The sequence below is a fragment of the Arachis stenosperma genome, chromosome 5 (assembly GCF_014773155.1).
Source record: "Arachis stenosperma cultivar V10309 chromosome 5, arast.V10309.gnm1.PFL2, whole genome shotgun sequence".
Lineage (NCBI taxonomy): Eukaryota > Viridiplantae > Streptophyta > Magnoliopsida > Fabales > Fabaceae > Arachis > Arachis stenosperma.
Window position 1 is genome coordinate 82,846,418 of NC_080381.1, and position 72,089 is coordinate 82,918,506.

Below are 72,089 nucleotides of genomic sequence, written 5' to 3' on the forward strand. Positions count from 1 at the left end.
TGCCAAAATGGGCACCATTCTGGACGTTTAATGCCAGTAAAGATACCTTTCTAGGCGTTAAACGCCAGAATGGGTACCATTTTGGGCCTTTAACGCCAGAATTGCAGCATCTTGGGCGTTTAGAAAAACGCCCAGTGATAAAGGCTTTCTGAACGCCAGCCAAGGTATCTGGCTGGGCGTTAAATGCCCAAAACAAGCAACAATTGGGCGGCGTTTAACGCCAGGAATGTGGAGGGGAGGAAGTTTTGTTTCCAACTCAATTTTTTTCAAATTTTCATGTTTTCATCCATAATTTCTTGCATGAACATGTTACAAATTCTCATTTTTCAATTTCAAATTCATAAAAATCTTTCTTCAACTTTTTTTCAAATCTTTTTCAAAATTCATATACCTTTTTAATTTCTTTTCAAATCTTTTTCAAAACTCATCTATCTTTCTAATATCTTTTCAAATCTTTTTCAACTCATCATACTATCTTTTCGAATTTAGATTTATCTCTTTCAAAATATCTTTTCATATCTTTTCAATTTTAAAATTACATATTTTGCATATCATACTTATCTTTTCTAAATCATATCTTCTATCATATCTTTTTTTAAAATTTTCGCCCACCTCCTCCCTTTTAAATTCACATTCGGCCTCCCCCTCTCCTCCACCACTCGAATTTGACTCTCCTCCTATTCCTCTCATTTCCTTTCTTTTTCTTGAGGACAAGCAAAACTCTAAGTTTGGTGTGTTTTTTGTGATCACTGGGCTAAGATTCACCAAGATCATGGCTCCTAAAGGAAAACAAACCACTCCAAGAGGCAAGAAAGAGAACACTCCTTAACCACTTTGGAATCAAGAGAGGTTCTTAACCAAAGAACATGCAGACCATTACCACAAAATAATGGGCCTAAGGTCAGTGATCCCAGAAGTTAAATTCGATCTGAAAGAAGACGAATATTCGGAGATCCAAGAGCAGATTCGAAACAGGGGCTGGAAAATTCTAGCAAATCCTGAGACAAAGGTGGGTAGAAACATGGTTCAGGAATTCTACTCAAATCTATGGCAAACATATAAGCAGAGAATGACTGGAATCGCCTTCTATACCTTTCGAACTATGGTTAGAGAGAAGATTATTTACTTTGACCTGGATAGAATAAGAGAGGTCTTCAAGTTGCCTCAACTACAAGATGATCCAGAATCCTTTAATAGGAGAATGGTGAGATTAGATAAGCGCTTGGACCAAGTTCTAGAGGACACATGCCTCCCTGGAACCAAGTGGATAACCAACACAAAGGGTGTCCCAAACCAACTCAAGAGAGGAGATCTCAAACCAGTCGCTAGGGTCTGGCTGGATTTCATTGGGCGTTCTATACTGCCCACCAGCAACTGCTCTGAAGTCACTGTCAAAAGAGCAGTGATGATCCATTGCATCATGCTGGGAAACAAAGTGGAAATTCATCATATGATCTCTTGTGAACTTTACACAATTGCAAACAAGAACTCCACTGACGCCAAATTGGCTTACCCAAGCTTAATCTCTCTGCTATGTAAAGATGTTAGGGTAAAGATGGGAGTGGATGAATATATCTCAGTCGAGTACCCAATTACCAAAAAGTCAATGGAAGGACAACAAGAGCAAGATAACTCCATCAAAAGGAGGGCGCAAGAGTTCCTCCTAGAAATCCCTCAGATTGACTACTGGACCCGCCTAGAAGCATCTGTCACTAAGCTGCAAGAAGCTATGGATCAACTTAAGGAAGAACAGCAAAATCAAAATAGCATGCTTTGCAAACTGCTTAAGGAACAAGAAAAGCAAGGGCATGAGCTACAGGAGCTGAAGCGCCAGAAGCTCTCCCTTGAGGGACTAGACACTGATAAACCCCATTTGTAGGGTTTATCTTGTATTGATTTTAGGGGATTTTATCACTTTTTACCCACATTTATTCAATGAATTAGCATGATTTTGTGATTGTCTCCTTATTTGTGCTTAGATGTGAAAACATGCTTTTTAGGCCTTTAACTTGATGATTTTAATCTCTCTTTGATTCCACTAGATGCCTTGATATGTTTGTTAGTGATTTCAGATTGAAAAGGCTAGGAATGGATCAAAGGAGTGAAGAGAAAAGCATGCAAAGTGGAGAAGATCATGAAAAGCCAAAGAATTGAACTCGCCCAGGGACGCGTGCGCGTACCAGGCGCTTACGCACACCTTGCGAAATGGCCCATGGACGCATACGCGTGCTGTGCGTGTACGCGTCGATGGCGATACTTGATTTTTAAGTGAATTCGCACCCAACAAATTCTCAAGTGTTATGGGGCCCAATCTCAACCAACTTTGGTGCCCAAACTACTATTTAAAGCCAAGGATTCAAGAGCAAAAGGGGATACACTCACTTTTAATCATTCACACTAACTTTTAATCATTCACACTCATTAGGATTAGTTTAGAGTTAGTTTTAGAGAGAGAAGCACTAACTTTTAATCATTCACACTCAATATTAAGTAGTTAATATTAGAAAATGTTACGTAATATTCTCTTTAGTAAAAATACCATAACTTAAGCAAGATGTTTTGCTGAAGGGATATTACAATTATTCTAATTTAAAAACAAGTATAATTTTAGTATTAAAAATAATTAAACTTTAGATTTAATAATAACTTTTTGTAAAGTTTCTATAGTAATAATTACTTTATGTGCTATATTTAAAAAAATAAATTTTAATACTCAATTGAAAACTTTTAATTGTATTGATACAAACTTAACTTTAGTTATTTTTCAGGAAACACTCAAATTATACTTTAAAAAATTTTAAATTGGATATCTTTTAATAAATTTTTATTTTTCATAAGTCTTTAATATTATTTCTATCATATAGATAGGTACTTCTATTATTTTGAGACAAATTTATTTTTTTATAATGATATTTTTGGACTTAATTATTTTATAATAAAATTTGTTAGATAATTATTTGTGTAATATATACATTTTAAAAATTTGATTAGAAGAACCGAAATTAATCTGTAAGAGTAATTTAGAAAAAAAATTATTAACAATTAAAATATATATTCTAAAGTTCGTTGGCATAGTAGTAATTTTTATTTTATTTTTTTATTATTAGATGAGCAAACTCTCCATCTAAGTGAAAAAAACTGAAGCAACTTTCTAAAATAGTAATTTAGTCTCAGGTGTACATAAAAAGTAAGTTATTAAATCAATTATTTGTATAAAATATATATTAAAATATAAAATATATATTTAAAATGAATTAAGTAATACATGTATTTATATATAAATAGATGGTAATTGATAGTATTTTTTAGGGTTAAGTATTTTTTTCGTCCCTAAGATTTGGGGTGAAAATCAAATTCGTCCCCGACCTTTTTTTGTTATTAAAATCATCCTTAACATTACAAAATATTATAAAATGATCCGTTTGTCTATAAACAATAATTTTTGGACAATTTTACCCTTTAAACAAAAATAAAAATATTAAAAAAAAATCACCCACCCCTTATCCCTACCTAAAACAGAAAAAAAAAGAAAACAAAAGACAAATAAAAGAAGAGAGAAACAGAGGGAAAGAAAAAAGAAAAGGAAAGGAAGAAAAGGGAGGTGATGGCGGGGAAGAGTGCGGCCGCCGCCATCGCTGTCGCCATAGTGTCGTGATTAGAGAGAGAGACAAAACGAGGAGGTGAGAGAGATAACGAGAGAATAGAGGAACAGAGGGAGATGAAAGGAAAGGAAGAAGGAGGCGGTGACGGCAGGGAAGAGTGACAGCAGAGAGCTGCTTTGTCGGCATCGGGCTCATCACCGTTGTCGAGCTTTTGGTGGTGAGGGGCTCTGCTCTTCCTCCTTGCTTGATTTGTCCTCTCCTCAGCCACAACTGCGACGGCAATGGCGACGGAAACGGCAGTAGCTTCTGTGCCGTCGCTTCTTCCTCCTCTTTCCTTCAACCGCGACGGCGACAGACGGCAGCAACACCACCCCTCTTCTCTGAGTTTTTCTCTTCTCTCTTTTTTCTCTCTTCTGTCTTCTCTCTTTTCTGCATTCTTTCTCTTGAGTTTGAAGGATTGGAATTTGAAATTTTCTGTCTTGAATTTTGACGAATTGCTATTATTGATGATGAATTTTTGAATCTGAGTATACTGTTGTTGTTGATTCTATGTTAGTTTTGTTTGATTTTTTTGAAATTAAAAAAATAGTTGGTGTTGTTGTTGTGATGGATTTTTGAATCTGGATATAATGTTATTGTTGATTCTATGTTGGTTTTGTTTGATTTTTTTTAAATTAAAAAAAATTGTTGGTATTGTTGTTGTTGAAGATTTAGATGGAGAGAGTGGATTAGGGAGGAAGCTAAGGTAGAGGCTAAAGTAAACAATAGAGTGAAGAAGGTAAGGGAAAAGATGATGATGAAGGGTATTTTAGTCTAAAATTTTAAGAAAATGATGATTTTATAACGTTTTGTAATGTTAAGTATGATTTTAATAACAAAAAAGGTTGGGGTTGATTTTCACTCCAGACCTTAGGGACGAAAAAAACACTTAACCCTATTTTTTATTTGGATACTTTTATGGGTTATTTTTTTTCATACGAAAGTGAGTTAAATGATATACTTTAATATTGTAACTTTTGATGTTTTTTAAAATTGTGGAAAATAACTAAAATCGAAGGGTCCAATTTATGTACTTAAAATTTTTTAATTTTGTTGAAACAGAAATTGGATGTTCCAAGGAGTTTAATTTTTGTACTATCAAAAATTAGATCCTAAATCAAATGATGCCACATTTGAGATTAACATTTCAACCGTCTATAATTCTAAGAAATAATCTTTAAAATAGAAAATATTTAAATTTGATAAAAAAGTTTTTGTATAAAAAAAGAAAATTATTTAAATTTATTTAAAAAATTAATAAAAATAAAATAACATATTTTGTTAAATAAATATCTAATTATTTATTAAAATAAATCTTCAACTGGTTACTACTTTTTTGTTACATTAGCATGCACTCTTAATTTAGAGCTCGATTGAAAAGTGCCAAATCTTATTTTTTGTGACTCTTAAATTATGAGAAGTCAAATTAATGTGTTTGGTACAATTTTTAAAATATATTTTTAATTTTTTAAAAAATTATTATATAAAAACTTTTAAAAAAGTAAAAAAATATTTCTTTTTTTCTAAACACTATTTTGTTATTCCTAATTATCAAAAAAATATTTTTGTTCACAGTAAAATAAGAGAGACCATTGTACTACTCATTTTTTTTAATTTTGTAATTTTTTTTTTGTTTTCTGCCTCTATTTTCATATAATATTCTATCTGTATTACCTGCTACATATATCTTTATCAGGTATTTTTTTTATCGCTCTATTATTCTATTTTTTATTATTAAATTCATACTTTATTATGTGTGGTATATATGGTATTATTGTTCCAGTTTCACTTTTTTTTGTATCATGTGGTTTTGTCTTTATATAGCTTGGTATATTTTTCATGTATCTTTTTAAATAATCTTACTGATTAAGTTATGTAAAATTAATATTTAATATTGGAAGGTATTTGTCATCATCGTTACTTTAATATTCATTCTCTTACGTAAAAAAAAAAATTGTATTTTTTGAGTCATTTATCCAAAACTACAACTTTAAAATAACCACTTCTGTGGCTAAAAAATTATGTATAAAATAATTTATTTATAAACTATTTTTAATATAAATTCTTATTTTTTAAACTCTTTTTTTAAAAGAACTTAATTAAGTTATTTATTCAAGATGACTCTTAATATTACTGTATTACATGCACATTGATAATGAAATACTCGACCAGTCGACCAACTATTTTATCGTTCTAATTTTCTAATGTTTGTTTGGGTGTTGTTAAGTTAGTAAAAAATAAACTTCTTTTCATTTTTATTTTTAATATACATGGATGTTATCCAAGTCTTTTTCGTTATACGCGCCTCTTCAATCTCCAAATCGTTTGTGATTCACGCGCCACATATAACGTAAACCTTCTATGACTTTTGCTCAACGTAAACCTTCTTCTCTGCTTGCGTTTTCTTTCTTTCTCTTCTTCTTCTTCTCTGCTCGCGTTATAGACTTCGTCGTTCTCTTCTGCTCGCGTTTTCTTTCTTGTTCTTCTTCTTCTTCTCTATTCGCGTTCTTCGTTATAGATCTGGATTGACTTCAACGTAATAAGTTTCGTCGTTCTTCTTCTTCTTTGTTTTCTTTTTCGATCTGAACTTTTGAATTGAAACAATGAATGAATCAACTTGAAATCAGTTAAATGAGAGCGATTTGGATTATTCAATTTTGAATCGAAATCAATGGAATGCAATTGATAATTTTATTTGAATTGAATTGAGTAGACGGAGGTGTTTTGAATCTGAATTGAATTGAATTGATAATATCTAAATTGTAGACAGAGGTATTTTGAATTTGATTTTGTATAATGGATTATATTTCGTTCACTGAGTACTACACAATTGTTTCACTGTGAGTATGTGTTTCGGTTCATCATGTAGAAAGCTGTTTGAATTTAATTTTATATAATGGATTATGTTTTGTTCACTCAATACTATAGAATTGTTTCACTATAATGACATTTTGGTTCATTATGCAGAGAGCTGTTTGAATTTGAATTTATATAATGGATTATGTTTCGTTCACTCAATACTATACAATTGTTTCACCATGAGTACTGTATTCGGTTCATTATGCAGAAAGCTATTTGAATTTGATTTTATATAATGTATTATATTTCGTTCATTCAGTACTATAGAATGGTTTCACCATAATGACGTATTTGGTTTATTTCTGTTCTGCACAATTCAAAACTCTTCCTTCTTTTCTTCACCAGAGAGAGAAGGAGGAAAAGACAAAAAAATACAGCAGCAACAACAACAAAAGAATGATAATAAGGAGAAAATACGTGAAGAAGAAGGAACGCGAAAAATAAGGAGGAGAATGAGGACGAGGAGGAACGCGAAGAAGAAGGCAAAGAAGAAGAAGATGCTCCGTGCGTAAACGAGCCTCAGAAGAAGAAGAAGCGCAGGAGAGAAGAGAAGAAGAAGAGAAGAAGCGTTGGATAAGAGCGGTCGTTTCGTGTGTGTTGGACGCGTGTATTTCACGTTTCATTTAAAGGTATTAGGTTTTTTTTTGTGTTGGGCCAACTTGGATACAAAATTACATGGATGTGTAGCATGATCCTTTTATTTTTTAGCGGATTTGATAAATTTCTAGTAATAAAAATAAAATTACTAAAAAAGTAATATTTTTTTCATAAAAAACTATAATTTACATCTTTTTTCTTAAAAAAATATTTTTTACATAATAATAAAAAATATTTTTATATTATTATACTCAAATATAATTAATAAATGAAAATATTTTTTTATATAAAATATTTAAATATAAAATTATTTTTGCTTTCTTATAAAATCACTTAAAAAAAAAAATTGTTGTTCTTTAAAACATATCCAACCACTGAACCAAGCCTTCAGTATATTGAGCATGAACGAATGAATCCAACCAAGTCAGTAGTCACCAAAAAAATAAAAAATAAAAGAGAAGAATTCGAACGGGTGGTCGGGTTGTAATAAAACAAAAAGCTGTGGTGTTTAGACGATATCCAATGTGGCCCGTTTCAGCAGCGATCGTGTCTGCTCCTGTTTCCATTCCAAACCTTTACTTCCCTAAAGCAAAAAGAACACAAAAGCTTCATTATGGTGCCCTCAAATGCTCGTTTGGTCATTCCAGCCCCAGACTCAGAGTTTCTGCCCTCAAGGATCAGTTGCCGGATTCCGCAACTACTCCCGAAGGTCTTGAAATTTTGTTTCTTTTTTTTCTCCTTTCCCCTGTGAGATTATTATATTGTATCTGTTTGCTGAGCTTCAAAATACTAATGCTGCAGATGAAGGTAGAAAGCTTTCTTCATCTGATAATAAAAGGGGTGGCGGCGGGGGATTTGATTACGGGTGGTTGCCTGCTTTTCCTCATGTTCTCGTTGCTTCCATGTCCAATTTTATATTTGGGTATCATATTGGGTCAGTTTCTCTTCATAATTCTCTGCTTTTAACTTCTAATTACATTCTACTAAGTTAGGTGTTGATAGAGGGAGAAGTTTCACAATAGCTGAAGATGTAGCTGTGTGAAACTGAAAGTTGCTGTTCTTTTCTGTTCGGGAATTGAGGTATAACTGTTTCGGTAGTGTTGAAGTGATAGTTACATGACATAGGATCTAATAATCAAGATTTTAACTTATTATAAATAAAGCGGTTTAATTTGGTCAAATGTTGGTATTCAAAGTTTCTAAGTTATTGTTTCATTAAGTTTTGTTATATCATTAAAAGAATTTTACTATGATATATGAGATGTGTTCTCTTAATAAGATGACAATTCATGGATTGGGTGCACTTCAATATATTTAGAATAACAGAATGAGATTAAAGGCTTAAAATTGTTATAGTTGAAGACTAAGTTCGATAGGGTAGGTGCAGTATTTCTCCTTGATCTTGTAAAGTGAAACCCAATATTTGTGTTCCATTATCTGTGATTCTTGATCTGATATACCATAGCACAAGTAAATTTGACTTTTAAGAAATATGCAATGATTTAGGTTTTTTATTTTTTTATTTTTTTATTTTTTATGTTCCAGCTATATATGAATTAATAAAAATCACATGTTTTGCAGAGTAATGAATGGCCCTATTGTTTCTGTTGCTCGAGAGCTTGGCTTTGATGGAAACTCATTTCTTGAGGGACTTGTTGTCAGTATTTTTATTGCTGGTGCATTTATTGGGAGCTTAATTGCTGGTCCTTTGGCAGATAAACTTGGTTGTCGGCTCACATTTCAGATTGATACCATACCCTTAATTCTTGGGGCTATAACAAGGTAACATAATAACATGGTTCATGAAATTTAACTGCAGCATCTGTTTATTCTTGCATATATAGAGGTTATCAAGTTTTCATGTTAGAAATTTGAAAAGGAATCCTCTTAACTTCATAACTGTCTATTAGGGCATCAAAAGTTTTGGATAATATTATTTCCATAATTGATTCATTTCTGTGAATTTTGAGACCTGCAGTTTCTTCCAACAAATGGTGCACACTTCAAAAGCTAACTGGTTTTAATTTGATTCAAATTCGATTGAATCACGGGGTAGAAAGTTTGCATGCAATATGGTTCCAAGTATTTAAAAACAGTTAAAAGGTGTTAGTCAAAGCCAAAAGCCTACTTTGATATCTTAATTATCCATATCTGAAGTGACCCAAAAGGATATGATATGCCAGTAAAGATCATAATTTACTATGAGTGTTTTAAGTACCTGAGGGAAGTAGGAACCATATCTTAAGAGCTAGCTATTAAGGGGAAGAACCACTCTTCTTAAGTACAATATAAAACATCTCATGCTACTCGATGTGCTACTATGGGCATCTAATAGTGTGCACTTAAAACCTTTGGTTGCAAACAGTTCATTTGTATGATAGGACTTCTCTTTTCTTTTATCTATCCTTTTGCTATTGCTGTTTTATTTTTTGTCATTTCCCTGATTTGTTTTTATTGTTTTTCATCTCTCCACACTCCATTGTAGCCTAGATTTTAGACAGAAAAGTGAGTCCAACAAAAGGCTTGTACTTTTCTTTTAGCTAAGATAATATGCTGGAATTATGTTGTTGATGAGCTTTGTCATTTAGTAGTGAGCTATTTACAATTGGCTGTCAAGAACTTAATTAAGATTGGTGTGGAGAGGTTTGTTCCTCTTCTTTTTTTTCTTTTCCCTCAATTTTCTAATTACATAGTTTTTCTTTTCTTTGAGCTAGATATAGATTTTTTGTTAACATTTACCATTTAGGGTTTCTTTGGGATAATCTCTAATCTTAAAAGCATGGTAGAAATCATAGGAAATAGGCAGAGATAAAAGATTAATTATGTGTTTGTTCACACACCAAAGTCTGATATTTGTATCGGCTTAGGTAGAAAATAACAGTGTAGGAATTGCAAAAATAGAAAGAAACGCAAGTTAGAGAACTATAGCAGCTCTTATTCTCCTAAGCCTATTTAAAACTAATGCTTGAATGTATTCTCTCTCACACACTCATACAGATAGTCTCTCATCTTGCTGCCTATGGCCTATGCTAACTCTGCAGAGTTGGTTACAGTGTGCAGCTTCCCACTACTCTCTAATCCTCTCTGTCCATTCCCACTTTTAACCTTTATTTAAACTAACAAACTGTAGGTTCCTAACAAAGCAACCTTGGTACGTTCTTAATGTGGATGATGTTAGCAGGTTGTAAAGTCCTTCGATCACCTCATACCTATCCAGGCGTTACTTTAGAAAGTAATGTTCGTGCATTATCCTAGTGGGATATAGTGGTTTGTAAACTTATTGCCAGTAATACTATTTGAAAGATCCCTTTTTCTCTTCGGCTAGTTGAATGAATATCACTATTTAGTCTTGCTTATTGAGCTTCCCATTACAATTTCTATCACTTTGGTATCTAAGAACATTACATTGGAAATTTCCTTTATATGATGCTTCTTTAGGGCATCACATAGTTTGACGTATGATTTTGAGCCAAATTGGTGGGAACTAACTGCTAATATAGTGATAGGAACTGAGATCTAGCAGAATTAGGGATTTTATTGATGAACTAGGAATTGTGAATCACAATCCCCTTATTGAAATACACTGTTGGATCTAACCAACTCTCTCTTGAACTAACAAACTGAACATATTTTTCTATCTTACTAAAAACTAACTAATCCCTAGTATTTATAGGCAGCAGCTAGGCCTAGCCCTACTGCTCCTAAACCTGCTAAGCTAGCTTAAAAGGATCAAACAAGTCGCTTATATCATTACTCCCCCCTGGACAACCACCTTGTCCTCAAGGTGGATCTCTGGAAAGGAGCTCCAATTGCTCCACTCCGGGACGGCTTTGTACTCTGACCAACCCTCCTCCTCAGTCTCAGGTTCCATAACCAGCAATTTGAGTTCCTTGTTCTTGCACACATGCTCTGCTGAGTATGGTTTATCGCAGAAAAGGCATTTGCCTCGTGCTCGTTTAGCATGGTTTATCGCAGAAAAGGCATTTGCCTCGTGCTCGTTTAGCTTTGTATAACTCATTGATTGCTAAGGTGACGCATCCCTCGGCCGTTTTGGCGGCTCCACCCCTGACTCCGCACCCTTGCTTGCCGGACCCGTCGACTTCGCTACGAGTACCGCCTTGTTAGTAACGAAGTTCTGTATCATAGGCGTACCCACACTGTGGCTAGGAGCAGCCCGCAGTGCCATGTTACGATGCTCCACCTTCTGCACCAACTCCATCAACTCATCCACGGTCTGGAACGAGAACAGCCTGCATTCCTCACTCACTTCCAGCTTCAATCCATTCAAGAGCACGTCAATCAATAATTCTGGAGCCAGACCTCGCAGCGGACGTGCGTGCGGCACAAACTGGTCAGTATAGTCCTTCGTGGTGCTGGTTTGTTGCAGCTTTAGCAGTGATTGATAGGGACTCTTCAACCGCTCAGGTTGTAAGTGACGCAGTAACGCCACGCGAAGGGACTGCCACTACAGCGTTGGCGCGGTTGCTTCCCACCACCAGAAGCACGTGAACGTGCGGCCTTCCTTGGCGAATGTCGCCACCGCGAGCCACTCCTCTTCCGGCACCGCACTGAGCAAGAAGAACTGCTCCATATGTTTGATCCAGGTCATCGCATCCTCACCACAAAATATTGGGAGTTCTAGTTTTCTCCACTGCTCCGGTGCGGTTCTGCTTCCTTGCGAGCCGCTGGCGGCCTGGTGCGATGCTGGAGAACTCCGGTCCTGGCGGATTAGAGCACCCTGATCCATGGAATCCACTCATGTATCGATCCTCTGCAGCATCTCCTGTAGCGTGCGACACATGTCTTCAAATCGGTGAAAACGTGATTCTATCGCATCCCATCTCCCTTCCATTTTGTGCGATCGTGGTTGCACCATTCACCATAAGTACCAGGATCCGTGGACTTTTGATACCAGTTGATTGGAACTAAGATCTAGTAGAATTAAGGATTTTATTGATATACTAGGGATTGTGAATCACAATCCCGTTATTGAAGTATTGGATCTAACCAACTCTGGAGAGAATTTCCCTCTCCTGAACTAACAAAATGAACAGATTTTTCCAACTGACTAAAAACTAACCAATCCCTAGTATTTATAGGTAGCAGCTAGGCCTAGCCCTACTGCTCCTAAACCTGCTAAACAAGCTTAAAAGGAACAAACAACTTGCTTCTGTCATATAGCTACTCATTCTATTCCTTGGGAACTTATTTAACAGGGTTTACCTTCTTTTTGTTCTCTCTTGTCCTTTTATTAAGGTGATGGCTTTTGCTCCTGTTAATGATTGTAAACTATGTTTCTGATACTTAAATTTTGTTAGGTAACAGGGATTTCATAATATTTCTCTATTGTAGTTAATGAATTTTCTGTTCATATCCTTTCTTTTAAAATATGATTTTGTTATGTATTAGATGATTGATCACTATTTTGTGATCCCTTGTGATTCATCATTACTTATATTGATCAGAAGGCAAATGCTATGATTTAACACTTTTGTTGCTTTTCTACAAAATGGTCAGAACTTACATATTCTGATTTATGTCCAGTGCAAAAGCCCACTCGTTGAATGATATACTTGGAGGAAGATTTCTGGTTGGTCTTGGTATCGGCGTGAATACAGTTCTTGTTCCCATATACATATCTGAGGTACTTGTTGATATCAACTATATTAGCTTTGGAAACCGTTTTCTTGCTTTCTAATGATACTAGGTTGATTTAGCTCATGTCAACACCATATACTAGGTCCTGAATTTTCCATTAGTGATTCTGTAAGAACCTGGCATCTAGAATAAGTAGAAGAAAGAAATAGTAATAGAAGACAAGGGAGACGGAGTGATATTAGATATCACCCAATTTCCCAGTATTTGTAATCATTATCAAGTAAAAGGAAGGTATTCAAGACACCTGATTCTCTCCTAGAGTGTGATCCTATCTTTTTTCCTCTTTTTCCATGTCTTCTCACTACTTCCCACAGCCTTTTATAGTTCCCACCTCTCTCTTATAACAATGCCCACTCTTACTCATTTTCCAATTAGGCAAGTTAGTTAAAAAACCCACCAAGTCCATATTTCACTCAATTACGATTAGATCCTTAATTTCTAAATTGGCTTGGTACACAACAGATGCTTATTAATGAGAAGAGAAGAGTACAGAGATAAGAGGACTTTAGCTAATAGAAGGAAAAGCTATGAATGATGCAATACTTTCTTTCTAATATCATCACTTATTTGATAGTGAGGCCCATTTGAAGGAACATGTTCTTCGCTCATGCAGAAACCACATTGGTGCGGTATTTTATAACCCACACTACTAACCGGTAAGTGTACTGGGTCGTACTAAGTAATACTTTACGTGAGTAAGGGTCGATCCCACGAGAATTGATGGATTAAACAACGATATCGTTTGATAGGATTAGTTAGACAAACAAAAAGTAGTATTTGAGAGTTCAAAAGCATTAAACAGTAAATTTAGAAGACAGGCAATAAATATATTGGGAGAATAATATGAAGAAGGCAATTAAGGTTTTAGAGTTATCTATTTTTCCGGATTAACTTTTCTTACTAACTAATTTAATCATGTAAGATTTAATTCATGACAAACTATATGTGACTAGACCCTAATTTCTTAGACCTTCATAGTCTCCTCTAAAATTCATTAACTGCCAATTTTTTGGTCAATTAATTCCAATTAGAGGGTGATGATCAATTTCTAGTTTATATGCTAAAAGAATCCTAATTATCCAAAAATAAGAGGATTATATATTACGTATCCTGTTAAATACAAATAATTAGAAATTCAGTATAATATATTTTCAAACTACTGTTCAAGTAAATAGCTTTTCCAAAATTTACAAGAACTCAATTAGAACATGGGTCATACTTCCGTTTCACCCATATTCATAAAATAAAGAGCGAAAATAATTATTGAAATATAAATCTAAACATGGATTAAATTAGAAAGATCAAACAAATAAATCCATACAAATAGACAGAGCTCCTAATTTTAACAATGGAGGATTAGTTGCTCATGGTTCAGAGAAGAAAAAATAATGGTTCTGGTAAAAATGTACTATGTCAATGTACAGAGTTTCCTAATGGAATCCCCTTCATAAATTTTAAAATCTAATTATCTCAAAACTAAAAATAATATCTTTTTTTAAAAGATAAGATTTGAATTTAAATTCGAATTAATTAACAAGTTTTCAGCTGATGGGTGGGTACCACTTGATTGTCCATTCTGCAGCTTCCGATCTGTGTTTTCTGGGCCAGAAACTGGGTCAAAACGCGGCCCAAAATTCACGCCAGCGATTTATGTAACTTTTGCCGATCGCGTACGTCACGCGTACGCGTCGCTGGTCTTCTTCGCAAGTCACACGGACGCGTCGGTCACGCGGACGCGTCACTGAACAAATCTTCAATTCACGCGTGCGCGTCAGTCAAGCGCACGCGTTGCCGTGGAAACTTCCAGATCACGCGCACGCGTCAAGCACGCGTGCGCGTCGCTCCTTGCAGCTATCTTCTTTTATTCTTGTGCTGCAGAAATTCCGTCAAATTTCGCCGAATGCTACCTGAAATAAAGAGTAAAGTATCGTTTTTGTCCCCAACGTTTGGGGTAAGTCTCAAAGTTGTCCCTAACGTTTCAATCGTCCTATTTAAGTCCCCAACGTTTCAAAATTGACTCAATGTTGTCCTACCGTTAGGGATCCGTTAATAAAATTGACGGCGGGACAAAATTGAAACGATTTTGAAACGTTAGGGACTTAAATAGGACGAAAACGTTAGGGACAAAAATGATACATAGAAATAAATTTTAATTTTATTCTTCAATAATAATAATTTTTTACTATACATAGTATTCAATTATTTTTAATCACATTTACACTTAATCACATCACTTTTATTCTAAATAAATTTTTTTTATTTTATACTTAAAGTAATGTAATTTTTTTATAAATAAATAAATTTTACACTTTTATTCTAAATAAATAATGTAATATGAATAGAATGAAAGTGTAAAATTATAAAAAAAAATATAAGTAATGTGATTGAGTAATGAAAGTAAAATTACATTATTTAGAATGAAAGAGTAAAAGTATAAAAAAATTAATTTATTTTGAATGAAAGTGTAAAATTATAAAAAAAAAAATTATAAGTAATGTGATTAAGTAATGAAAGTAAAATTACATTATTTAGAATGAAAGTATAAAATTTATTTATTTATAAAAGAATTACAATACTTAAGCATAAAATTATAAAAAATTTATTTATTTAGAATGAAAGTGTAAAATTAAAAAAAAATATAAGTAATGTGATTAAGTAATGAAAGTAAAATTATATTATTTAGAATGAAAATGTAAAAGTTATTTATTTATAAAAAAAAATTACATTACTTTAAATGTAAAATTATAAAAAAATTAATTTATTTAGAATGAAAGTGTAAAATTATTAAAAAAATTATAAGTAATGTGATTAAATAATGAAAGTAAAATTACATTATTTAGAATGAAAGTGTAAAATTTATTTATTTATAAAAAAATTACATTACTTTAAGAATAAAATTATAACAAAATTAATTTATTTAAAATAAAAGTAATGTGATTAACTATAATTTAAAAAACGATTGAATATTATGTACAGTAAAAATTAATATTATTGAAAGATAAAATTAAAATTTATTTCTATGTATCGTTTTTGTCCCCAACGTTTTAAAATTGTCTCAATTTTGTCCCGCCGTTAATTCTATTAACGGATCCCTAACGGCAGGACAACATTGAGTCAATTTTGAAACGTTAGGGACTTAAATAGGACGATTGAAACGTTAGGGACAACTTTGGGACTTACCCCAAACGTTAGGGACAAAAACGATACTTTACTCTGAAATAAATAAAATTGCCCAAAACTCAAAATAGCATCCATAGTGGCTAAAATATAATTAATTCTTAATTAAATTCAACAATTTAAGTGCAAATTCACTAGGAAAAGATAGACAAGATGTTCATGCATCACAACACCAAACTTAAACTGTTGCTTGTTCTCAAGCAACCAAAACTAATATAAGCTTATGATGTGAATTTGCATGAGAATGATAGTTCGATTAAGCTCGTTTTTCTTTTTTTTATACTGGGGTTTACAACTGCAATCCTGAATAGGTTTGACATTTCACTCTCCTTTGAACCAGGAGGATGTCATTGTCATTCGAAATTAGAATCCGGATAATATTATGAATTCTCTGATCTTTACATTTCAGTTTAATCCTTGAACACAGCAAAATTGACTTTAATTTATTTTTTCTTTGGTGCTTTGCACCTTAAGTCTAGCCGTGACTTTAAATGTTTTGCCTCAAAGATTACTTGACACAAAAACACCACAAGCACTTAACTGGGGGACTTTATTTGAGTCCTGATTTTTCTTTCAGTTACTCCCAGACAGTGATGCTCAAAGCCTTTGACATACTCTGTTAAACGCACTTGGTCTCGACTTTAAGTGTTCTGTCTCAGGGATTTCTTGACACAATCACACCACAAGCATATGACTAGAGAAACAACTCTTTGAGCTTTTAATCATGTCTGACATCCCCAATCATTGATGCTCAGAGCTTTGGACCTTGCTTTTATTTATTGATTATTATTATTCTCTCTTTTTTTGCTGTTTCTTTTGCTTCAAGGATTAAATTTTTTTAAATTTCAGAGAAGTCATAATAATTTTCTAAATTCCTGTTCCTTATACATTAACATCTCTTGATTCAAATTCAAATATGCACTGTTCATATCATGTATTCAAAAATCATAGAAAATACCACCACTTTTAAGTAAATCAGACTATTCTTAAAATTAACTCAATTTCTCATGCAATACATTACTTCTTTTTCTTTTCTTTTTAGATTCAAGTTCAGTGAGTGGTACATGAAACATCTTTTCAGCGTTAAAGCAATTGAAAGAAAACTAAACTAGTCCTAGGATTCTAACTAATAAAGGATCATGCACAGACAAAGTAAAATAGCAGAAAACCGGAACTTAACATAGAAAAAGAGGGGAGGAATAAAAATGAAAGGAACTCAACCACCTTAGTTATCCTAGCGGTCGCTTTATTCTTCAGTTTGTGTTCTTTAGTGAAGATGATTCGCCTCCCTTTTGTGCCAGAAAATCCATAAGCGCAGTGTCAACACCAAACTTAAAGGTTTGCTTGTCCTCAAGCAAAGAAGAACTGAAAATAGAAGAGACGAATATTATGAGGAGAGAAAAATAAAAGGATAAAAGAATAAGAGAGAATTAGGAGTGGGAGAGAGAGAAAAAGAAAACTGGGCGGCGCAAGCGATACGTACGTGTACAGCACGCGTACGCGTGGGTCGCGCATTCTTCATAATGACGCCTTAGCGTCAGGCACGCGTACGTGTGCCCTGGATTTTGTGCGATTCGCGCGAAGCCAGCCGCGCGCCCGCGCGACGCTCTTTTCACATGGCCTGGGAGCCAATTATTCATACGACGCGTTCGCGTCATGCACGCGCTCACGTGGATGGCCATATGTGCGACTGACGCGAACGCGCCAGTCACGTGTCTGCGTGCTTTAACTTGTGCCTTTAGCACACTTCTTGTCCCAAGCCAACACAACTCTCTGCTCGAACACTCTTTTACGTCGAATTTATTGGTCACGCATTCGCGTCGGGGACGCGCCCGCGTGAATGGCGAAAATCACAAACGATGTGCACGCGTGGTTTGTTTGTGCTAATAGGTTGGTTCCGGCGCCATTCCCGCTCAACTCTCTCTCAAATTTTATTTGTCACTCACACATGATCGACGCGTTCGCGTCAGTGACACTTGCGCGTCGTATGCGTTTTTTTTATATATAGAGCTTGAGGTGTTCGGTTCCTGAGATAAAATAGTTGCATGATTAGAAAATTAGTAAGAAATCAGTAAAAATCAAATACGTAAGAAACTACTACTACGAAAAATAACTAAGGATACGAAATCATCAGGTTGCCTCCCGACAAACACTTCTTTATCGTCATTAGCTTGACGGTCAGTTCTGCTAATTCAGCAGATGAGTGGATCTCTGGCGATCAATCTCGCCTCCAAGATAGTGCTTCAACTTCTGGCCATTCACTGTAAATTTTCTGTCAGAATTCTCTTTCTGTATTTTCACATGACCATATGGTGAAACTCTGGTAACCACAAATGGTCCTGACCGTCGGGATTTCAGCTTTCCGGAAAAGAATTTGAGCCTTTAATTATATAAAAGCACTCTTTTTCCTGGCTCAAAGACTCTGATGGCAATCTTTTTGTCATGTAGTAGCTTGGTTCTTTCCTTATAGAGCTTGGCATTCTCATAGGCTGAATATCTGAATTCATCAAGCTCATTCAACTGAAGCATTTGCTTGATTCCTGCAACTTCTGAATTAAGATTCAGGTACCTGATTGCCCAGTAAGCTTTATGCTCCAGCTCAACTGGCAAGTGATAGGCTTTGTCATAGACCAACTGATAAAGAGGACATGCCAATGGGAGTCTTGTACGCTGTCCGGTATGTCCAAAGAGCATCATCAAGCTTCCTAGACAAGTCTTTTCTGAAAATACTGACGGTCTTCTCTAGAATCATCTTAAGTTTCCTGTTGGAAACTTCAACCTGTCCACTTGTCTGAGGGTGATAGGGGGTTACCACTTTATGACGGACGCCATATCTCAGCAGAAGAGAGTCCAGCTGTATGTTGCAGAAATGGCTTCCTCCATCACTAATGAGTGTCCGTGGGACACCAAACCGGCTAAAGATATATCTCTGAAGAAAGCTCATTACCACTTTGGCATCATTGGTGGGCAAAGCCACAGCTTTCACCCACTTGGACACATAGTCAACTGCCACTAGAATATAGTTGTTTGAATGTGAGGGTGGAAAAGGTCCCATGAAATTAATACCCCACACATCAAACAACTCAACCTCGAGAATTTCCTGCTGTGGTATTTCATGGTTGGCAAGAAGATTTGCAGCTTTTTCACATCTGCCACAGTGCTTCACAAATGCTCTTGAGTCCCTGAAGAGAATTGGCCAGTAAAATCCGCTCTGAAAGACTTTTGTAGTTGTCCTTTCACCACCAAAGTGGCCTCCATAATCAGACCCATGACAATGCCAAAGAATCTGCTGCTTTTCCTCATCCGGGACATATTTCCGAATTATTCCATCTGAGCACCTTTTAAAAAGGTATGGTTCTTCCTAAATGTAGTACTTTGCATCAGTCAATAGCTTCTTCACTTGTTGCCTACTGTACTCCATTGGGATAAAATTCATGACTTTATAATTTGCAATGTCTGCAAACCATGGTGCCTGCTGAATGAGGAACAATTGCTCATCCGGGAACGTCTCAGTCACAGCTGTGGGTGGTTGTACTCCTGCTTCCGGCTCAATTCTGGAGAGATGGTCAGCTACTTGATTCTCTGACCCTTTCCTATCTTTTATCTCAATATCAAACTCCTGAAGGAGCAACACCATCTGATTAATCTTGGTTTAGAATCCTGTTTGGTTAGAAGGTACTTCAAAGCAGCATGATCAGTATAAATAATAACTTTAGAACCAAGTAAATAGGACCTAAACTTATCAACAGCATACACAATAGCTAATAATTCCTTTTCTGTAGTTGTGTAATTCTTTTGGGCATCATTTAACACACGACTGGCATAGTAAATGACATGTACAAGCTTACCATGTCTCTGTCCTAAAATAGCTCCTATAGCAAAATCACTAGCATCACACATTAATTCAAATGGTAGATCCCAATCAGGGGGAGCTATAATGGGGGCAGAGGTAAAGTTTGCTTTTAGAGTTTCAAAAGCATGCAAACAATCAGAATCATCAGCAACCAAGAGGTTGCTTAGAGGTTTAGCAATTTTAGATAAATCTTTTATAAATCTTCTATAAAATCCTGCATAACCCAAGAAACTCCTGATTGCCTTAACATTAGTTGGTGGTGGTAATTTTTCAAATACCTCCACTTTTGTTCTATCAACCTCAATTCCCTTACTGAAAATTCGGTGTCCAAGAACAATACCTTCTGTAACCATAAAATGACATTTTTTCAAATTTAAAATAAGGTTTGATTCTAAAGAATTACCAAAAACAGAAAAGTCATCCATAAATACCTCAATAAACTTTTCAACTATATCAGAAAAAATTAAAAGCATACACCTCTGAAAAGTTGTTGAAGCATTGCAAAGTCCAAAAGGCATTCTTCTGTAGGCAAATACTCCAAAGGAGCATGTAAATGCTGTCTTCTGATCTTGAGGGTCTATTGCAATTTGATTATATCCAGAATATCCATCTAGAAAACAATAAAATGCATGACCAGCTAACATCTCAAGCATCTGATCAATGAAAACAATATTCAAAACAACTCGATAATATTTCAAAACACTTGAAAAGCGACTCTTTCCAACACCTGGATCACTATCCTGATAAGTTTTTCGACAAACCTTGTGTTGTTCCGCAACCTTATCTGCTGTCCTTGCTTCATAGGTCCCAGCATTATCAGTGACTCTTTCCCATTACTGCCTCCCTCCAACTACTAACCACATCACTGACATTGGCTTGTTTAGCAATGTTGCCTCCATTTGTTGCGTTATCTTCTATTGATCAACGCGTTGACAAAAAGATGTTGGCATGGCACAAATGATATTCGTGTAGCACACATGTGGATGATTTTGCCATGTCAATATTTTCTGTCTGTTGTGTGATGTAATTAGTTAACCAGGACTAAATTGTTAATTATATGAAACATAAGAGGGCAAAAAAAAGGATAGAAAGAAAAGATATAGGACCAAACTGAAAATTTTGGTAAGTTAAGGGACCAAAATGCATAATGTTGACAAAAGAGTAAGACAAGAATAATAAGTCGGTTTCATTCATATGTCTGTTCAATGTGTCGTAGGTTGCTCCGACAAGATACAGGGGGGCACTAGGCTCTTTATGTCAAATCGGCACTTGTGTTGGCATTATTGCTTCATTATTTCTTGGAATTTCTTCTGAGAATGATCCACATTGGTGAGTTTCTTGTCTACTTTTTTTGTTTTAAAAACTAAATTAATATTTAACTCATAATTTTTCTCAATTTCACATTTTTATTTCATGAATAATTAGTTAGGCCTTCTAAATTCTGTTCACCACAACTAGTTGAAAAAAGGCTTGGTTTTGTAAGATTCCTAGAGATATTTAAGAAGTAGAACAGAATTAAATAGCAGCAATATATGGATGCAGTAGGGAGTAATTGAAAGGAATAGGAAGAGACAATAATATAAAATCACAGAGAAGGGAGTATCAGTGTGATATATCCCAAATCAGTAAAGAATTATATTATGTGTGTATGAGTGTATAGCAAATGATAAAAATGATATTTGCCATTTGGGAGGCCAATTCTCTCCTTAATTCTTACTCACCAGTTGCCCCACTCTATTATTTTCTTACCTCTGCTCCTATATGAAAATTGAAAAGGAGTTATTTTCCCATTCTGCCCTTGATCTTCCTTACTGCTGAGGTGCGTAATAGGTTGCTGCTGTACTAGGACTGAAATTCAGTGCTATGTATTTTCATCTTGTACTTTTATTGGTAATCTGTCCACTGCAATCTTTTTTGATAAGAAATAGATTGGGATTTAGGAGTTTTATCACAATAGATAAAGATTATTCAGTAAAGGGCATACCCAAGACACAACGAAAACATAAAAGATAGATAAAAGGGATTTTTTTTACTAGACCTCTAAGAAATCTCTTAGCAACCTAGGTTACCAGAAGGGCTTTCCCTACTAGACTTGCAAAGAATCTGTGCTTAACAATCTAGATCAGAGGGATGAAAATTGAATCACTCAATCTTCTCCATGCAACAAGCCGAAGCAAATCACTCATTTGATCAGATTTGATTAGAATTTAAAATCAAATTTGATTTTATTAAATTAGATCAGATTTGATTTAAATTTAAAATTCCTAAAAATACTACTAAGCAAATCAAAAGTAGATCAAATCTTCTAACAAACTCTAATAGCAAAACAAATTAAAAATAAATAACTAAAATTAAAAAATTAATAAAAATTATGCCTCTAATTGAATTTGAAAAGCTTTATTGGGCTTTTTGTTGTCTTGCCTTAGCCTAATGGGCTTATGAATTGTTGCTCTTTCAGTACCACTGTTTTTGAGACAGACTCTTGGTCTTCTTGATATCCAAGACTAGCATGGCACAATTCTTCTAGAATTCAGATCCTTGAATATGACAAGATTCTCATTCTGTCTCTTAGCTCTAAGATGACAAAAATGCCCTCCTGACCACGTATCATTCTCTCACTCTTTAAAAAGATTCGTCCTTGAATCTTGAATGAGATGCTGTTCGTCCCTCCAAGGAATCCAAACCCAATATCCGGGTTTAAATACCATGGTTTGATGACTCTTCTCTACCCACTGAATTGTGGCTATGTCTTTCATGTGTGCAAGTTCAATATTTCCAACTATACTTTCACCATCTTGTGCAAAGTGTGCAATTTGTCTTCCTTTCTTTTCATCTATATTAATGCCTCCATAATTGATCAGTGAATCTACAAAGCCTGGGAAAATTGATATAAAAACACTAAGAATTTTGTGGTTAGATGTATGAGAAACTAAGGATTCCATAGAATTCAATGATTCTAATGTACTCTTTCTAAGCTAGAATTTTTTAGATCTCTCTCACAAGTGTGTTTATTGCTCTCAGCTTCTTTGTCACTCATCGACTCCTCTCTTACTATTCTCATATTTTCTCTCAAAACTCTCACTTTCAATTAAACATTGATCCTTTTCACTGAAACACTCACTTTCTTTCTCTGTTTCTTTTCTCTCTGGATTTTTAAATTTCTTACATCCCAAGAACCCAATTGAGAAATTCTGCACTTTTGATTCTTCCAAGGACACATCACCCTCTACAACATACTCAACAAATTCTTCCATCTCTGGCTTTGAAGAAGAATGAAAGATAGACGTAGAAGAAATTCTCTTTTTATGGCGATCTATCGTTTATTGCACCTGCTCCCTGTCAATGGCCAATTTGACCAAATCTTCCATGGTTGCGTAACGGTAACGTTGGACTTTATCTGCAAGTTCTTCACGTAATCCAAACAAAAATCGTTCCATAAGAACCTCAGGACTCCTTTTAATATTAGCCTTGTCCATCAAATATAAAAACTCCTTGTGGTTCTCCATCACTGATTGTGAACTTTGTTGCAACTTACAAAATCTTAAAAAAAAATTCATTGCAGTATTAGGAGTGAGCACGGGTAGCGGATACCCGATTACTCATCCGAACTCGAACCAAACCAATTAAATTGGTTCTAGAACCAACGGGTAATCGGGTTCAACCCGAACCAAACCGATGATCTTTGTTAGTGATTGGTTCGGGACTTCGGGTATCGGTTTTGGGTGTACGGAACCCGAACCAAACCGCGAACACGAACATATATTAATTAAATAAAAAAATAAATAATATATATATGACTTTTTCATTAGACAAAGATTATTTATTATTAATGTGTTTGGATTTTAATGAGTTTAGTTTTTAGGCGACGTCTCTGGTATAGAAGCGAATCTTGTTTCTACACATGTAAAAGTGCTGTGTCAAATTGATATAGTACCATGTGTCCACGAGCGAGGGATAAAAGCTGAGAAGCGTAAAAGGGAGGTACAAAGGCGACAGTGATGTTGGTATTATTGATGCACATGGTGTAAAAATAAAAATGGTTCAATATTGTATATTAATTTTAATTACGGATCCCGTAATAAAAAATAATAGTGGGCCATTATTACATAAACTTTAATGTTTTTGTTGGTAGATCGTTTCATGTGGATGAATAAAAAACTTTGTTCAGGTGATAGTCACGAACGCTTTGCATGATTTTGCCGCTTCACCAATCGAGAGCCACCCCGGCCCCTTGTTTCTATTCTCAATAATTTTTTCAACATACCCTTCTTTCGAGACAGAAAGAAATATTCTTTACAAATCATGCTTATGTAGTGCATGGACAGAAACCTCCAACTTATTTCTTATTAGGCATTTTGTCTTTTCTAGTCCACATGGAAAAATAAGTACAATGCCCACAAATTACTAAAATAGTAGAAATAAGTACAATGGAAATAAATTTCTAACTAGCAACAAGTCACCAAAAAAATTTCTAACTAGCAACAAAATCCAACTTTTAAAAAAAATTCATGAATTCCTAAAAAAACCTCTAACTAATTATGCATCTTCTATTCGATTTTTTCTTAACCTGATTCCAATATTATGAAATTTATTTAAACAAGTTTGTTCTCATCTAGTTTTAGCAAGACGAAATACAATATTAAATAAATAACTCCTCTCTTTTTATATACAAATTCACTTAAATACACCACATTATATATATATGAAACTAAAATACAATTATACTTATATTTAATTAAAACACAAATTTTTGACAAAATTACTACTACTTTTACATTAAAATATCATCAATTATACTTATATTTAATTAATTATTATTTTTATATTTGTATTCAACTTTATTTTTAATATCAAAATTATAATTTACTATAACATTTTTCTTAACTTCATTTATAACTATGTTTAAATTGAAATAATCAAAATTATTTCTTTTAAATACTATGACAACATTACTAAATGTGGCATTTCACACTTGCTCCATTTTTTTTCAATTATTCATTGTAAATTTCAATAATCTTTCTCCATTTTTTTTCAATTATTCATTGTAAATTTCAATAATCTTTCTTTTTATTTTGATTTCATTCACTCTTATTTTCATCCACATCTCTAATCAAACTACTCTTCTTTTCATATTACTTCTTTTTTTTGGTATTATCATATTACTTCTAATAATTATATTTTTCTACCACAATTACCTAACACAATTCATCTATATGATCCTAACAGCGTCTGTTAATTTTTTGTTCATGATGTGCAAGTCCTGTATTTTTTTCCATCTAAATTTTCTGCTTCAAATGTGTATTTTTTTTTGTTTTACTTTCGATTTTTCTAAACTTTCTTTCTTCAACTCAAAGCACAAAATAAAATTTTCTTCTAGTTCTAACTTACATGAGCCTAATCCATTTACCAATACTATAATACATGGACTTTACCAAAAAAAAAATCAGCCTAATCTCATAGCTGTAATTATTACATTTTTAATTACTGCTAAGTTGAGCAGCAGTTATTTTTTTGATGGACACCTGTCAGCTTTTCAGAATGACAAAGCACTTCTATATGTGTAGAAATAACCCACACTTTTACACCAGAGAAGTCGCTTAGTTTTTAATGTATTTAGTGTTTTTGGATTATTTCTATTGATGTTACATGTTTATTGTACTTGTTGAATTTTTAAGATAAAAATTTGATTTTTTTTTATGAATTTCAAAGTCATTGGATACCCAATTACCCGAACCGAACCAATCCGTTCTTAATCGGTTTGGTTTAGTTCGGGTACATGTACAAAAAAAACACAAATCCAAACCAAATTGAACCAATTATATTTTAATCATTTCGGTTCTAATTTTACCATGAATCCGAACCAAATCAACCCGTACTCACCCCTATATGGTATGATGATGGCACAAACTGGTTCCTCATAATTTTCTTCATAATTTAATTTTTTTTTGCAACTTTTTTTTGCAGACACGGACTTAAAGATAGAATAATTGTAAAACCAAAATAAATAAGAATTTTTTTCGTTTTTTTTTACTCTAACGTGAATTTACAGAAATTAAAGAGAAAAAAAAAACAAAGAAACTAAACAAGACCCATGAAACGTGTAGATAAATAAGAATTTACCTATGATTTGGCTTTGATACTAGATGATAAAAAATAGATTGGGGCTTAGGGGTTTTATCACAATAGATAAGGATTATTCAGTAAAAGGCATACCTAAAGACACAGCGGAAACATAAAAGATAGATAAAAGGGGTTTTTCCTACTAGACCTCTAAGAAACCTGTTCTTAGCAACCTAGGTTAGCGGACTACTAGACTTTCAAAGAACCTATCCTTGACAACTTAAGATTAGACGGATGAAAATTGAAGTACTCAATCTTCACCATGCAACAAGCGAAGCAAATCACTCACCTCACTTAATCACACTAAAAAATGTGCATAAAGCACTAAGAAAATTTTATTCATGAAAGTTGTGTAAATTGCGTCACCAAAGGTGTTTGAATAGGCACCTAACAAACTAACTAAAAAATAAGATAAGATAACTTAATTTAAATCTCCTAAAGATAAGATAACTAATTTAAATCAGATTTGGTCTTATTGGATTAGATAATATTTGATTTAAATTTTAAAATCCTAAAGATATGATAATTAATTTAAATCAAATTTGATCTTATTAGATTATATCATATTTGATTTAAATTTAAAATCCCTAAAAATACTACTAAGCAAATCAAAAGCAAATCAAAACTTCCAACAAACTCTAACAACAAAACAAATTAAAAATAAATGACTAAAATTCAAAAATTAATAACAATTATGCCTCCCATTGAATTTGAAAAGCTTTATTGGGTTTCTTGTTGTCTTGTCTTAGCCCAATGGGCGTTATGAATTGTTGCCCTTTCAGCATCACTGTTTGAGATGGACTCTTGGTCTTTTTGATGTCCAAGACTGGCATCGCACAATTTTTCTAGAATTCAGATCCTTGAATATGACAAGATTATCATTGCGTCCCTTAGTTCTAAAATGACAAAAATGTCCTCCTGACCACATATCATTTTTTGTGAACATGAGGGCCTGATCACTTCCATAATATGAAGGTTTAATAATTTGGATAATGACTTTTGCTGTAAGTTGTGTGTGTATATGTGTACATTCTATAATGACTGATATGTGTATGTATCTCATTTCTTTTCAAGAATTCCCAAATCACCGGATCTACATTCTGTGATGTCTTTTCAACTCACTCGATTTTTTGTAGAATAAGTATTAAAATGAACATGCCTAATGTATGGCTCATATCCATAATTATTTCAAATCCGATTCAATTGATGTAAAGTAGCAGCCCCTAGCTCATAACACAGCCATATTTTGCAGTCTCAAAGTTGCTTTGGTGAGAATAGTTTTTGGTAGTGATGGCCTTAGGGATGTCTTGATTTCAATTTTTTGCACTTAGAACTTAAAATGCTTAAAACTAATATGAATACATTTTTAAAATATTCACTGAAATAAAATCTTTGCATGAATTCATATGGGAGCTGGCTTTTGGTCCTCTCTGGTTTACTCTGATAATGATTGTTGCTTTTTCTGTATCTTACATTCTTTAGAAACTGGAACTTATTTTCAAATAATGCCTATATGCCATTGATAAATATGAATTTCAGGTGGAGGACAATGTTGTATATTGCGAGTGTCCCTGGTTTTGTTGTTGCACTTGGTATGCAGTTTGCTATCGAGAGTCCACGGTGGCTTTGTAAGGTAGGACTTTGTGATCTCTCTATGTGACAATTTATAAGCTTGTACACTCTTTACAAGGCTATAATATTTCTGGTCAGGCTGGGAGAATGGATGAAGCTAAAACAGTAATACGGGAGCTTTGGGGTGCATCTGAAGTAGAGAATGCAATTGAAGAATTTCAGTCTGTCAGCATGAGTGATGGCAGTGATTTGGACAGTAGATGGTCAGAGATCCTGGAGGAACCACATTCTAGAGGTTGTATGAAGGTGGTCTTGGCTATTCTGTGCGTGGAAATTTAATCTTTTCCCTAGCCGAGATTGAGTATCTGGCTAGGAGAGACATATGTTCCATAGGCATATAGGTCATTGTCTGGAATTGTGTGGCACCATATGACACACAAATGATTTTGCAAAAAATTAGTACAGGGGCATGAGAAACTGAAAAAAAAAAAATGGAGAATCAGGTGAAGCTTTAGGTTTCCAAGAGCTGTTGGACCTAGGGATTTGTGCTAAAGAGATTCACAGAATACTCACAGGCGGGAGGGAGGTGTTCATTACTATGTTTGGAATATGAAACATTTGTAACAAATGGAGGGAAAAAAGTTTTAGGGTGTCCTAAAATATATAATGATCATAAGTCAGCCTCCCTTAAAATAGATAAATACTATCTGAAAATAAATAAAGATAAACAATAAATAATACTGGATCCTAAAAGTGTATATATATATATATATATATATATATATATATATTAGTAAAATCTCTTTTAATAGTAAATCAGAGAGTGTGTAGACACTGGTTGAGAGAGAAATGAAAAGGTTAACTTCGGCTTGATATTGTAGTGTTTATGTGCAGCATTCATTACAAGATTGAGGGGGTAGAAATGAATCTTTTGCAATACAAAAGTTAAACACATTAGTCTTCGCAGTGAGAATGAGAGATAGAAATGGGCTACTATACATTTGTGACGGTGTGACCTGGTGGTAATCTTTTAAGCTTTGGCCCAGTGAGGTGAAGTCTGAGTGAGGGATATGATATAAAAACAAATACACTCTCCAACCTGCTCAAACCAGTGGATTAGACTTTTTTTTTCTTGTTGAGTAATAGAAACTGAACAGGACAAAAGTAGCCGGTCAAATTGGTTGACTTGACCTATAAAACCTGTTTCTCTATCTCCTCCTAGTGATACATCCAGCAAAGAATATATGTTTGATTATACCAAATATATGGATCCATGAGTATTTTAACTTAACTACGACATCAGTTTATCAGCTTTGACTTATGCATTGCATGAAGTAGACCTTCCCCCTCTTGATATATAAGTATACGTTGATAGTCATTACTTGCTGTCATTACTTGAATTGTGAATGAAATTCATGATATTATCATGTATCAATGCAGTTGCCTTTATTGGAGGGACTCTTTTTACACTTCAGCAGTTTGCTGGAATAAATGGAGTTCTATACTTTTCATCATTGACGTTCCAAGATGTTGGAATTCAAAGCAGTGCTTTGGCAAGCTTATTCGTTGGACTTACTAACTTTGCAGGTGAACAGTCTACACTGCATTCTTTTGCATTCACAAACTTGATTTCTCTTAGGCTGCGTTTGTTTTGGAGTATTGAGATTGAGACCGAGGGAATGAGACTCAGTACTATGTTTGTTGGCTTGAGACTAGAACTAAAATTTCAGTCCCGAGACACAAAATTTCAGTCCCTTTAGTACCTCAAGAAAGTGGGGACTGCAATTTTTTGGGATGGACTGAAATTTTACTAATAATTTCTTCAAAGAATACCCTCATTCAAAGTTTAAAATTCCAAGTTTTTGTTCAAAACTAATTAGGGCTTTTTCTCATTTGTTGTTTCTCTTCTCAAATGCTGGAACACTGATGAGAGGATTTCCTATCGGTAAAGAAATTCACAAATATAATCGCATTATAAGTATAGTTTCTAAACCAACAGAGAATTCTTTCGTAAAAAGTTTGGTTGTCACAAGTAACAAAACCCAATAAAAATAAATAACCGAAGTATTTAAACCTCGGGTTGTCTTCTCAAGGAATTGCAGGGAGGTGTGTTTTATTATTGGTTATGGAAAAAGATGTATTTTATTTTGGGTTTTTGAAATAAGGAACAAGTAATTTAAATGACAAGAAAAATAAATTAATAATTAAGAAAACTCTTGGCAAGGTATGAAAATTAGAAGTCCTATTCTAGTTATTCTTATCAATTGTGATGAGAACTGCTCGTTGCTCCCACTTAGTCAACCTCTAACTATGAAGGTAAGTCAAGTGATAAATCAATATGAATCCTCAAGTCCTAGTCAATCCTCAAAGAAAGACTAGAGTTAGTGGAATTCAAGTCAATTAGCAACTTCCAATTATCACTCAACGAAAGAGTTTGATAACTCAAGAGTCTCTAATTACTCAACCACAACTAAGAATATAGAAAGCTAAATAAAAATCATATATTTGAAATACCTCAATTGTATTAAATAAAAGAAATCAAATCCAACATGAAAATTCATAAATTAAATTAGGAAAATAAATAAAAGGAACATTGAACTTGGAAATTGAGTAGTAGAAATCCTAATCCTAAAAGAAATCCTAAATCTTAAAACCTAAGAGAGAGGAGAGAGCTTCTCTCTCTCTAGAAACTACATCTAAAACCTAAATTGTGAATTATGAATGTTGTATTTTGTATGTCCTGAGTCTTTGCATGTTCCCTGGCTTTATTCTGTGTTTTCGGGCCGAAAACTAGGTCAAAACGCGGCCCGAAATCACCCCCAGGGATTTCTGTTAATTCTGCAAATCGCGCATGTCACGCGCACGCGTTGTCCACGCATGCGCGTCATTCAGCGTTTTCCTTGCCACGCGTACGTGTCGTCCACGCGTTCGCGTCATCCGTACAGATTCCAGTCTACGCATTCGCGTCAGGCACGCGAACGCGTCACTGCGATTTTCTCCATTTCGCGCAGTCGCGTGAGCCATGCGTCCGCGTTGATGTTCGATGGTCATCTCCTTGATTTCTTGTGTTCCTTCCATTTTTGCAAGCTTCCTCTCCATTCTCTAAGCCATTCCTGCCCTATGAAGCCTGAAACACTTAACACACGGATCACGGCATCGAATGGTATAAAGGAGAATTAAAATACACAATAAAAAGATCTCTAGAAAGCAAGTTTTCAACCATAGGACGACTTTGGGAAGAAATTGTAATATCATGCTAATCATATGAATAAGTGGGTAAAGACGTGATAAAAACTACTCAATTAAACACAATATAAACCATAAAATAGTGGTTTATCAAGCACCACCATCATGCAGATCTTGCTGAAACCTCTGTCCTATCGCCGCCGCCATGGTGTAAAAAATAACTCTTAGCACAAATTTATGTGCCCCAAAACTCAATCACCCTCTAACCTTCATTTTCGACCCTTTGATTTTCATGGACACACAGAATTAGTTCATTATTTCCCTCTATCTTTTACTTGATAAGTACCTCTATTGAAAATCTAAGACATAATAACTTACTTTTCATCCCATCAAAGAAACAGAATGAAGATAGAGAGATATCACAAAATTAAAGTGGTAATTATCCATTAAAGTTCAACTAGCTTGTGAAATTTGTTCTTTAAAGAACCAGTAAAAAGGATCAGACACCACAATCACTCATCAAATCTGAAAACCTCAAAACCCCTCGTTGAAAACAACTAGTCGAATTGTGACTTTATGCAAAGCTAACCACGATGTTAACTACCTAAGATCAGTGTCATCATCAATGCATCAGAAATTTTATGTCAAAGATATCATATCATCAAGTTACATACCTTATTTTGAGGGTAGCCCTTGTTTCCACCATCAATAGCAACCAATTTGCTCTTCTCTAGTAGCCCCTACAACCAGGTATAGAAACAAATTCAAGAAGGCACCATAAAACAATAGAGCAAATAAAGAGGAGAACAACAGAGCAAATTCAAGAAATCAAATATGATAACAATAGTGAGACACAGCGAGAGAGAGAGATGGAAAATGGGAAAGGGATGTCTGCAGAGTTGGTTAGGGAGTTGGGTTTTTTTTTTTCCCTTTTTAATTAATAGGGTAATTTAGTCATTTCATTTATTTCAGTTTCTATTTTTATTTTGAACCAAACAGAATACTTGGACATAACGATCCCTAGGTATCAAATTCCAATTGCTGTGACCTATTTGTTTCTTTCAGGTGCACTCTGTGCTTTATACTTGGTTGATAGGGAAGGAAGACAGAAACTTCTAATAGGAAGCTACCTGGGGATGGTGAGGGTGTACAATATGTAACAATAGCACAACCATTCACGTGTGTGCATAGGCACACAAATCAATTGCTTTTTGTCTTGTACCTAGCTCAGACCAGCATTTTGACTGTTTTACTAACGATTTTCAATTATGCTTCTCTGTAGGCAATTTCTATGTTTCTTGTGGCTTTTTCTGTCGTATTTCCATTGGATGAGCTGCTAAGCAACAACTTATCAATACTGGGAACTATCATGTATGAATTCACTTGCTGCTGATATAATAGTTTATCGAATAAATATTTCTGCTAGCTTGTGTTTACTTATTTGTAGAAATGGGTGTTTTAAACTTGGTTAGACTATGGCTAAATAATTCGGTATGATTAGAATAGTTAACCATGGATATTTGGATAATAAGTTTGAAAAGAAAGAGAATAAAAGCTACTTTGGAATAAATTATGTTTGGATGTATTAACTCAAGTAATTGTAAAGCAGCATGCATGTGCTGCATATAACCAAAAGTGTCAAAAATTTATAGTTGCTTTTTATTATGAGCTGTTCTAGCTAAATAGTACCTTTGCCATGTATTGTTTATAAAGTCACGGTTCTATGTATTTTCTGGCCAAAATGGTATCCGTATTAAGGTTGCCTTTGGATTTGGAATAGCTTATTATTCTTACTCACTGAATAATGTTGTGAAATAACATATCAATATTTTTTTTATCATAAAAGAAAACAACAGAAAAACATTTTGTCAGTATAATTGTTTCAACATTCAAAATTGACCACAGATGACGACACCAAGATTTGATTCCTGAGGTTTCCAGAGTTTGATATTTTCTGAGGTTTTGGAAAATGAATCATGCATTTTCCCTCTATCCAATTTCACAGGTATATATTCTCTTTTGCAATTGGAGCTGGTCCTGTGACAGGAATAATTATTCCGGAGCTTAGCAGCACAAGGACTAGGGGGAAGATCATGGGGGTCAGTTTTTCTACCCATTGGGTGGGTAATAAAATATTTTGTTGCTTTGCCTGTATTATTGGAAGCTGTTTTATCTCACTTTTTTGTTGCTTTGTCTTTATCAAAGTTGTTTTCGTAACTACCGAAGAATACAGTAAGTTGATTTATATACCAGACATTCTTTTTCATCATGGTGTGTTCAATTTAGTAGGCTACTAATTTCTTTCTCTTGGTAAATAAGTAGGCCACTTATTTAATGCTTCATATTCAGGCGTGCAACTTTGTAGTGGGCTTATTCTTCCTTGAGTTGGTGGAGAAATTCGGAGTTGCACCAGTATATGCCAGCTTTGGAGCAGTTTCTTTGGTAGCTGCAGCATTTGCCTATTACTTCATCGTAGAAACCAAGGGGCGGTCGCTTGAAGAAATTGAACGGTCTTTGAACCTGAAAGCATGAGCATTAGAGTTTCATGACAACATGTCATCCATGTACATGACAGGCCTTAACCGATTGAAAAAGGGCAGGATATTGCAACATTGATCTCTGGCTGGGGTCCTTAATCCGTGCAACAAGCCTTTATTGGAAAACGAATGAGTTTGCATCCCTGCAAGGTTAGCAGCTTGTATTATTGATCAATGTACAGCGAAATTTTGATATGTTTGTATTCCCAAACTTGAGCTGTTTCTACCGAATGCTATATGTAACTTTGACTGCTGACTACTACACCATGTTAAAGTATACTCATTAGAACTTAGCAGTAGAAGTTAATTTGACGCATATCTTTTTCATTTCCTTCTCCAATGCTGGTTGTTTGAGTCATATGCTTGTAAGCAATACATAATAATTCTATAATTTCTTTCTCTTAAATGTATACCGCTAAAACTAATAGTTAGGAATTTAGTTACATACCATTATTTCACTTTTTTCTTAAGATATTGATTGCCTGTCTTTTGGGTATGGATTGTGTTGTATTGAAAGTGAGCCTTCCACTTATTTTCATATAACCTCTAGACCAAAAAGGAAATAAATAAAAAAAATATGATAAATTCTTATCTGTATACTAGTATCAATTTCGGTTAGTTTAACTAATCCTAAACGAATATCTGAAACTGAGCTGACTACAATAATAAGACATTCCGGTGCACTAGCATACCGCGTAAATGTAAAGTCTGCGGAAGGGCTGCACCAAAAAGGCGTAGTGTTCACACCTTAACCTGATAATTAAATTAGTGGTTGTTTCCACTGTCTGAATTTGTGACTAAGGTTATATGGAGACATTTCAATTAGGGCTGCACATGGATTAGATCGGATATAGCTACAATTTCGATTCGATCTGCACGAAAAAATATCGGATCGGATCTAGTATCTGCACTTTTGAATTTGAATCCGATTCGATCTGTAAAGTTACAAATATAATCGGATTGGATAGTGGATATTTTCGATTGAAAAAACAAAGAAAAATTTTAAAATTTGAAAAGAATAAAAAACCAAATCTGGCGAATGATATTTCAAAGAAGAAATTATTTCACTTATTCCATTGGATAGGACAAATCAATGACATCTATCTGGCTCGGAAGCTGAAAAATGGAATTGTGTACATGTTTGCATTTATATGATATACGACAAAAGGGGGAGCGATGAAGGCCATAACTGAAATGCATCATACAAGAATAAGGTGAAAGATAATCTATGTAGGTGAGTAAGGGTGAGCAAAAAAAATCCACATTTTGGATTTTAAACCACATCCAAATCAAACCATTTAAAAAAAAAACGGTTTTAAATAAAGAAAATCCAAACCAAATTGGATCTTTTTTATAATTTGGTTTTCAAATCCAAACCATTTAAACAATTTTAAATCCAATCTAAATCCATATCCAAATTAAAATCCAAAATAAAAAAAGCCCTAATCTAAGACTGAATCGTGAATCCAGTTTCACACACAACCGTGTCCTTGTCCGTGTCAGTCTTCTCTCTTCGGCTCTTCTCTCTTGGTCTCCGCCGCAGCCAGCACTAGAGCAGGCACCGTGTTGGCTCTTCCCTCTAGTGTTCATCTGCCATTTGATCATCGTCTGCTTGTCCAAAATCTTACTGCTCAGGTAATAATTTGTCATTGAATTTAGTTATTTGCTTGCGTTCAAGAACTATGCTTCCAAAATTACTCTCAGTTTCATGCTTGTTTAGGTCGTTAGTGTTATGAAATGATGCTTCTAAATGATGTAAATGGTGGAGACTCCAAAGAATTTAGGTCAATATTGGGAATATGGTTTTTATTTTGAAATTGAGAATTTTAAATACTCCAAAAATTAGTTTGTGGTTTGGTCAATAGCAATTTCAAATTTTGGTTAGTTTTGACTGAAGTTTCAATCTTTTCCCTGTTTTTGGATTTTGATTCCTGCCTTCAAAGGAGAAGAAAAGGTGGGTTTCTCTTCCATTCTTTCATTTTGTTTCTTTGAGTTTCTAAATCAATTTTGTTTCAGTAGAATTTAATTTCCTGAATCAAAACTCTTGAGGCGGAAGTGTTCACTGATGATGATAAAGTGTGGGTTAGTCTAATCAATCTTTTATTTATTCATGTCAATTGAATTATCCAGTTATGTATTTTCATAGTTGTTAATGCTCTTGACTGTCTCCCAGAAAGGCATTTCACGATGAGCTTGAATATGAGCTCATATGTTTGTTGAGGATATTTCCAATATTGCTTCTGGAAATCCATCATTAGATAGGAGCTCATGTATTTCCAACAATTGTTTCCTTGAGCACATCAATGAAAAAAACAGAAAAATAAGAACAAGGATTGAGTCCACCTTAGTGGCATCTTCTTCTTGGAGGACCAATGATGTCCTTAAGCTCTTCTATGTCTCTTCCTTGCCTTTGTTGTTCCTCCCTCATTGCTCTTTGATCTTCTCTAATTTCATGAAGAATGATGGAGTGCTCTTGATGTTCCACCCTTAATTGATCCATATTGTAACTCAAATCTTCTAGAGAAGTGTTGAGTTGTTCCCAATAGTTGTTGGGAGAAAAGTGCATCCCTTGAGGCATCTCTGGGATTTCTTGGGGATGAGCTTCCTCAAGCGTCTCTTGGGATCCATGAGTGGGCTCTCTTGTTTGCTCCATCCTTTTCTTAGTGATGGGCTTATCCTCCTCAATGGAGATGTCTTCTTCCATGATAACTCCAGCTGAGTAACATAGATGGCAAATAAGATGAGGAAAAGCTAACCTTGCCATGGTGGAGGGTTTTTCGGCTATTTTGTAGAATTCAAGAGAGATAACTTCATGAACTTCTACTTCCTCTCCATTCATGATGCTATGAATCATGATGGCCCGATCCACAGTAACTTCGGACCGGTTGCTAGTAAGGATGATGGAGCGTTGGATAAACTCCAACCATCCTCTAGCCATAGGATTAAGGTCCAGTCTTCCCAATTGAACTGGCTTGCCTCTTGAGTCTCTTTTCCATTGAGCTCCTTCCACACATATGTCCATGAGGACTTGGTCCAACCTTTGATCAAAGTTGACCCTTCTAGTGTAGGGGCGTTCATCTTCTTGCATCATGGGCAAGTTGAATGCCAACCTCACATTTTTCGGACTAAAATCTAAGTATTTTCCCCGAACCATTGTAAGATAGTTCTTTGGATTCGGGTTCATACTTTGATCATGGTTCCTAGTGATCCATGCATTGGCATAGAACTCTTGAACCATTAAGATTCTGACTTGTTGCATGGGGTTGGACAAAACTTCCCAACCTCTTCTTTGGATCTCATGTCGGATTTTCGGATACTCATTCTTCTTGAGCTTGAAAGGGACCTCGGGGATCACCTTTTTTCTTGGCCACAACATCACAGAAGTGGTCTTGATGGGCTTTGGAGATGAATCTCTCCATCTCCCATGACTCGGAGGTGGAAGCTTTTGTCTTCCCTTTCCCTTTTCTAGAGGTTTCTCCGGCCTTAGGTGGATTCTCTTCAGTATTGCTTGGGAGAGTACTAGGAGGAGTTTCAGTGACTTTCTTACTCAGCTGGCCCACTTGTGCCTCCAAATTTCTGATAGAGGATCTTGTTTCACTCATGAAACTTAAAGTGGCCTTAGACAGTGAAGAGAGAACTTTTGCGTGGTCTAGAATTCAGAATAAATTCCCGTTGCAAGTATAGCTTCTAAACCAACAAAGGTCCTTTCTTACAAACGATTTGGTTGTCACAAGTAACAAACCCCTAAATAAATTGATAACCGAAGTATTCAAACCTCGGGTCATCTTCTCAAAGAATTGCAGGGAGGTATGTTCTTATTATTGGTTATGAGTCTTGTGGATTGGGGGTTTTGAAAGTAAGGAGGAAGTATGTTAAATGACAAGTAAAATAAATAAATAACTGTAAAATAAAATCTTGGCAAGATATGAGAAATTGGAAGTCCTATCCTAGTTATCCTTATCAATGGTGATGAGAATTGAGTTTTAATCCCACTTAGTTAACCTTTACTAAAGCAACGAAAAGTCAAGTGGACTAATTAGTTTAATCCTCAGGTCCTAGTCAATTCCTAAGAAAGGACTAGAGTTATTGGAATTCAATTCAATTAGCAAAAATAGCAATTATCAATCACGATGAGTTTGATAACTCAAGAGTTACCAATTAATCAATCAAAGCCAATAGTAAATAATCTAAATTAAAATTAAAGAAAAGCAATCATGAGTCTGGAATACCTCAAATTATATTGAATGGAGATGTCAATTTTAACATGGACAATATTCATAAGCCAATTGGGCAACATAAATCAAACACAAATAAAAGATTCAGAGTAAACAAAAAAAGAAGAGAAACATAAATTATTGAACCTGGTATGAAAAAACAATCCTAACGACTAAATGAAATCCTAAATCCTTTAAGAGGAATCCTAATCCTAAATCCTAAGAGAGAGGAGAGAACCTCTCTCTCTAAAACTACATCTAAAATTATGAAAAGTGAATTCTGAATAAATCTGAAGTATCCCCTTCATTCCTCCACTTTGCAGCCTTTAATTTGTGTTTTTTGGGCTTTGAAATTGGGCCGGAAACAGCCTAGAATTCGCTGGTTATGAAATCAGAGACAATGTTTGCTAAGTTTGAGGTGCTCTGCTCAGAATTCTCTGTCTGTTGCTGAGAAGATGATGGAAAAGGCTTGCTATTGCTAAACCTGTTTCTTTCACCATTATTAAAGCCTTGTTGAGGCTTTTGTTGATCCTTCCATGAGAAATTTGGATGATTTCTCCATGAGGGGTTATAGGTGTTACCAAAGGCTTCCCCCATGTAATTTACCTCTGCCATTGCAGGGCTTTCAGGATCATAAGCTTCTTCTTCAGAAGATGCCTCTTTAGTGCTGTTGGATGCATTTTACCATCCATTCAGACTTTGAGAAATCATGTTGACTTGCTGAGTCAACATTTTGTTCTGAGCCAATATGGCATTCAGAGCATCAATTTCAAGAACTCCCTTCCTCTGAGGCATCCCATTATTCACGGAATTCCTCTCAGAAGTGTACATGAATTGGTTATTTGCAACCATTTCAATAAGTTCCTGAGCTTCTGCAGGTGTTTTCTTTAGGTGAATGGATCCACCTGCAGAATGGTCCAGTGACATCTTAGAGAACTCAGACAGACCATAATAGAATATATCTATCATGGTCCACTCTGAAAACATGTCAGAAGGACACTTTTTGGTCATCTGCTTGTATCTTTCCCAAGCTTCATAGAGAGATTCACCATCCTTTTGCTTGAAGGTTTGAACATCCACTCTAAGCTTGCTCATCTTTTGAGGAGGAAAGAACTTAACCAAGAAGGCCATGACCAGCTTATCCCAAGAGTCCAGGCTATCCTTAGGTTGTGAGTCCAACCATGTTCTAGCTCTGTCTCTTACAGCAAAAAGGAAAAGCATGAGCCTGTAGACTTCAGGATCTATTCCGTTAGTCTTAACAGTCTCACAGATCTGCAAGAACTCAGTTAAAAACTGATAGGGATCTTCTGATGGAAGTCCATGAAACTTGCAGTTCTGTTGCATTAGAGCAACTAATTGAGGCTTCAGCTCAAAATTGTTTGTTCCAATGGTAGGAATTGAGATGCTTCTTCCATCAAATTTGGAAGTAGGTGTAGTATAGTCACCAAGCATCCTCCTTGCATTATTGTTGTTAGGTTCGGCTGCCATATTCTTTTCTTGTTCGAAAATCTCAGTAAGGTTGTCTCTGGATTGTTGTATTTTAGCTTCTCTTAAATTTCTTTTCAGAGTCCTTTTCGGTTCAGGATCAGCTTCAACAAGAATGCCTTTTTCCTTGTTCCTACTTATATAAAAGAGAAGAGAACAGAAGAAGAAGAGGAATCCTCTATGTCACAGTATAGAGATTCCTTTATGTTAGTAGAAGAAGAAAGGAATAGAAGAAGGAAAAGGTAAGAATCCAAACACAAGGGTGAGGATAGGTTCAGATTCTTGAGATGAAGAGAAGTGTTAGTAGATGAATAAATAAATAGAAGAAGAAGAGAGAGAGATTTTCGAAAATTAAAAAAAGAGTTAGTGATTTTCGAAAATTAAAGGGGAAATAAAATTAAAATTAAAATTTGAAATAATTAATTAATTAAATAGAATTTTGAAAAAGAGTGAGATATTTTCGAAAATTTGAGAGAGAAAATTAATTAGGTGGTTTTGAAAAAGATAAGAAACAAACAAAAAGTTAAAAAGATTTGAAAATTAGTTTTAAAAGGATAAGAAGTTTGAAACAATGATTGTTGATTGTTAGATGAAGAAAAGTTCTCATGATACTTGCATACATACATTGAATAATTGTTGATTGTTAGGTGAAGAACAAACCTTAGAAAGTATGATTATAGGAGAATTGAGTGAATCAACCCTATACACTTGAGCGATTAGAGCTTATACACATCCGGTGAGGGGTTCAATTGCTCAATTCTATGTTTCCACTTATGATTATTTCTTATCTTGCAAGTTTGTAAATTTTTTTATATAACTCAATTCAATTGTGAAATTGACTTGGTTGTTAATGCTTTTAGCCCTTGGTTATTTATACATGTATTCTCGGAAATTGACTTATTTTGACTAATTAGATACATGTAGATAACTAGATCATATTAGTTAGAATAGTTGCATGCATGTAGATAGATTGTATATAGATAGTTTGCATTGAATAAATGTTGATACCCATTTCTTGTATCTTTTTTGATGTTTAGCATGAGGACAAGCTTTGTTTATGTTTGGAGAGATTGATAAACTATAATTTTACGGTTTATCTTGTGTTGAATTGAGTGGATTTTATTAACTTTTCCTATATTTATTCATTGAATTAGCATAGTTTTGTGAATTTTTCCTAAATTGTGCTTAAGAGTAAAAGCATGCTTTTTAAATCCTTAATTTGCTAAATTTAATTCACTTTAATTCCATTCAATGCCTTGATGTGTTTGTCGAGTGATTTCAGGCTTACAAGGCAAGGATAGATTGAAAAAGTGAAGAAAAAGCATGCAAAAGTAGAAAATTCATGATGAAATAGCGTGGGACACCCAAAGATTCCCTTGAGTGCCAGAAACTCAATCCTCGTGCATGCATGTGTAATTTTTGCACACTAGGCACAATGGTGTGGGACGCCAAGACCTTGCCAGCCTTATGTGGGACGTTGATAACATTTCCAAAAGCCCAATTATATAACAAAGGGCATGGCACGACACATGACTATAGAGTGGGACGCTAAGGAAACATTATTAGGCCAAAAGCACCTTGGCATAGGACGTTGAGAGCTTAGACGTGGTACGCCACCAGTTCTTCAATAGTTGTGGCCCAAATTATAGAAGTGTTGTCACAGGCGTGGCACGCGATAACTATGGAGTGGGACACCAGGGTTCTTCAATCAACTTGGTCCAAATTGTGAAAGCATAAAGTGAAGGCGTGGTACACTAAGGAAGTGGTATGGGACGCCACAAGGAACTTCAACAATTTTGTGAACTTTGTAAAAGTTCTGGTCACAGGTGTGGGGTGCCAGGACTTGGCATGGAACGCTGATGCGTGAGCATCTTTCTGATATTTTCTTAGTGAATTTGCATGTGAAATTGTTGAATTAAATCAAGATTTAGGTGTTTTAAGCCACCATGCATGTAACTTTGAGTTGTTTTACAAATTGATTTATTATAGGTAGCATTCGGGTGAGTTTGACAGAATTCGTGTAGAAGAAAAGGAAGAAAGTGGATGCTATCAATCTTGACCTCCTCACACTCCAACGAGAATAACTTGAGATATAGAGGTACAATTGATGCAGTCTTAGCGGCATTAGAAAGCCAACTTCTAGATCTTGCATTTTCCTTGAGAACGTGCGAGGGTTGAATGCTCATTAACTCTTTTGTCGTTTCCATTTTACTCTTCTTTTCGTATCTTCTTTTTGAATTTTCAAAGTGCCATTCCTTCAGCTTCCCTTTCCGCGCTCGCCGTAACTTCCCCACTTCTTTTTTGTTCTTCTGTTTTGCTTGTGACTTTTTGCTCTACTGTTTGAAAGGTGATCGTCTAGCGGTGCTTCTGTCATTGCTTCAATCTTCTTCAGCATTTTTTGTCTCTTCGCTGCTACAGGTAGGTCCTCTTCTTTTCTCTTCTTTTTTCACATCGTTCTTTTTTATGCCTAATTTTGAGAAAGTCAAGGTCTTTGTTTGGGAGTAAAGTTTGAATCTTTCTTTGCTTGCTATTTGTTTGGTCGTTTTTGCAATGTGCGCCTGTTTTTAGGGCTTCTTCAATTTGCATGATCTTTCACTATTTCCTGATGATTGATGTTGTTAGGGCTTTTGAATGTTGTTACTATCTCTGATTGTATCTTTTGATTTGGAGTTTTGGAAAATTGTTTGATTTCAAGAAAGGTTGTGTCTTTGGTATTTTTGATGTTGATAATTCCCCTTACTAATGGGCTGTAGAAGAATGATACTCTTTTGATGACTTTTGTGCTTGACTCTTTTTTTTTCGAAGTGTTGCCATTTGAAGGAGGGTTTTTCTTGTTTGAAAGATGTCGAGATATAGACTTGTAGATTTTTTTTGAGTTCTTATTCCGTTACTTCTTCCAAAGGATGCATCTGGATCTTTGCTGTGAATCCTGGGGTTTCTTTTTGTTGTTGTGTGCTTTAGTTTGAGTGGTATCCATATTTGTCCGAGCTGATTTCTGATTTCGCCCGAGTTGTTTTGATTAGTAACCCATTTTCCTTTTTCTTACTGTAGGACTTAGTTGGCCCTATGTCGTCTCACAAAAATATTGTTGAGACCTCTTCCAAAGTCCCCGAGGGCATGTCGGATTGGCTGGATTCCCTCGTGTTGATGCGTGTTTCTGTGGTAAATTCTGAGTATTGTGTGGAGCTTAGGAAACATCACCGGATTTGTAGTAATAGGGATCAGGAGAAGAACTACAAGCTGGTGGCGCCTGACTCCGATGAAAGGGTTTGTTTTCCTTCTCTAATCCAAGGGGAACGCCCCTTTTTTTATGCCTATGATTACTTTTTTAGCCAACTGAACATTACCCTTCCTTTTACCTCTTTCGAGACCGACTTGTTGTGGTCATGTAATGTAGCTCCGTCCCAGCTTCATCCGAACTCCTAGGGTTTTATTAAGATTTTTCAGCTGCTGTGCCAAGAGTTGGATGTCAAGCCTTCTCAAACCCTCTTTCTTTACCTCTTTGTTTTGACCAAACATTGGACTTCCAAAAAGAAAGCTTCTTGGATATCTTTCTGGTCTGCTGAAGGAAAGAAAGTTTTTTCCATGTATGACGAGTCCTTTTGGGATTTTAAGAACTATTTTTTTAAGGTCCAAGCTGTTGAGGGAGCTCGACCATTTTTCTTGGAGTCGAATAATGAACCTACCTTCCCCTTATACTTGCAAAAGAATGTTGTGGTATCTAGATATTCGTGGGAGATGCTTGATGAGGTCGAGCAGGCTTTTGTAAGTGTGTTAGAGGAGATTTGGGGGCAACCCCCCATCTTGACACAAAGAGATTCTTAGGGGACCCTTCCCTTCTCCGAGATGAGCTAGGTAGTTGACTTCTCTTTTGCTTTTACTTGCTTTTGTTTCTTTTTTTTCCAGTTTTGTAACATGGTTTTTTTCTGTGCTTTTTTAGAGATGGTAAAACAATGATTCCATGAAGGCGTTTAAGAAGGCGAGAAAAGCTACAGCTGCCCAGAACGTCTCGGCCAAGGCTGCTGGGGAGGGATCCTCTCAGGTTCCCCTTAAGAAGCCAACCTTGGGTGCTTCTAGGCCGAGGAGGGTGATCTCTACTCCTCATGTTCATTTAGTTGATCCTCCCCAGACTTCTGCTGCTACCTCTTCTCCCACTGCCGGTCCTCCACCGAAGAAACAAAAGACTATTGAGCCCTTTAACCTTGATGTCCCCGACTTTGATGCTGTGGGGTTTGTTGATCATCATATTGCTCCTTATGGTGTCGTGCCTACGGATGATGTTTCCATTCTTCGTCATTTGGATTTTATCACCCGCAGTAGCCTTAAGATGGCGCATATGGGAGCGGCCTTGTTCCGGACTGCTCAGGATGTTCCGGTTCATGCAACAAAGGCTTTCATGGAGGAGGCCAAGTCGGAGTATGATAGGATTAAGGGGCTGAAGGAGGAATTTGAGAAGAACGTGGCAAAGTTAGAGAAAGAGTTGGAGGGTGAGAAGACTCGAGCTACTGCTGCAGTGGCTTTAGCAACTTTGGCTGAGGAGATGGCGGAGAAACATAGGGAGAGCTATGTCCGGACTTATAGTGAGCTGATGGAGGCCAGAGAGAAGGTGAAATCTGTTCAAGCGGATTATACCGAGCTCTAGGGGCATCTCGTGGGTAGTGTGAATGCTGCTTATGAGAATTTTAAGGCTTAGGTTCGAGTTCTCGCGCCCGAGCTCGACCTGTTTCTCTTCAGCTTGGACAATATTGTAGAAAATGGTAAGATTGTCCCTGATGGCTCGGATGATGATGAAAACGTAGATCCACCTCCTACGCCATCCACCAAAGCTTCTATTGCTCTGGCTTCTTCAATTCCTGCTACCGAGGTCCGCCAGCCCGAGTCCAACCCTAATGTCCAGATCTTGAACCGGGATGATGGGACTGTAGATGCAATTTCGACGAAAATCATCTATCCTTCATTGATTCAGGATGCTGCTCCCGATGAGAACTTGGATCTTTGATGAGTTTTCTTTTGATGTTTTGTACAGCCCGGTTTGTGGGCTTTTTGAACTCTTAGTATCTGTAGTTTGGTTTCTCTGACTTTATATATTTTAGTTGCTTTCCTATAGGAACTCTTATTTGAAAAAACAAAGTAGTTTCTTAAGCTCCTGGGGTCGACTTTCGGGTGGTCTCTTGAGTCTTTTATTGTAGTAGATTTGCTTTTTTATGATATGCTTATCTGCAGCTTTGTCAGCACTTCTAGGAATCTTTTGGAATGTTGGAGCCTTGTGGTCTGACCTGTTTTGAGGGCCTTTATTTACTTTCTGCATTTAGTCGAAGCGGCTTTTGAGGCTAACTCTATTCAACTTATTCTTTGTAGTTGTCTCATGGTAGGTCAATTCTGGTGAAGTTATGGTCGAGCCGTGCCCCTTCTAGCGCATGTCTTTCATCAGATTGTGTTGAGTTATTTTTAGTAATCCTTTGGGTTTACCCTTTACAACTCTGTTGCTTTAATTGATTCGCGCTGACTTCTTCATCTCGGTCTGCTCTAAGTTATTTTCTAATAATCCATTTTATCTGGACCTGGTGCACAAAATTGCAATCACACTTTTGCAACTCCGCACAACTAACCAGCAAGTGCACTGGGTCGTCCATGTAATACCTTACGTGAGTAAGGGTTGATCCTACGGAGATTGCCGGCTTGAAACAAGCTATAGTTATCCTGTAACTCTTAGTCAGGAGTTTAATAATAAAAAGAGTTTTGTTTGCAAAAAGTAAAAGAACATGAAATAAATGATACTTGTTATTCAGTAATGGAGAACAGGTTGGGGTTTCGGAGATGCTCTGCCCTCTGAATTTCTGCTTTTCTACTGTCTTTTTCTCCAAACACACATGGCTCCTTCTATGGCAAGCTATGTGTTGGTGGATCACCGTTGTCAATGGCTACCATCTGTCCTCTTAGTGAAAATGGTTTGACTACGGTTCTCACTGCAGGGCTAATCATCTGTCGGTTCTCACTTGTATTGGAATAAGATCCATTGATCCTTTTGCGCACTGCCACCGCGCCCAACAGTCGCGAGTTTGAAGCTCGTCACAGTCATCCCCTTCTAGATCCTACTCGGAATACCACAGACAAGGTTTAGACTTTTCGAATCTCAGGAATGCTGTCAATTATTTCTAGCCTATACCACGAAGGTTATGATCTCACAGATTCGAATTCTCTATTGTCAGGAGAAGCAGTCAAACTCGTGGATCAGGAGCCCAAGAGATACGCACTCAAGCTGTCGCCCAATGACTACGTTGAGCTCGAATAGAACGGAAGTGGTTGTCAAGCACGCATTCATGGATTTGAGAATGATGATGAGTGTCACGAATCATCACATTCATCACATTAAAGTACGAATGAATTTCGTAGAATAGAAGCAAACGTAATTGGGTGGAAAACAGTAGTAATTGCATTAATCCATTGAAACACAGCAAAGCTCCTCACCCCCACCTATGGGGTTTAGAGATTCATGCCGTCAAAGATACAATATGAAATGTAAAAATGTCATAAGTCCCTCAGTGAAAGTCTAAAAGTAGTTTTTATACTAACCTAGTAACCTATGTTTACAGAAAATGAGTAACTACATGCAGATAGTGCAGAAATTCACTTCCGGGGTCCACTTGTGAGTGTTTGGGCTGAGCTTTGAAGCTTTCATGTGCATAGGTCGCTCTTGGAGTTAAACGCCAGTTTTGGTGCCAGTTTGGGCATTTAACTCTAGTTTTTGTGCCAGTTCTGGCGTTTAGGGTATCAGAAATAGGATAAATAATCCTAGCCTTTAGTAACTTAGTGACCTCTTTCTGCACCATCTCCTTCATGGTTGGATTCAGCCACCTCTGTGGTTGAACTACTGGCTTAGCATAATCCTCCAATAGGATCTTGTGCATGCATCTGGCTGGGCTAATGCCCTTAAGATCACTTATGGACCACCCAAGAGTTGTCTTGTGTGTCCTTATCACTTGAATTAGTGCTTTCTCTTACTGTGGCTCTAAAGCAGAGCTTATGATCACGGGAAAAGTGTCATCCTCTCCTAGAAATGCATATTTTAGGGATGGTGGTAGTGGTTTGAGCTCAGGTTTAGTAGGCTTCTCCTCTTCTTGAGGAGTTTTCGGAGATTCTTTTGTTTTCTCTGGTTCCTCCAAATCAGGTTGAGCATCTTTAAAAATGTCCTCTAACTCTGATTTGAGACTCTCAGTCATATTGACCTCTTCCACTAGAGAGTCAATAATATCAATGCTCATGCAGTCGTTTGGGGTGTCTGGATGCTGTATAGCTTTGACAACATTCAACTTAAACTCATCCTCATTGACTCTCAGGGTCACCTCCCCTTTTTGGACATAAATGAGGGTTTGTCCAGTTGCTAGGAAAGGTCTTCCTAGAATGAGAGTCACACTCTTGTGCTCCTCCATTTCCAGTACTACAAAGTCAGTGGGAAAGGCAAATGGCCCAACCTTGACAATCATATCCTCAATTATGCCTGATGGCTTTTTAATGGAGCTATCAGCAAGTTGGAGACATATTCGGGTTGGTTTGACTTCTTCAATCAAATCAAGCTTTCTGATAGTAGATGCAGGTATTAGGTTGATACTTTCCCCAAGATCACATAGAGCTGTCTTGGTACAAGCACCCTCTAATGTGCATGGTATCATAAAGCTTCTGGGATCCTTAAGCTTCTCTGGTAAGCTTTTCAGAATGACTGCACTGCATTCTTCAGTGAGGAAAATTTTTTCAGTTTCTCTCCAATTTTTCTTATGACTTAAGATCTCTTTCATGAACTTAGCATAAGAGGGTATTTGCTCAAGTGTCTCTGCAAACGGAATCTTTATTTCAAGGGTCCTGAGATAGTCTGCAAAGCGGGCAAATTGTTTATCCTGTTTCGCCTGGCAGAGTTTCTGAGGATAAGGTATCTTGGCTTTATATTCTTCAACCTTAGTTGCTGCAGGTTTATTACCTACAGAAGTGGTTGGAGAAGCCTGCTTAAGGGGGTTATTATCAGCATTTGCAGGTATCTGATCCCTCATTGGCATTTGAACGCCAGAACTGTGTGCTTTTTGGGTGTTTAACGCCAGATTGCTGCGCTGTTCTGGCATTTGAATGCCAGAATTGGCTACTGAATGGGCGTTTAACGCCAAGTTGCTGCCCTTTTCTAGCGTTTGAATGCCAAAATTATTCCTCTCTAGGCTTTTACTGTCCTCAGAGGGATTTTGGGCAGTGAATTTGTTATCCTCTGTCAGATGTTCCTTTCTTGGCTTTCTGTTGCTTTGAGTTGAGGCATTCAATGTCTTTCCACTCCTTAATTGAACAGATTGGCATTCTTCTGTTATCTGTTTGGATAACTGCTGTTTTTTCTGATTCAATTATTTTTCTACATTCTGGTTAGCATCTTTGGTCTCTTGTAGCATCTCCTTCAATTCTGCTAACTGTTTAGTTATGGAAAATAGTTGCTGATTGAGTTTAGCAACTTGTTCTGAAGGACTAAGTTCAGTGGATACTGTTTTAGCCTCTTCTTTCATGGAAGACTCACTACTTGAGTACAGATGTTGATTTTTAGCAACTGTATCTATGAGCTCTTGAGCCTCATTGATTATCTTTCTCATGTGTATAGATCCACCAGCTGAGTGGTCTAGAGATATCTGGGCCATTTCTGTAAGCCCGTAGTAGAAGATGTCTAACTGTACCCATTCTGATAACATTTCAGAGGGGCATTTCCTTAGCATCTCTCTGTACCTCTCCCAGGCATCATAAAGAGATTCAGTATCCTCTTGTTTAAAGCCTTGGATGTCCAGCCTTGGCTGTGTCATCCTTTTGGAGGGAAATATTGATTCAGGAATTTCTCTGACAACTGTTTCCATGTTTTTATGCTGGCTTTGGGTTGGTTGTTTAACCACCTCTTAGCTTGGTCTTTTACAGCAAATGGAAACAGCAATAATTTGTAGACTTCCTAATCCACTTCCTTATCACGTACTGTGTTAGCAATTTGTAAGAACTGTGCCAAAAACTCAGTAGGTTCTTCCTGTGGAGGACTGGAATACTGGCAATTTTGTTGCACCATGATAATGAGCTGATGATTTAACTCAAAACCGCTGGCTCTGATGGAGGGTATATAGATATTACATCCATATGAAGTAGTAGTGGGGTTGGCATATGACCCCAGAGTCCTTCTGGACTGTTCATTTCCACTTAGGTCTATGATGGAGAAAGGGAAATGATGTGAATTGTAAATAAACAATAAATAGTTTTATTTTTATATTTATTATTATTATTATTATTATTATTATTATTATTATTATTATTATTATTATTATTATTATTATTATTATTATTATTATTATTATTATTATTATTATTATTATTATTTGAAAACCGAAGTAAAAAAAGAAAAAAAATAAAAAATAAAATAAAATAAATGAAAAATTGAATGTATGTTTCTAAAATTAAGAGGAGAGAGAAAGTGGTTAGGTAGTTTTAAAAAGATGTGTCCTAAAATTAAAGATACTTGAGGATCAACACTTGTAAGAAAATCAAAGAAAAAGATTTGAAAAAGATATGATTTAAAATTTTAAAGGTTGAAACTTTCTTAACAAGAAAACACCAAACTTAGAATTTTTCAATCAAACTACAAAATGGGACAAGCAATTCAAAAATTTAAAAAAAAAGAAACATGATTTTGAAAAAGTTTTATGAAAGATTTTCGAAAAATAAAAAAAAATTTTGAAAAACACTTTATTTTGAAAGATTTAAAAAGATAAAGATTTTTAAAATTGAAATTTCGACTTGACTAACAAGAAACACTAAATTTTAAAATTTTTTGACTAAGTCAACCTAAAGATTTCGAAAATTATGAGCAATTAGAGGAAAATATATTTTTTTAATTTTTGAAATTTAATGAAGAAAGAGAAAAATAACAAAATGACTCAAGACACAAAAATTTTGGATCAAAACAAAGAGGACATGCAAGAACACTTTGAATGTCAAGATGAACACCAAGAACACTTTTTGAAATTTTTTTTAAGAAAACAAAAACACACAGGACACCAAACTTAAAAATTTTTATACTTTGGACACTAATAATTCGAAAATGCACAAGAAAAACAAGGAAAGACACAAAACAAGAAAAATTAAAGATCAAACAATGACACAAAAAAATCGAAAATTTAAAGGAAACCAAAAACATGCAATTGACACCAAACTTAAAACATGAAACTAGACTCAAACAGAAAACTCTAAACCAACAAAAATAAATTATTCCTAATCTAAGCAATAAGATGAATCGTTAGTTGTCCAAACTCGAACAATCCCTGGCAACGGCGCCAAAAACTTGGTGCACGAAATTGCAATCACACTTTTGCAACTCCGAACAACTAACCAGCAAGTGCACTGGGTCGTCCAAGTAATACCTTACGTGAGTAAGGGTCGATCCCACGGAGATTGCCGGCTTGAAGCAAGCTATGGTTATCCTATAACTCTTAGTCAGGAGTTTAATAATAAAAAGAGTTTTGTTTACAAAAAGTAAAGGAACATGAAGTAAATGATACTTGTCATTCAGTAATGGAGAGCAGGTTGGGGTTTTGGAGATGCTCTGCCCTCTGAATTTCTACTTTGCTACTATGTTCTTCTCCAAACACGCATGGCTCCTTCTATGGAAAGCTATGTGTTGGTGGATCACCGTTGTCAATGGCTACCATCCGTCCTCTCAGTGAAAATAGTCCGGCTACGGTTCTCACTGCAGGGATAATTATCTGTCGATTCGCACTTGTGTCAGAATAAGATCCATTGATCCTTTTGTGCACTATCACTGCACCAAACAGTCGCGAGTTTGATGCTCGTCACAGTCATCCCCTCCCAGATCCTACTCGAAATAACACAAACAAGGTTTAGACTTTTCAAATCTTAGGAATGCTGCCGATTGTTTCTAGCCTATACCCCGAAGGTTATGATTTAACGGATTCGAATGCTCTGTTGTCAGGAGAAACAGTCAAACTCGTGGATCAGGAGCCCAAGAGATACGCACTCAAGCTGTCGCCCAATGACTACGTTGAGCTCAAATAGAATGAAAGTGGTTGTCAAGCACGCATTCATGGATTTGAGAATGATGATGAATGTCATGAATCATCACATTCATCACATTGAATTACGAGTGAATATCTTAGAATAGAAGCAAACGTAATTGGGTGAAAAATAATAGTAATTGCATTAATCCATTGAAACACAGCAGAGCTCCTCACCCCCACCTATAGGGTTTAGAGACTCATTCTGTCAAAGATACAATATGAAATGTAAAAAATGTCATAAGTCCCTCAATGAAAGTCTAAAAGTAGTTTTTATACTAAACTAGTAACCTAGGTTTATAGAAAATGAGTAACTACATGCAGATAGTGCAGAAATTCACTTCCGGGGTCCACTTGTGAGTGTTTGGGTTGAGCTTTGAAGCTTTCACGTGCATAGGCCACTCTTGGAGTTAAACGCCAGTTTTGGTGCCAATTTGGGCGTTTAACTCCAGTTTTGGTGCCAATTCTGGCATTTTACGCCAGAAAAGGGTTTCTGGCTGGCGTTTAACGCCAGTTTAGGCCATCATATCTCGGGCAAAGTATAGACTTTTATACATTTCTGGAAAGCCCAAGATGTCTACTTTCCAACGCAATTAAAAGCGTGCCAATTGGGTTTTTGTAGCTCCAGAAAATTTACTTCGAGTGCAGGGAGGTCAGAATCCAACAACATCTGTAGTCCCCTCTTAGCCTCTGAATCAGATTTTAGCTCAAGTCCCTCAATTTCATCCAGAAAATACCTGAAATCACAAAAAAACACACAAACTCATAGTAAAGTCCAGAAATATGAATTTTGCATAAAAACTAATAAAAAATATACTAAAAAGTAACTAAAACATACTAAAAACTATGTAAAAATAATGCTAAAAAGCGTATAAATTATCCGCTTATCAGGACATTACTAGGTCCCTTTTTTATGGATTACTTTTTATAACTTTTCATAGATTTTTGGGCCGACTTCGTCACGTCGATCCCTTCTAAGTTATTTATAGTAATCCATTTTCAGGGCTGGCCAGGGCTCTTTTTCTATTGATTTACTTTTTATAACTTTTGCTTGTTTGACTAGTCCGACTTCTTTGTGTTGGTCCATCTTTAAGTTATTTTTAGCAATCCATTTTTGTTAAGACCTCGTCAGGTCTTTTCTTATGGTTCACTTTTGATAACTTCTTGCATTATTCTATTTTCATCGCTTTTTATCTTGCCGATTTTGTAGAAATTGGGTAGTGCGTTTTGCTCTGGCTGACTTTGGATGAATTCGATTTTTCATTTTGTCGACCTTGTCGGGTAGTGAATTTGGTTTTCACTTTTGCCGATCTGTAGCTTTATAATCGAGCGATGAATTTTGCGAATTCAGATTAAGGCGTCTTGATAAAGAGAATTTTTAGAAAATCTGGAAAAACTTTATTTGAAATAGAAAATATGCAGATATATACATGTGGGTGTTTACCCTTCTTAAGTTAGGTAATTTTGCAGATCTTGGCTTGGTGCCTCATTAAAAAACCTTTTTCAGGAAAAAGAGTGCACCTTTGTCCTAAGACCTTTTATTACCTTTTAACTATAATACCTTCTTAGGTTGCAGGCATGCCGTGACCTTGGTAGCTTTCGCCCTTTGAGTTCGGACACTTTGTAGTAGCCTTTTCCTAGTACCTCTGTGACTCGGTAGGGTCCTTTCCAGTGAGCTACTAGCTTTCCCTCTCCAGGTCAACTTGGTCCGATATCATTTCGGATTAGGAAGATGTCATTGTTGGCGAAGCTTCACTGCACTACCTTTCGATTGTACCTTGAGGCCATGCGACGTTTGAATGCTTCTTCTCTGATCCGAGCTCTTTCTCGGACATCCGAGAGTAGGTCGAGCTTTTCCTTTTGGAGTTGAGAGTTGGCTTCGTCGCTGTATAGGATTGTTCTGGGAGATCCTTCTTCGACTTCTATTGGTATCATTGCCTCCATTCCATAAGCCAATCGGAAGGGTGATTCCTTTGTGGTGGAATGTGGAGTTGTCCGATATGCCCATAGGACTTGTGGGAGCTCTTCAACCCAGGCTCCCTTTGCGCCTTGTAGCCTCCGTTTTAACCTGGCTAGTATGACTTTATTGGCAGCTTCCACTTGTCCATTAGCTTGCGGGTGTTCTACGGATGTGAATTGGTGCTTTATTTTCAAGTTGGCTACCAACTTTTTAAAGCCTGCATTTGTGAATTGAGTGCCATTGTCCATGTTAATGGAGTAAGGAACCCCGAACCTTATGACAATGTTTCTATATAAGAATTTCCGACTTCTTTGTGCTATGGCATCGGCTAGGGGCTCTGCCTCAATCCATTTTGTGAAATAATCTACCCCCACAATGAGGAACTTGACCTATCCCGATCCTTGGGGGAAGGGCCCGAGGAGATCGAGTCCCCACTTTGCAAATGGCCAAGGTGATGCTATGCTGATGAGTTCCTCTAGTGGGGCGATGTGGAAGTTAGCATGTTTTTGACATGGTGGACATGTCTTAACAAACTCGGTGGCTTCTTTTTGTAAAGTCGGCCAAAAGAATCCGCTTCGGAGTATTTTTTTGGCAAGAGCTCGTGTTCCGAGATGGTTGCTACATGTGCCGATGTGTATTTCTTCCAAAACTTCTTTCATGCTAGAGGTTGGTACACATTTCAATAGAGGGGTTGAGATCCCTCTCCTGTATAGGATGTTGTTTATGATGGTGTAGTATTGTGCCTCTCGCTTTAACCTCTTTGCCTCCTTCTTATCTGTAGGGAGTATCTCTGATTTGCGATAGCTGATTATGGGTGTCATCCATCCTTGATCCTGACCTAATATCGCTAGGACCTTTTCTTCCTCCGAAATTGATGGGCTCTGCAGTATTTCCTGGATGAGGCTTCTATTGTTGCCCCCTGGTTTGGTGCTGGCTAATTTTGAAAGTTCGTCAGCTCAGGCATTCTGCTCCCGAGTATATGGCAGACCTCATATTCCCTGAGTTGTCCAAGTTGTTCCCTGGTTTTATCCAGGTACTTTTTCATAGTAGGGTCCTTAGCTTGGTAGCTTGCTACTATTTGTGAGGTGATTACTTGTGAGTCGCTGAAGATGATAAGCTTTTGAGCTCCAACCTCCTTGGCCAACTTCAAACCAGCTAGTAGTGCTTCGTATTCGGCATAGTTGTTTGTAGCAGGGAACCCAAATTTGAGGGAGAGTTTGAGTTGGATTTCCTGATCGCTTTCTATTATCACACATACACCACTTCCGGTTTTGTTTGAGGAGCTGTCTACATAGAGATTCCAATTTGTAGGAGTTCCCGGAGTGTCAGTGTACTCAGCAATGAAGTTGGCCAAATATTGGGATTTGATGGCCGTTCGAGTTTCATATTGAAGATCGAACTCAGATAGCTTGACCGCCCATTGTAGAATTCTTCCAACTAAGTCTGTCTTCTGTAGAATGCCTTTCATGGGTTGGTTAGTCCGAACCTTGATGGTGTGAGCTTGAAAATAGGGGCGAAGTCATCGAGAAGTTAGTATGAGGGCGTAGGCAAACTTTTTTATCTTTTGATAGTTCAATTCGGCCCTTTGTAGGGCTTTGCTGATGAAGTAGATGGGTTGTTGCCCCCTTTTATCCTCTCTGACTAGTGCTGAGGCTTTTACCTGACTTCCTACTTTCAGGTATAATATGAGTGCTTCTCCTTTCACTGGTCGGGTAAGAACGGGCGGTTGTCCCAGGAATCTTTTAAAATCTTGAAAAGCTTGCTCGCACTCTGTTGTCCACTCGAACTTCTTTCCTTTCCTTAGTATGGCATAGAAGGGGAGAGGCCTTATGGCTAATCTGGCTAGAAATCTGGACAATGCTGCCAGTCGCCCGTTGAGCTGTTGCACTTCTTTGACACAGGTCGGGCTTTTCATGTCGAGTATAGCTCGGCACTTGTCCGGGTTTGCTTCAATTCCTCTTTGTGTGAGCATAAAACCCAAGAATTTGCCAGCTTCTACTGCGAAGATGCATTTTGAAGGGTTAAGTCGTATGCCATGCTTTCTTATGGTATTGAACACTTGGGCGAGGTCGGACAGTAATGACTCTTCGCTTTGTGTTTTTACAAACATGTCATCCACATATACTTCCATGAGTTTCCCGATATGATCTGAAAAGACCTTGTTCATCAATCTTTGGTAGATGGCTCCTGCGTTTTTGAGTCCGAATGGCATGACGATGTAACAATAGTTTGCTTTTGGGGTTAAGAATGAGGTTTTTTCTTGATTAGGCGAATACATGGGATTTGATTGTATCCCAAATAAGCATCCATAAACGAGAGGTATTTGTATCCAGAGGAGGCATCCACTAGAGCGTCAATACTTGGGAGTGGATAAGAATCTTTTGGGCAAGCTTTATTGAGGTCGGTGTAATCAGTGCACATCCGCCACTTCCCATTTGATTTTCTCCCCAAGACGACATTGGCTAGCTGATGACTTGCATCATTTACCTTTGTTGCATAAAAAGACCATAAAAAAGCACAAATCTCATTTGATCAGTACAATTCATGCATTATTTGAGGAATATTATGGTACACTATGAAGATGAGTTGTGCTGAATTGCAGGTGAAAAAAGTATCAAAAATGGGTAGAAGACAAGGAAAAAGCTGGGCATGTGAAACTGGCGTGTCACTTGAGGGCAAACGCCACAAAAATGCACTGGCGTGGCACGCCAAGAGCTAAGCGTGGCACGCCAGTACTAAATTGCAGAAGGGAGATCCAAGCATGCATGTGGGCATGGCACGCCAAGGACTGGGCGTGGCACGCTAGTAATAAATTCCAGAGAGCAAAAAGGAGAAGCACAAGAAGGGCGTGGCACCCCTGGCGTGGCACGCTGGATCCATCAACCACTATGGGCGTGCCACTTGAAGTCGAAAGCGTGGCACGCCAGGAGCTAGAAAGTCACTTTGGCGTGTGGTGCACGAAATTGTGATCATCAATGGCGCCATCAACATGGTACGCTAATTGCAATCTCAACTCTTTATCACAACTCCGCACAACTAACTAGCAAGTGCACTGGGTCGTCCAAGTAATAAACCTTACGCGAGTAAGGGTCGATCCCACAGAGATTATTGGTATGAAGCAAGCTATGGTCACCTTGTATATCTTAGTCAGGCAGACTCAAATGGGTATGGATGATGAATAAAACATAAAGATAAAGATAGAGATACTTATGCAATTCATTGGTAAGAACTTCAGATAAGCGAATGGAGATGCTTTGTCCCTTCCGTCTCTCTGCTTTCCTACTGTCTTCATCCAATCCTTCTTACTCCTTTCCATGGCAAGCTTATGCAAGGGTTTCACCCTTGTCAGTGGCTACCTCCCATCCTCTCAGTGGAAATGTTCAACGCACCCTGTCACGGCACGGCTATCCAGCTGTCGGTTCTCGATCATGTCGGAATAGAATCCAGTGATTCTTTTGCGTCTGTCACTAACGCCCCACAATCGCGAGTTTGAAGCACGTCACAGTCATTCAATCATTGAATCCTACTCTGAATACCACAGACAAGGTTAGACCTTCCGGATTCTCTTGAATGCCGCCATCAGTTCTAGCCTATACCACGAAGACTCTGATCTCACGGAATGGCTGGCTCGGTTGTCAGGCGAGCGCTCGGTTGTCAGGCGATCAACCATGCATCGTGTATCAGGAATCCAAGAGATATTCACTCAATCTAAGGTAGAACGGAGGTGGTTGTCAGTCACACGTTCATAGGTGAGAATGATGATGAGTGTCACGGATCATCACATTCATCAAGTTGAAGAACAAGTGATATCTTGGAACAAGAACAAGCGGAATTGAATAGAAGAACAATAGTAATTGCATTAATACTCGAGGTACAGCAGAGCTCCACACCTTAATCTATGGTGTGTAGAAACTCCACCGTTGAAAATACATAAGAACAAGGTCTAGGCATGGCCGTGAGGCCAGGCCCCAGTGATCAAAAGATTCAAAGATCTCCAGATGTAAAATACAATAGTGAAAGGTCCTATTTATAGGGAACTAGTAGCTTAAGAATTACAAAGATGAGTAAATGACATAAAAATCCACTTCCGGGCCCACTTGGTGTGTGCTTGGGCTGAGCATTGAAGCATTTTCGTGTAGAGACTTCTCTTGGAGTTAAACGCCAGCTTTTGTGCCAGTTTGGGCGTTTAACTCCCACTTTGGTGCCAGTTCCAGCGTTTAACACTGGGAATTCTGAAGGTGACTTTGAACGCCGGTTTGGGCCATCAAATCTTTGGCAAAGTATGGACTATCATATATTGCTGGAAAGCCCAGGATGTCTACTTTCCAACACCGTTGAGAGCGCGCCAATTGGGCTTCTGTAGCTCCAGAAAATCCACTTCGAGTGCAGAGAGGTCAGAATCCAACAGCATCTACAGTCCTTTTCAGTCTCTGAATCAGATTTTTGCTCAAGTCCCTCAATTTCAGCCAGAAAATACCTGAAATCACAGAAAAACACACAAACTCATAGTAAAGTCCAGAAAAGTGAATTTTAACTAAAAACTAATAAAAATATACTAAAAACTAACTAAATCCTACTAGAAACATACTAAAAACAATGCCAAAACGCGTATAAATTATCCGCTCATCACAACACCAAACTTAAATTGTTGCTTGTCCCCAAGCAACTGAAAATCAAATAAGATAAAAAGAAGAGAATATGCAATGAACTCCAAAAACATCTATGAAGATCAGTATTAATTAGATGAGCGGGGCTTTTAGCTTTTTGCCTCTGAACAGTTTTGGCATCTCACTTTATCCTTTGAAATTCAGAATGATTGGCTTCTTTAGGAACTCAGAATCCAGATAGTGTTATTGATTCTCCTAGTTAAGTATGATGATTCTTGAACACAGCTACTTAATGAGTCTTGGCCGTGGCCCAAAGCACTCTGTCTTCCAGTATTACCACCGGATACATACATGCCACAGACACATAATTGGGTGAACCTTTTCAGATTGTGACTCAGCTTTGCTAGAGTCCCCAATTAGAGGTGTCCAGGGTTCTTAAGCACACTCTTTTTACCTTGGATCACGACTTTAACCGCTCAGTCTCAAGTTTTCACTTGACACCTTCACGCCACAAGCACATGGTTAGGGACAGCTTGGTTTAGCCACTTAGGCCAGGACGTTATTCCTGTAGGCCCTCCTATCCACTGATGCTCAAAGCCTTGGATCCTTTTTATTACCCTTGCCTTTTGGTTTAAAGGGCTATTGGCTTCTTCTGCTTGCTCTTTCTTTTTTCTCTTTTCTATTTCTCTCTTTTTTTTCGTTTTTTTTTTGAATTCACTGCTTTTTCTTGCTTCAAGAATCATTTTTATGATTTTTCAGATCCTCAGTAACATGTCTCCTTTTTCATCATTCTTTCAAGAGCCAACAACTTTAACATTCATGAACCACAAATTCAAAAGACATATGCACTGTTCAAGCATACATTCAGAAAACAAAAGTATTGCCACCACATCAATATAATTAATCAGTTATAAAATTCAAAATTCATGCAATTCTTCTCTTTTTTAATTAAGAACATTGTTTATTTAAGAGAGGTGATGGATTCATAGGACATTCATAACTTTAAGGCATAGACACTAAGACACTAATGATCATAAGACACAAACATAGATAGACATAAGCATGAAAATTCGAAAAACAAGAAAATAAAGGACAAGGAGATTAAAGAACGGGTCCACCTTAGTGATGGCGGCTTGTTCTTCCTCTTGAAGGTCTTATGGAGTGCTTGATCTCCTCAATGTCTCTTCCTTGCCTTTGTTGCTCATCTCTCATGATTTTTTGATCTTCTCTAATTTCATGGAGGAGAATGGAGTGTTCTTGGTGCTCCACCCTTAGTTGTCCCATGTTGGAACTCAGTTCTCCCAGGGAGGTGTTCAGTTGCTCCCAATAGTTTTGTGGAGGAAAGTGCATCCCTTGAGGCATTTCAGGGATTTCATGATGAGTGGGGTCTCTTGTTTGCTCCACCCTTTTCTTAGTGATGGGCTTGAGGTCATGCTTCTCAGTTGAACCGGCTTCCCTCTTGAATCTCTCTTCCATTGGGCGCCCTCTTCACAAATGTCAGTGAAGACTTGGTCCAACCTTTGATCAAAGTTGACCCTTCTTATGTAAGGATGTTCATCTCCTTGCATCATGGGCAAGTTGAATGCCAACCTCACATTTTCCGGACTAAAATCTCAGTATTTCCACCGAACCATTGTAAGCCAATTCTTTGGGTTCGGGTTCACACTTTGATCATGGCTCTTGGTGATCCATGCATTGGCATAGAACTCTTGAACCATTAAGATTCCGACTTGTTGAATGGGGTTGGTAAGAACTTCCCAACCTCTTCTTCGAATCTCATGTCGGATCTCTGGATATTCACTCTTTTTGAGTTTGAAAGGGACCTCGGGGATCACCTTCTTCAAGGCCACAACTTCATAGAAGTGGTCTTGATGCACCCTTGAGATGAATCTCTCCATCTCCCATGATTCGGAGGTGGAAGCTTTTGCCTTCCCTTTCCTCTTTCTAGAGGTTTCTCCGGCCTTGGATGCCATAAATGGTTATGGAAAAACAAAAAGCAACGCTTTTACCACACCAAACTTAAAAGGTTTGCTCGTTCTTGAGCAAAAGAAGAAAGAATAGAGTAGAAGAAGAAGAAAATGGAGGAGATGGAGATGGCTTTGTGTTTCGGCCAAAGGGGGAAGAAGTAGTGTTTAGGGTGTGTGAAAATGAAGGAGTGAAGATGGGTTTATATAGGGGTGAGGGGAGGGGTAGGGTTCGGCCATTATGGGTGGGTTTGGGAGGAAAAGTGGTTTGAATTTGAATGGTGAGGTAGGTGGGGTTTTATGAAGGATGGATGTGAGTGGTGAAGAGAAAGATGGGATTTGATAGGTGAAGGGTTTTTGGGGAAGAGGTATTGAGGTGATTGGTGAATGGGTGAAGAAGAAAGAGGGTGGTGGGGTTGGTGGGGATCCTGTGGGGTCCACAGATCCTGAGGTGTCAAGGAAAAGTCAACCCTGCACCAAATGGCATGCAAAAATGCGTTTTGAGCCAATTCTGGCGTTAAACACCGGGCTGGTGCCCATTTCTGGCGTTTAACGCCAAGTGCTTGCCCTTTTCTGGCGTTTAACGCCAGTCTGGTGCCCCTTTCTGGCGTTAAACGCCCAAAATGGTGCCAGACTGGGCGTTAAACGCCCATCTGCTAGCCTTACTGGCGTTTAAACGCCAGTAGGTTCTTCCTCCAGGGTGTGCTATTTTTCTTCCTGTTTTTCATTTTGTTTTTGCTTTTTCAATTGATTTTGTGACTTCTCATGATCATCAACCTACAGAAAACATAAAATAACAAAGGAAAATAGATAAAATATAACATTGGGTTGCCTCCCAACAAGCGCTTTTTTAATATCAGTAGCTTGACATAGGGCTCTCATGGAGCCTCACAGATACTCAGAGCAATGTTGGAACCTCCCAACACCAAACTTAGAGTTTGAATGTGGGGGTTCAACACCAATCTTAGAGTTTGGTTGTGGCCTCCCAACACCAAACTTAGAGTTTGACTGTGGGGGCTCTGTTTGACTCTGCTTTGAGAGAAGCTCTTCATGCTTCCTCTCCATGGTGACAGAGGGATATCCTTGAGCCTTAAACACAAAGGATCCTTCATTCACTTGAATGATCAATTCACCTCTATCAACATCAATCACAGCCTTGGCTGTGGCTAGGAAGGGTCTGCCAAGGATGATGGATTCATCCATGCACTTCCCGGTCTTTAGGACTATGAAATCAGCAGGGATGTAATGGTCTTCAACCTTTACCAGAACATCCTCTACAAGTCCATAAGCTTGTTTCTTTTAATTGTCTGCCATCTCTAGTGAGATTCTTGCAGCTTGTACCTCAAAGATCCCTAGCTTCTCCATTACAGAGAGAAGCATGAGGTTTACACTTGACCCTAAGTCACACAGAGCCTTCTTGAAGGTCATGGTGCCTATGGTACAAGGTATTGAAAACTTCTCAGGATCTTGTCTCTTTTGAGGTAATTTCTGCCTAGACAAGTCATCCAATTCTTTGGTGAGCAAAGGGGGTTCATCCTCCCAAGTCTCATTACCGAATAACTTGTCATTTAGCTTCATGATTGCTCCAAGGTATTTAGCAACTTGCTCTTCAGTGACATACTCATCCTCTTTAGAGGAAGAATACTCATCAGAGCTCATGAAAGGCAGAAGTAAGTCCAATGGAATCTCTATGGTTTCATTTTGAGCCTCAGATTCCCATGGTTCCTCATTGGGGAACTCAGTGGAGGCCAGTGGATGTCCATTGAGGTCTTCCTCAGTGGCGTTCACTTCCTCTTCCTCCTCTCTAAATTCGGCCATATTGATGGCCTTGCACTCTCCTTTTGGATTTTCTTCTGTATTGCTTGGAAGAGTACTAGGAGGAGGTTCAGTAATTTTCTTGCTCAGCTGTCCCACTTGTGCCTCCAAATTCCTAATGGGGGACCTTGTTTCAGTCATGAAACTTTGAGTGGTTTTGATTAGATCAGAGACCATGGTTGCTAAGTCAGAGTGGTTCTGCTTAGAATTCTCTGTCTGTTGCTGAGAAGATAATGGAAAAGGCTTGGCATTGCTAAACCTATTTCTTCCACCATTATTGAAACCTTGTTGAGGTGTCTGTTGATCCCTCCATGAGAGATTTGGATGATTTCTCCATGAAGAATTATAGGTGTTTCCATAGGGTTCTCCCATGTAATTCACCTCTTCCATTGAAGGGTTCTTAGGATCATAAGCTTCTTCTTCAGATGAAGCATCCTTAGTACTGCTTAGTGCATTTTGCATTCCAGACAGACTTTGAGAAATCAAATTGACTTGTTGAGTTAATATTTTGTTCTGAGCCAATATGGCATTCAGAGTATCAATCTCAAGAACTCCTTTCTTCTGATTTGTCCCATTGTTCACAGGATTCCTTTCAGAAGTGTACATGAATTGGTTATTTGCAACCATTTTAATTAGCTCTTGAGCTTCTGTAGGCGTCTTCTTCAGATGAAGAGATCCTCCAGCAGAGCTATCCAAAGACATCTTGGATAGTTCAGAGAGACCATCATAGAAAATACCTATGATGCTCCATTCAGAAAGCATGTCAGAGGGACACTTTCTGATCAGTTGTTTGTATCTTTCCCAGGCTTCATAGAGGGATTCTCCTTCCTTCTGTCTGAAGGTTTGGACTTCCACTCTAAGCTTACTCAATTTTTGAGGTGGAAAGAACTTTGCCAAGAAGGCATTGACTAGCTTTTCCCAAGAGTTCAGGCTTTCTTTAGGTTGTGAGTCCAACCATGTCCTAGCTCTGTCTCTTACAGCAAAAGGGAATAGCATAAGTCTGTAGACCTCAGGGTCAACCCCATTAGTCTTGGCAGTGTCACAGATTTGCAAGAATTCAGCTAAGAACTGATAAGGATCTTCCAATGGAAGTCCATGGAACTTGCAATTCTGTTGCATTAGAGAAACTAATTGAGGCTTAAGCTCAAAGTTGTTTGCTCCAATGGCAGGGATAGAGATGCTTCTCCCATAGAAGTCGGGAGTAGGTGCAGTAAAGTCACCCAGCACCTTCCTTGTATTGTTGGCATTGTTGTTATTTTCGGCTGCCATGGGTTCTTCTTCTTTGAAGATTTCTGTCAGGTCTTTTACAGAGAGTTGTGCCTTAGCTTCTCTTAGCTTTCGCTTCAAGGTCCTTTCAGGTTCAGGGTCAGTTTCAACAAGAATGCCTTTGTCTTTATTCCTGCTCATATGAAAGAGAAGAGAACAAGAAAATATGGAATCCTCTATGTCACAGTATAGAGATTCCTTGAGGTGTCAGAGAAAAAGAAAATTAGAAGGAAGAGGTAGAAGAATTCGAACTTAGTCAGATAGAGTTCGAATTGTGCATTGAGGAGGAGTTGTACTCCATAAATAGAAGGATGCGAGAAGAGGGGAAGAGTTTTTCGAAAATTAATTAAAAAAAACATTTTAAAAACATTTTGAAAAACTTTAATTGATTTTTGAAAACCAAGAGTGGGAAAGAAATCAAGTGATTTTTGAAAAAGATTTTGAAATTAGAATTTAAAAAGATATGATTGAAAACTTCTTTGAAAAAGATGTGATTAAAAAGATATGATTGAAAAGTTATGCTTTTAAAAAGATATGATTGAAATGATATGATTTGAAAAAAATTTTAAAAAGATTTGATTTTAAAAATTAATGACTTGCCTAACAAGAAAAGATATGATTCAAACATTAAACCTTTCTCAACAGAAAAGGCAACATACTTGAAATGTTGAATCAAATCATTAATTGATAGCAAGTATCTTTGAAAAAGGAAAGAAATTGATTTTGAAAGCATATGATTGAAAAGATATGATTTGAAAAAGATTTGATTTTGAAAAATTTTGAAAACTTGGAAAAAAAATTGATTTGAAAACAAAATCCTCCCTCTTGTGCCATCCTGGCGTTAAACGCCCAGAATGGTGCACATTCTGGCGTTTAACGCCCAATGCACTACCTTTTTGGGCGTTAAACGCCCAGCTAGGCACCCTGGCTGGCGTTTAAACGCCAGTCTGCCTTCTTCACTGGGCGTTTTGAACGCCCAGCTTTTTCTGTATAATTCCTCTGCTGCATGTACTGAACCTTCAGTTTCCTGTATTATTGACTTGAAAATAGAACCAAGATCAAATAAACAATGCATGCAAGACACCAAACTTAAAATAAGACACTAAACTCAAACAAGAAACATAAAATATTTTTGGTTTTTTTTATGATTTTGTAATTTTTTTGGATTTTTTCGAAAATTAAGTGGAAGAAGAAAATAAAGGTATCAAAATTTTTAATGAGAATTCCATGAATCATGCAATGTTAGTCTAAAGCTTTAGTCTAAAGAAATTAGACATGGATAGCCAAGCTTCAGCAGGACATTGCATTCAAGAGCTAAATTGATGATAATCAATCAGCTTTGGTGATGATAAGAACATCACCTTGAAACACTAGAATTCATTCTTAAGAACTCTGAAAAATACCTAATCTAAGCAACAAGATGAACCGTCAGTTGTCCATACTCGAAACAATCCCCGGCAACGGCTCCAAAAACTTGGTGCACGAAATTGTGATCATCAATGGCGCCATCAACATGGTACGCTCATTGCAATCTCAACTCTTTATCACAACTCCGCACAACTAACCAGCAAGTGCACTGGGTCGTCCAAGTAATAAACCTTACGCGAGTAAGGGTCGATCCCACGGAGATTGTTGGTATGAAGCAAGCTATGGTCACCTTGTAAATCTTAGTCAGGCAGACTCAAATGGGTATGGATGATGAATAAAACATAAAGATAAAGATAGAGATACTTATGCAATTCATTGGTAAGAACTTCAGATAAGCGAATGGAGATGCTTTGTCCCTTCCGTCTCTCTGCTTTCCTACTGTCTTCATCCAATCCTTCTTACTCCTTTCCATGGCAAGCTTATGCAAGGGTTTCACCCTTGTCAGTGGCTACCTCCCATCCTCTCAGTGGAAATGTTCAACGCACCCTGTCACGGCACGGCTATCCAGCTGTCGGTTCTCGATCATGTCAGAATAGAATCCAGTGATTCTTTTGCGTCTGTCACTAACGCCCCACAATCGCGAGTTTGAAGCACGTCACAGTCATTCAATCATTGAATCCTACTCAGAATACCACAGACAAGGTTAAACCTTCCGGATTCTCTTGAATGCCGCCATCAGTTCTAGCCTATACCACGAAGACTCTGATCTCACGAAATGGCTGGCTCGGTTGTCAGGCGAGCGCTCGATTGTCAGGCGATCAACCATGCATCGTGTATCAGGAATCCAAGAGATATTCACTCAATCTAAGGTAGAACGGAGGTGGTTGTCAGTCACACGTTCATAGGTGAGAATGATGATGAGTGTCACGGATCATCACATTCATCAAGTTGAAGAACAAGTGATATCTTGGAACAAGAACAAGCGGAATTGAATAGAAGAACAATAGTAATTGCATTAATACTCGAGGTACAGCAGAGCTCCACACCTTAATCTATGGTGTGTAGAAACTCCACCATTGAAAATACATAAGAACAAGGTCTAGGCATGGCCGTGAGGCCAGCCCCCAGTGATCAAAAGATTCAAAGATCTCCAGATGTAAAATACAATAGTGAAAGGTCCTATTTATAGGGAACTAGTAGCTTAAGAATTACAAAGATGAGTAAATGACATAAAAATCCACTTCCGGGCCCACTTGGTGTGTGCTTGGGCTGAGCATTGAAGTATTTTCGTGTAGAGACTTCTCTTGGAGTTAAACGCCAGCTTTTGTGCCAGTTTGGGCGTTTAACTCCCACTTTGGTGCCAGTTCCGGCGTTTAACGCTGGGAATTCTGAAGGTGACTTTGAACGCCGGTTTTGGCCATCAAATCTTGGGCAAAGTATGGACTATCATATATTGCTGGAAAGCCCAGGATGTCTACTTTCCAACGCCGTTGAGAGTGCGCCAATTGGGTTTCTATAGCTCCAAAAAATCCACTTCGAGTGCAGGGAGGTCAGAATCCAACAGCATCTGCAGTCCTTTTCAGTCTCTGAATCAGATTTTTGCTCAGGTCCCTCAATTTCAGGCAGAAAATACCTGAAATCACAGAAAAACACACAAACTCATAGTAATGTCCAGAAAAGTGAATTTTAACTAAAAAATAATAAAAATATACTAAAAACTAACTAAATCCTACTAGAAACATACTAAAAACAATGCCAAAAAGCGTATAAATTATCCACTCATCAGCGTGCCATTTGAAGATCCAGGCGTGGCATGCCAAGCTTGAACAATGAACAATTATATGGGCGTGCCACTTGAGGAACATGGCGTGACACGCTGGTACAATGATCCAGAGAAGGGGCTGAAGACAAGAGAAGACTGAGCGTGCCACTTGAAGTCGAAGGCGTGGCATGCCAACCTTTCAACCTCAGTTTGGCGTGCCACTTGAGCAACCAAGCGTGGCACGCCAGACATCACAAGCAAGATCTGGGCGTGCCACTTAGTGTCGAAGGCGTGGCACGCCAGTCCCAAAAACTCACTTTGGCGTGCCACTTGAAGGTCAAGGCGTGGCATGCCACTTACTGGAACAACACAAGATCATGGGCATGGCACGCTGGTATAACTTTCCAGAAAGGGTGAAAGAGGCTAATTACATGAGGCGTGCCACTTGAGCTCGAAGGCGTGGCACACCAATCACTATTCGTCACTTAGGCGTGCCACTTGAGCAACAAGGCGTGGCGCGCCAATGCCATTCAGAGGCAAGAGAAGCATTGGGGCGTGCCACATGAGTTGGGGCCATTCACCTATCAAGGGCGTGGCACGCCAGACCCTGGGCGTGCCACACTTGTGCAACTTTCTAGAAAACTCAGCCAAGCACACAACAAGGGCATGGCACGCCAACTTTTAGGTGTGGCACGCCAGTTCAAATTTCCAAAAGCAAGGAAAGTGGAGAAATAAAAGGGCGTGCCACTTGAGCTCGAAGGCGTGGCACGCCAACACAAGAATGTCACTATGGCGTGCCACTTGAGCTCGAAGGCGTGGTACGCCAAGGTTGAAAGAGGGACGAGCGTGCCACTTGAAGGATTGAGCGTGGCATGCCAAGCCATTTTGCAGGGCACGTGATACGCGTGAGAAGCGCCAACCACACGCCAGCTAAGGGGTCACGTTTATTGAGTGCTTTCTTTCCCTCCAAAAATGTAATTTTCCCTTTTTCACTTTTGTAATTCTTTTATTTTACTAGGAGTAGTATATATACCCCAAAAGAGTACTGAAGAGGGGGTTAAGCAGTTAGTTCTAGATCCACTTTTACATTCCACTTTTTAGTACTTTCTAAGCTATGAGTAGCTATCTTCCCTCTCATTGAGAGAAGGAGCTTTGTTGTACTTGATGGATTGATAATAGTGAAATTCTTCTTCTCTTCATCTTCTCTTGATTTGCTAGGAGGAATTTCGTGCTTAATGCTTAGTATTCAATCATCTTGGGAAAGAGATTGAATGCAATTGGGTTTCATGGGAACCTTGGGAAAGGAAACATGAAACCATGCTTGAAATCCCTTTTCACACTTGAGTAGAATCTGGGTTTTGGTGATGGGATACGTGACATATAATCCCCCCTCTACCTGGATCTACAAGGGTGTGTGGTATAATCAGGGACCAAGTATATCTCTCTTCATGAGCAATTAGACCAAGGAATTGGCTATTGATCAAGATCTGAGAGATTGAGTCACCAAGGGATTGGGGCTCAATCAATCATGATTGCCAAGAGGTCAGTGAGTTACATGATTAAAGGAGATCTAAGCTAGATTTGATCCAAAGAGGCAACATCTCCCAATCTCAATGAATTCCCCATTCTCATCTATCCATTTCTTTATAGCTCAACTTTATTTTTAGCAATTCCCTATTCCCATTTACATTCAAGTCATTTATGATTCAGCAATTTACATTCTGCAATTTTCATTCCTACACTTTAATGCTTTTCTTTATATTCTAGTCATTTACATTTATGCCATTTACAATTCTGCACTTCACACTATCATTGATATGCTTGACTAATTCACTAATCAATTAAAACTGTTTGAGTTTGCCAATCTCTGTGGATACGATCCCACTCCTCTGTGGGTTATTACTTGGCGATAATTTTGGTGCGCTTGCCAAAAGAAAAAAAAAGGGGTAGTGAATTGAGGTCATCAAGTTTTATGGCACCGTTGCCGGGAATTAGCTTAAATTTGACAGTGATTAATTTGATTAGAGAGCTAGATTAAGCCGTTTAATTTCCTTGTTATTTTAATCTCCTTTATTTAGTATTTTTTTCCTTGAAGCTCTATTTCCTTCTTCTTTGATTATCCTTATTCCCACTCTTCTACCTGTTTGATCAATTGCACCACTCACAGTAACAACCACTCTAACAAAATGATTCATTCACCCACTTTCTTTCTTGCTTTTTGTCTTGATTACTTGTATGACAGGTAGGAGAAGCGGAGCTTCAACTTCCTTTGATTCCGAACCAGAGAGAACCCTTTTTAGATTAAGGAGGGAAGAAAGAGGGAAGAGAGTCATTGGTGCTGAGGAAGAGGAAGAGTATTTTAAAAGAAACATGGAGGAGAACATGGAGAATCATCGTGAGGAAGAAGTTTATAACCATGTCAGGGGAGGCCCAGTCAATCATGATAGGCAAGAAAGGAGAGTCTTAGGCTCTTACATCAACCCAAATCCAGGGAATTGTGGCAGCAGCATCCTAAAGCCAACAATTCATGCCAATAATTTTGAGCTGAAGCCTCAGTTTATCACACTTGTTTAGAATAATTGCTCATATGGAGGAAGTACCCAAGAAGATCCTAATCAACATCTTAGCACATTCTTGAGAATATGTGATACTGTAAAGTCTAACGGGGTACACCCCGACATCTACAAACTACTCTTGTTCCCTTTCTCACTCCGAGATAAGGCAGCAAAGTGGTTAGAATCATTTCCCAAGGACAGCCTGACTACATGGTAGGAGGTCGTGAACGAATTCCTTGCGAGGTTTTACCCTCCATAAAGAATCAATAGGCTGAGAGCTGAAGTGCAAACTTTCAGACAACAAGATGGAGAAACACTCTTTGATGCCTGGGAGAGATTCAAAGATCTAACAAGAAGATGCCCACCGGAAATGTTCAATGAGTGGGTACAACTACACATCTTTTATGAGGGACTATCCTATGAAGCAAAGAAAGCAGTAGACCATTCTTCAGGAGGCTCGCTCAACAAAAAGAAAACCATTGAAGAGGCCATAGATGTCATTGAAACTGTAGCCAAAAATGAGTACTTCTATGCCTCAGAAAGGACTCAGAAGAAGGGGGTGCTAGAACTCAATTCTGTAGATGCTTTATTATCTCAGAACAAGGCAATTGTGGCACAAATAGCAGCATTAACCAAGAGGATGGAGGCCAACCAAGCCTCAGTCATTCAAGACCAAACTCCTCAATAAGAAGGAAATGCATCAGAATCTGAAGGTGACTAGGAACAAGCTAATTATGTGCACAATTCATCCAGAACACCTTATGACCCACACTTTAAGACATACAACCCAGGTTGGAAGAACCACCCAAACTTTGGGTGGGGAAATCAACAAAACCACAACCAGGACCACAACAAGCCTTATCCATCAAATCAACAAACCCACAACCCCAACCATCAAATAGGGAACCATAGACCTTACCATAACTCACAAAACATATCATACCATAACAACCAACCCATACACAACAACCTCAATCAAGACACACCATCCTCAACCATGTAATCATGTGAAATCAAGAGCAACTTTGAGAGGATGGAGGCTGCAATAGCACAACTACCATCCCAGATTTCAGGGGCAGTCTCCTCCTTCATGGACAGACAAGCACAACCCGACAGAAGGATAGATACTAATCAAGAGGAATGCAGGTCAAATCTGAAAAATCAAGGTGCAGCAATCTCAAAGTTGGAAGCACAAGTAGGGATTCTTTCCAAACAAATCCCACTCTCCACTCACACATTTCCCAGTGATACCATGGCTTACCCAAGAGGGGAATGCAAAGCCATAACTCTAAGAAGTGGGAAGGTTGTAGAAGAAGGAGCTCCGAGCAAAGATAATCATGAAGAGGTTGCATCAAAACATGGAAAAGAGGACGAAGAGGAGATCCCATCTTCACCCTCTCCAAAACTAGTTTTGAAGCCTTATGTACCAAAGGCACCATACCCTCAATGATTGAGAAAGGATGGAAAGGATGGCCAATTCTCTAAGTTCCTAGAGATCTTCTAGAAGCTCCAAATCAATATACCATTTGCTGAGGCATTAGAGCAAATGCCACTCTATGCCAAGTTCTTGAAGGAGCTCATAACCAAAAAGAGGAACTGGGAAGTAAAAAAAACCATAGTGTTGACTGAGGAGTGCAGCGCCATCATACAAAAGAAGTTACCTCAAAAGCTGAAAGATCTAGGGAGTTTTCAAATCCCCTGCATCATAGGGGACATGACTATTGAGAAAGCTTTGTGTGATTTGGGAGCTAGTATAAATCTCACGTCCCTAGCCATGATGAGAAGGATGAAGATTGAAGAAGCTAAGCCAACAAGAATGGCACTCCAATTGGCTGACAGAACATTCAAGTTTCCACATGGGGTGGTGGAAGATTTACTAGTGAAAGTAGGGGAGTTCATTTTCCCTGCTGATTTTGTTGTGCTAGACATGGAGGAAGAGGTCAACACATTAATTATCCTGGGAAGATCATTTCTAGCTACTGCTGGAGCCATCATTGATGTACAAAAAGGGAAACTAGTCTTGAGACTGCATGAAGAAAAAATGGTCTTCAACGTCTTCAAAGCAATGAGCTACCCCAAGGAATCCATAGGAGAATGCATGATGGTAAATATTATGAAACAGATAGTTCAAGAAGTTATGGGGGAAGAACAATGTGAAGAAAATATTGAGCTGGAACAAGCAACCTTGAGGAGCTCAATCATGCCAACTACCACAGACAATAAAAATGCAGATGCACCAAAATTAGAGCTGAAAGCCTTACCTCCTAGCTTGAAGTATGCATAGCTGGGCACTAATCACACTTACCCAATGATCATAAATTCAAGTCTGAGCAAGGAGCAAGAAGAGGAACTTATCCGAGTGCTGATATAACACAAGGATGCCATAGGCTGGACACTTTCAGATTTAAAGGGGATCAGCCCTTCAATGTGCATGCATAAAATCTTACTTGAAGAGGATGCCAAACCCTCAAGACAGCAACAAAGAAGGTTGAACCCAACTATGAATGAAGTAGTTCAGAAGGAAGTTCTGAAATTGTGGCAAGCAGGGGTGATCTACCCGATCTCGGACAGCCCTTGGGTAAGCCCGGTGCAAGTAGTTCCTAAGAAAGGGGGGTCACTGTTGTGGCAAACGAGAAGAATGAATTGATACCCACAAGAATGGCAATCGGATGGTGTATGTGCATTGACTACCGGAAACTTAATGAAGCCACCCGAAAAGATCACTTTCCCTTGCCCTTCATGGACCAGATGCTTGAAAGATTGGCAAGACATGAGTACTACTGTTTTCTAGATGGGTATTCGGGCTACAACCAGATTGTTGTAGACCCCAAGGATTAGGAAAAAACTTCATTTACTTATCTATATGGTGTTTTTGGTTATAGGAGGATGCCCTTTGGATTGTGCAATGCACCTACCACATTCCAAAGGTGCATGCTCTCTATTTTTTTAGATATGATTGAGAAGTTCATAGAAGTATTCATGGACGATTTCTCTGTGTTTGGGGACTCTTATTCTGATTGCCTATACCATCTTTCTCTTGTGCTAAAAAGGTGTCAAGAAACTAACCTTGTTCCAAACTGGGAGAAGTGCCATTTTATGGTAACTGAAGGAGTGGTTCTTGGTCACAAGATTTCAAAAGATGGCACAGAAGTAGATAGAGCAAAAGTGGAAGTAATTGAAAGATTACCTCCACCTTGAATTGTCAACGCAATCAGAAGCTTTTTAGGACATGCTGGGTTCTATAGGAGATTTATTAAAGACTTTTCAAAGATTGCAAAACCCCTTAGCAACCTACTTGTCTCAAATACTCCTTTTGTTTTTGATAGAAAATGCATGGTAGCCTTTGATGAACTTAAAAAGAGACTCTCCTCTGCACCTATTATAGCACCACCAAGTTGGGATCTTCCCTTTGAACTAATGTGTGATGCATCTGATTTTGTTGTTGGTGCCGTCCTAGGACAGAGGAGAGACAAGCTAGTACATGTAATCTACTATGCTAGCAAAGTCCTTAATGAGAATCAAAGGAACTATACCACCACAGAGAAAGAACTTTTAGCCATAGTTTTTGCTTTTGATAAGTATAGATCATATCTTATTGGCTCAAAAGTAATTGTGTTCACTGATCATGCAGCACTCAAGTACTTGCTTACCAAACAAGAATCTAAGCCCAGATTGATAAGGTAGATCCTGCTGCTCCAAGAATTTGATATTGAGATTAAAGATAGGAGCGGAGCAGAAAACAAAGTAGCTGACCACCTCTCAAGGATCCCACAAGAAGAAGAAATACAACAAGTTACAGTAAATGAAAGCTTCCCTGATGAACAATTGATGATGATTCAGGTAGCCCCTTAGTTTGCAGACATAGCTAACTTCAAGGCTATAGGGGAATTACCAACAAACATCAACAAGCACATGAGGAGAAAGCTAATCAAGGATGCCAAACACTACATCTGGGATGACCCCTACTTATTCAAAAAGTGTACTGATGGTGTCCTAAGAAGGTGTATATCCCATGAAGAAGGGCAAGAGGTGCTATGGCAATGCCATGGATCAGTGACGTGGCGGAAATTGGTGAGTTAAGAAATTATTAATAGAAATGCGTTGCAAGTATTCATAGAGGGTCTCAGATTCATCCTCAACGATCATAGACATGTTTTTCCTCAGTTTATCGGCAACTTCAGCTGGAAAGAACTTCTCTAGGAATTCTCTTCTAAGTGTATCCCAGTTGGAAACAGTTGTTCCGGGTTGAGTGTAGTACCACTCTCTTGCCTTTCCCTCAAGAGAGAATGGGAAGGCTTTTAACAGAATGGAGATTTCATCAGTGCCATCACGCTTAACAGTAGAACAAGTAGTCTGAAAATCCCTAAGGTGCTTGATAGGCTCTTGAGCTGGTAAGCCATGAAACTTGAGCATCAAGTTGAGTAGCGAGGACTTTATTTCGAAATCCACAGCCACTGCTGGGTGGTGTTCCTGGAATGGTTGGAGTGTGAAATCAGGGGCTCCTTCCTCCTGGATAGTGACTCTCCTAGGTGCTGCCATGTCACGTGCACGTAAATTAACTGGATCAGTAGAGAGGGAGCTTGTTTCTTCCTTGGATGACGGTTCAGGTTCGTCCTCAGAGAGGACTCGCCTACGCCGAGCTTGCCATATACGTGAAATAGTTCTTTCAATCTCAGGGACAAATGCTGGCAAGCTTGGATCAGGAAGTGAACGCATCATTTAACGAAAGGAACGTACAGCTCGTAGTGACAAAATAAAAAAATTGCAATTAAATAAATGCTAATCAATAAATTAGCACACTGTTGCAACTCCCCGGCAACGGCT

General features: G+C 37.5%; 2 protein-coding genes across 4 annotated transcripts; both read left to right on the forward strand.

The window, feature by feature from the left end:
- Positions 1-7,506: 7,506 nt before the first annotated feature.
- LOC130982828 (probable plastidic glucose transporter 1) lies at positions 7,507-33,606 on the forward strand. 3 transcript variants are annotated; one of them, XM_057906935.1, is made up of 12 exons: positions 7,507-7,806; positions 7,899-8,031; positions 8,679-8,879; positions 12,642-12,741; positions 21,002-21,114; positions 27,445-27,538; positions 27,616-27,772; positions 28,918-29,064; positions 31,729-31,802; positions 31,946-32,034; positions 32,669-32,783; positions 33,013-33,606. In XM_057906935.1, exons 1-12 carry the CDS (start codon positions 7,620-7,622, stop codon positions 33,193-33,195), a joined length of 1,593 nt encoding a protein of 530 aa, XP_057762918.1. In that variant the 5' UTR covers positions 7,507-7,619; the 3' UTR covers positions 33,196-33,606. The 3 variants fall into 3 exon arrangements, with proteins under 3 accessions (XP_057762918.1, XP_057762919.1, XP_057762920.1); XM_057906936.1 differs by having other exon boundaries at positions 32,669-32,762; XM_057906937.1 differs by lacking the exons at positions 12,642-12,741; positions 21,002-21,114.
- Positions 33,607-68,811: 35,205 nt separating this feature from the next.
- LOC130980934 (uncharacterized) lies at positions 68,812-69,549 on the forward strand. Its single transcript, XM_057904575.1, has one exon. It carries the CDS (start codon positions 68,812-68,814, stop codon positions 69,547-69,549), a length of 738 nt encoding a protein of 245 aa, XP_057760558.1.
- Positions 69,550-72,089: the final 2,540 nt, after the last annotated feature.

Bases quoted from the DNA above. Each gene is read 5' to 3' on its own strand.
- LOC130982828 (XM_057906935.1), top strand. From the start codon at position 7,620: ATGTGGCCCGTTTCAGCAGCGATCGTGTCTGCTCCTGTTTCCATTCCA. The intron at 8,032-8,678 runs GTCAGTTTCTCT...CATGTTTTGCAG, and splicing joins ATATTTGGGTATCATATTGG to AGTAATGAATGGCCCTATTG. The intron at 21,115-27,444 runs GTGAGTTTCTTG...TATGAATTTCAG, and splicing joins TCTGAGAATGATCCACATTG to GTGGAGGACAATGTTGTATA.
- LOC130980934 (XM_057904575.1), top strand. From the start codon at position 68,812: ATGCCACTCTATGCCAAGTTCTTGAAGGAGCTCATAACCAAAAAGAGG.